Genomic DNA, 61,290 nt, shown 5'->3' on the forward strand with positions numbered 1-61,290 from the left:
ATGGCAAGGGAAGTTGATATTATCATAACTGATGATTATATATTGTCCCTTCTCAAGTCCCTGTACAATAAAAAATGTAGACGAGAAGTAATAATGGCAAGAAAAAAGCATTTCGTTACATCTGATGATGATTTATTGGACCCTTCTCCAGACCTTGGATATGACACCGTACATGTGAAGTACTGATGGCAAGAGAAATCCATATCATATCTTCTGATGGGAAGTAAACGATTCAATGCATTTCCAAAAAGTACTTCACAGAGCAATTCTGATGTGTTATTTAATTTTAAAACAAACTTGCCCAAAAGGCGTATCTATTGCATATCATTTTAAGGGTTTGCAGAAGCTCAAATTTTAGGTGAATTCAATGTCTTCAAGGAGTGTCGGCTGGTCACGTTTCCGTTCGTGTAGATAATGTTCTGAGATGAAAATAAGACGTTCTTGAAATGAAATACAGTTTTGGTGACATTGGCATCTTCAACCTGAGTTAGTTTGACACCTCCTGTCATTTTTACATGACATATGATTCTTCACTCTTATACGTAATAAAACATGTGCATTTTAGGTCTTGGAAAAAGACGTTCTAGGTTTTATATTTATCTGCAATAAGTTCTGAACAAAAACAAAGATGTTCTTGAAATATAACATGTTAGGAGTAAATGAAACGTCTTCAACACGTTTTGAAAGCTTACAGTAGTTTACTTCCAAAGGTGCAAAAAACGTATTCGTTTCAGGTCTTGCAAATTGTGGAAGGTATATGATAGTACGCAACGCGGTTTGAAATCAAATCAAGGCGTGTTTGAAATATAGCACTTCCGGAATGACAGTAAGATCTTCAGACGCATCTCCATTCTCATCATTATTATATCAGGTAGGTACACTACTTCAATACATGTACTTACTTGAAAACGTCCTAAAAATATATGCAGGTCTTGAAACAAGAAATTCAAGTCTTCATTTAAGTCAACAACATAGCAATATAAGGAAGAAAATTTTCAAAATTATGATATCGGTAGACCTGGTGAAGAAATGTGTTGGAAATATCTAGAATATGTAAAAAGAATCTTCAAAAACGAAATTATCCCTCACAAAAAATGAGATGAAAGACATCAAACATAAAGTCACAGAGCTTGAGCAAAGTGTAAGTTTCCAGGCTGGAAAATATGAGGAACTTGAGGACAAACAAGATGACAAGATTAGAAAACTACATGAGCAATTAGATGAGATGAAAAGAAAACTTCTATTATTAGAGAAACATGACAGGAAAAATAACCTGCTTTTCTATGGCTTTCCAGAAGAACAAAATGAAGATTTGAAGGCAACACTGAAAACTTTTTTTAAAGATAAACTTGAAATAAATAATGAAAAGGTCCAGAAGATTGACTTCACAAATTGCCACAGACTTCCTTATGATGCTGCTGGACCAAAACCAATAATTGCAAGATTTGTCTATTTTGAAGATAGAGAACTGATTTATTCAAAAGCTTTGATGCCAGTTTTTAAAGATGAAAGAAAAAGGGTATTAACAGACTTACCTACTGAACTAAAGAAAACTAGAGGCATACAGAATTAGAAGGTCTGAAGGGCTCAAAACAAGAATTTTAGAGAAAGGGCTGTCAGTTTATTTGGAAGTGAGAAGAACCAAGGAGGATAGCTGGGAGAGAAGAGAAATATATGATTAATAGACTCTAGAGATATGGAAGTGTAAAGATGGTTTTAATGAACATTCAGCTCTTTTGAAATAAAGTACCATATATTTCAAAAATTGAATAACATATCCTTCTATTTTAGTGACAAATATCTGACAAAAATTTATTTAATTGTTACAAAGTTAATATATCTACAGCTTTATATGAAGTCTGAGTATAATATGAATCTGGTAGTCTAAAGGTAAAAATACAATAGAGAATAGAGTACATTATTTATGTATGAAAGTCCTAAATTTTGCAGTATGTAATATTTATGTAAAGTATATCTGAAGGTGATAATTTATCAGTACAAATTATAAAGTAAACTGTAGCTGACTGCACATTTATTTTTTTATTATTTTTCATCAGCAGAAACAAACTGTAGAGAACACATTACTTGTTCATAAGCTATACTGTTATTTCCACTTGCAACAAGTCTGCTCTATGTATCAAAATCATATTTGTTTGTAAAATATCTTGGATGTTTTATTTATGTTTTTTTTTCTTTTTTGTCAACTATTAAAACATTTTGATAGCAAATTAACTATGATGAGAAGAGATAGAATACTCTACCGCCTCAATAGCTCAATGGTAGAGTGTAGGATTACAGTGCGAAAGGTCCGAGGTACGATTCTCGGCCAAGGCACATTTTTTTGTTTTTGTTTTGTTTTGTTTTTCTCTATATCAAATATGTGTGTTAGTAGAATATACCCTATCTACCTATATACAACCTTTTTATCATAAATAAAATGTTTAATTTACATCAAAATGAGTTTATTAGTAAAATGTTTATCAATATAAACTGTAGAAGAACCTTTACGCACTTATATGTAAACATTTATAAGTAAACATGCTTACTTGTGTATCTTTTTTTTCATACTTAATTTGTATTAAAACACGTTTGTGTGTAAAACATTTGTCAATATAATCTGTACAAGACGCTTTACTTACATATATGTAAGACATTTATAAGTAGAACATGTAGAATGCAGCCTGCTTACTTGTTTACCAGTTTCCCTTACTTAATTTATATTACAATATGTTTGTTCGTAAAACATTTATCAATATAATCTGTAGAGGGCATTTTACTTACTTATATGTAAAATATTTGTAAGAAGAACATGTAGAGTGCACCCTGCTTGCTTGTGTAACACCTTTCTCATACTTAATTTGTAATACAACATGTTCGTTTGTATAATATCTATCAATACAGTCTGTAGAGGACACTTTGCTTTGCTTAAATATATGTAGAACATTTATAAGTAAACGTAGAATGCACCTTACTTAGTTTGCGCGATTCTTTTCCCATATTTAACTCGTATTGAATCACGTTTGTTTGTAAATACGTTTATCAATATAAACTGTGTAGAATAATTGGCTTACATACATGTAAAACATTTATAAGTAGAACAGGTAGAATGCACCCGTTTACCGGTGTACCACTTTTCCCAAACATGTTTGTTTGTTAATACAATTTGTATACACTTTACCATGTTACTTATATGTAAAGCGTTTATAAGTAGAACATGTAGAAGGTATCCTGCTTACTTGTGTAATACTTTTTCGATACTTAATTTGTATTACAACATGTTTGCTTGTATAACATTTATTGGTACAATCTGTCGAGGATATTTCATTTACACATATATGTTAAACATTTATAGGTAGAACAAGAAGAATGTATCCTGCTTACTTGTGTATTACTTTCCCCATACATGTTTGTTTGTAAAACATTTATCAATATAATCTGTAGAGAACGCTTTACCTATATACATGTAAAACACGTATAAGTAAAAAATGTAGAATGTACCCTACATACTTATATGCCGCATTTTAATTTCTTACGTTACTAACTTACTTACAAGTAAAACATTAATCAAGACAGGAGGTTATATGCCACATTATATTTAAACGGTAGCTGTATGTTTTACTTATATCAGACACAATGCAATCTACTTATTTGTATGTTGTTTTTTTCTTATCACAAACAGAATACTTACTATATGCCATATTAATTATGTTTAAATTACTTGAGAATATTGTTGAGGTAAATTCAAAAGTACATTTTACTTATTTAAACGACAATTATGTTTCTAAATATCAACAGTATGATAATGCTTAACTATAATCACAACATGATTGTTTGCAAAAGAAACAGCGATCCAAATTTTAGAATGCACTTTACTTGCTTACATATACATATATATTTTTTTTATTTATTCAAGAGAATGCTAAATCTGTATTTAAACATGCTTGTTTTTAAAATCATACGATAGTATAAATAGTAGAGTACATTGTACTTCCGAAATGACATATTTTTGTTTGTAAAACATTTATAAGTGCAAAATTCAGTGTACATGTTATTTGCTAAATTATTTGTTTTGTACTTTCAAGACATATTTGTAGAAACTATTTTATTATAAAGGCAAAATCATACTGCTCAAATACAACATTTTTTTCTGAAATACAAACAATATCTTTCATGTATCGGATTCATCATTCGATATACTAATTATAATGATATACCAAATTTGTCAGATATTTTTGGCGAAATTCTTAGATGAACTAATGATCGGACTTGTTGCTTTTATCTCGTTTTTTTTTTTTTTAAAATATTCCATCAGAAAAATGGATTCACCATATTTCGACATTCATTCCTTCTTTGTCATATGTTAAATGGGAAATTTTGTTGGATTGTTCCCCCCTAAATTTACTCAAATTTTAATAAGAAAAATAACTCACATTTCATTGTTCCAGTCGTCTAAATAAATCCAGTTTTATAAATTATATTGCATAAGTAAGTTTACCTTTTTCAAGAATGTATTCAGTCAGTACATATTGTATCACTGACACACTTTCCTAATTAGCTCGACTATTCGAAGAATAGTCTAGCTATTCTACTCACCCTGGCGTCGGCGTCGGCGTCGGCGTCACACCTTGGTTAAGTTTTTGCATGCAAGTACATACAGCCATCAATTAAAGGCATATAGCTTTGAAACTTATTTTTTCTTGTTCTAGGTCAATTACCAACCTCTCTGGGTCAAGTCCCATAACTCTGACATGTATTTTGAGCAAATTATGCCCCCTTTTGGACTTAGAAAATTTTGGTTAAAGTTTTACATGCAAGTTACTATCTCCAAAACTAATGCAGATATTGATTTGAAACTTCACATGTGTCTTCGGGGTTATAAAACTAGTTGATAGCAGCAAGTCCCATAACTCTGACCTTCATTTTGGCCAAATTATGCCCCCTTTTGGACTTAGAAAATTTTGGTTAAAGTTTTACATGCAAGTTACTATCTCCAAAACTAATGCAGATATTGATTTGAAACTTCACATGTGTCTTCGGGGTTATAAAACTAGTTGATAGCAGCAAGTCCCATAACTCTGACTTTCATTTTGGCCAAATTATGCCCCCTTTTGGACTTAGAAAATTCTGGTTAAAGTTTTGCGTGCAAGTACATACAGCTATTTCTAAAAGGCATATAGATTTGAAACTTATTTTTTCTTTTTCTAGATCAATTACCAACCTCACTGGGTCAAGTCCCATAACTCTGACATGTATTTTGGGCAAATTATGCCCCCTTTTAGACTTAGAAAATTTTGGTTAAAGTTTTACATGCAAGTTACTATCTCCAAAACTACTGCAGATATTGATTTGAAACTTCACATGTGTCTTCGGGGTTATAAAACTAGTTGATAGCAGCAAGTCCCATAACTCTGACTTTCATTTTTGCCAAATTATGCCCCCTTTTGGACTTAGCAAATTCTGGTTAAAGTTTTGCGTGCAAGTACATATAGCTATTACTAAAAGGCATATAGATTTGAAACTTATTTTTTCTTTTTCTAGAACAATTACTAACCTCACTGGATCAAGTCCCATAACTCTTACATGTATTTTGAGCAAATTATTCCCCTTTTTGGACTTAGAAAATCCTGGTTAAAGTTTTGCGTGCAAGTACATACAGCAATTACTAAAAGGCATATAGATTTGAAACTTATTTTTTCTTTTTCTAGATCAATTACCAACCTCACTGGGTCAAGTCCCATAACTCTGGCATGTATTTTGGGCAAATTATGCCCCCTTTTGGACTTTGAAAATTCTGGTTAAAGTTTTACATGCGAGTTTCTATCTCTAAAACTAATGCAGATATTGAATTGAAGCTTCACATGTGCCTTCGGGGTTATAAAACTAGTTGATAGCAGCAAGTCCCATAACTGATATGCATTTTGGTCATATTATGCCCCCTTTTGAACTTAAAACTCTTTTGATATTTAACCTTTTTGGGTAATATTTTCCTGCTTCTGGGACAATATTTCGAATAGTCGAGCTTGGCTGTCTTACGGACAGCTCTTGTTTTAGTTTAGACTCAATTACCCAGTAATTCTGTCATTCAAAAGTATTATTGTAACAACAACTGACCTAATGAAATAACAACTGACCAATGAAAACCTTGATACTATTATCTAATTTGTTTATGAATGCTTTACCTAGCTAATCCCGTTTCAATTGTAATGGATAATAATAGATAGGCGTGACATGTTATGCCTCTGTCCACCTATGCGGATGTACCTTGTAATTTTCTTTTGTTACAGTTACTCAATTTATTTGTTTGTATATAGTAGTAATATTTATGTCTTTATTCGCACTTTTGCCACTTTACTGACAATGTATAGAAATGGTATAGAAGTTCACAGTATTACTTAAACTATTAAACTATGTCTTTAACATTTGAAATTCAAGGGAGACAAAGTATATATAGAAAACACCTGTGTCCCGACTTTTAGTTTTGTAACTATACGACGTGCTATATAATGCACTGTCAACACAAGCTGTTCTCATTTTACGTTCTTCTTTGTTTATTTTCATCTAACTTTCACGGAAGTCCCTACTTACTTTTTCTTACTGTTATTTTTGTATATAACTCACATTATGGTAGCTTTATGTTACGTATCTTGAAATATCCAGATAGTTGATAATGTAGTAATCTTTTTACAAAACTGTCAGGGTTTAGGAAATTGTCAAAAGAGAAGAGACTTATTTCATTATGTTAGAAGTAAGAAATATAATATAATATGTTTGCAAGATATTCACATAACAAAACAACTTTGTGCGTTTGTAAAGTCTGAATGGGGAAACGAAATATATATTTGCACATTTACAAGCAATAGTCGAGGAGTTATGACTCTTCTACTAAATAATTTTGAACAAAAAGTTGAAAATGTTATAAAAGATGAAAACGGAAACTTTCTTATTCTAGATTTATATATTTTTCAATTAAGATTTACATTAGTTAATCTATATGGCCCGAATGAAGATAATCCATCATTTTATCAAAATATTTACCAGAAAGTTTATAACATTGGAAATGATAATGTTATTTTCTGTGGAGACTGGAATTTAGTCATTGATCCCAGTTTAGACTATGAAAACTATGTATCTATCAACAACCCAAAAGCAAGAAAAATTGTAACGAACTTAATTGACAATGAACATTTTATTGACATATGGCGTATTTTACATGACAATAAGAAAAAATTCACATGGCGGAGAAAAAACCCTACCCGTAAGCAATCTAGACTTGATTTTTTTCTAATAACTGAAAACACCATGAACTTTGTAACTGATTCTAATATCATCCCTGGTTACAGAACCGATCATTCAGCTATAACACTCAAATTAAAATTGAGTAATAATGAAAAAGGAAAAGGCTACTGGAAATTTAATAACTCATTACTGAAAGATGAAGACTATATAAGTTTAGTTAAAAATACCTTAAAAAATTTAATTGAGTCGCATACGGTAGTCAATCAAAATGAAAATATACCAGTAGAAGATGACAACTTTAATCATCAGCATATTAATTTAGATATAGACGATCATTTATTTTTGGAAACATTTTTAGTCATTGTCCGTGGTGAAACTATCAAATACTCATCATATAAAAAGAAAAAAAAGTATGAAAAGGGAGATTGATTTAGAAAAAGAAATTGTTTCAATAGAAAATGATATACAAAATAATTATAACACTATAGATAACATGATATTAGTCCAACTTCAAGAAAAGAAGACAGATCTCGAAAACTTACGAAAACATAAGTTAGAAGGTGTTATGTTAAGGTCAAAATGTAGATATGAAGATCTTGGTGAAAAACCAACTAGCTATTTTTTAGGTCTAGAAAGTAGAAACTTTATAAATAAAACAATTAACAAACTCATAGATGAGAATGGCAAAGAACTTTTTAACACTAAAGATATTTTATCTTATCAGAAAGAGTACTATGGCAAATTATATAAAAACAATTTTATACCATCAGATGTATCGTTGACTGAAAGTTTTGGCGAAAACATATTTAAACTTTCTGATGTGGAATCACAGAAACTAGAAGGAGAAATTACACTTGACGAACTCACTGCTGCAATAAATGGTATGAAAAAAAAGCCCCGGTCTAGACGGATATACTGTAGAGTTTTTAAGCTTTTTTTGGAAAGGCATTGCACATCTTATCTTGCGGTCAATTAATTTTGGGTATAATAATGATAGATTGTCAGTAACACAAAAACAGGGTGTTATTACTTGTTTACCAAAACCGAATAAAAATAGACAATACCTTAAAAATTGGAGACCAATATCCCTTTTAAATGTCATTTATAAACTAGCTTCGACAGTCATTTCGAACCGCCTTAAAATGTTTTTAGACAAAATAGTTCATACCGATCAGGAGGGATTCATTGCAGGCAGATTCATTGGAGAAAATATAAGATTGATTTATGACATTTTGTTTGAAACTGAAAAACAAAATATTCCAGGATTATTGTTATCAATAGATTTTCAACAAGCTTTTGATTCTATTTCATGGGATTTTATTCATAAAACATTAGAATATTTCAATTTTGGACCTTCATTTAGAAAATGGATAAAATTATTTCAGCAAGGAAGTGAGACTTGTATTTTACAAAATGGGCATTTGTCAGATTTTTTTCGTTTAGAAAGAGGATGCAGACAAGGAGATCCAATATCTCCTTATCTTTTTATTTTGTGTGCAGAAATACTTGGATTAATGATAAGAATGAACAATAATATTTCAGGTATAACTATTAGTAATAAAGAATATAAAATGAGTCAATACGCAGACGATACGCAATTGTTTCTAGATGGAACTGAACAATCTTTACGTCACTGTTTGAGTGCACTTGACAAGTTTTATAAAATTTCGGGATTGAAAATAAACATTGAAAAGACAAGAGCACTTTGGATAGGCTCGTTGAGTCAGTCATTGATAAAATTATGTCCAGATTTACATTTAGACTGGTCGCAAACACCTTTAAAAATATTAGGTGTAACTTTTTCTTCACATGTTAAAGATATTTGGGAATTAAATGGTCCACTTGTTTTAGAAAAATGCAAAGATTTGATACGCTCGTGGTTAAAGAGAAACTTAACTTTATTTGGCAAAGTAACAGTTATCAAATCGCTTGTAATTTCGAAATTTGTGCATTTGTTTATAGCATTACCAAATCCCCCGTCAATCTTTATTAGTCAATTAAATAATATAGCATTTACATTTTTATGGAATAATGGACCGGATAGAGTAAAGAGATCAATTATAACAAATGATGTCGATTCCGGTGGTTTAAAGATGATAAATATTAACACATTTATACATAGTTTGAAGTTGAGCTGGTTAAGAAGACTTTCATTGAATAATTGTGACACTTGGAAAGATTTAATAAATTTTCCTTTCAAGAATATTTTTACTTTAGGTGCAAGTTATGCCAAGTTAATGGCTGGGAGAATACAAAATCCATTTTGGAAAGATGTTCTTGAAAGTTGGTACTGTCTTTGTGAATCTATTAATATTACAGACCTGCAACAAATTTTATATTCTCCTCTTTGGAATAATCACAACTTCAGATTCAAAACATACATGAATAACAATTGGTACAAGAATAAGATTATCAATGTTATAGATCTTCTAAATGAAAATGGAAATTTTTATACGATAGATCAGTTAAAACGTATATATTCAGTAAATGGTACATTTTTAGACCTACATAGAATTATGAATAATATACCAAACGAGTGGAAAGAAAAGATAAGAAATAATAAAACAGCTGTCCACAAATACAACGTAGATATTAACCCATACTTAAGATTACTTGTTAAAGATAAAAAGGGCAGTAGCTCTTTTTATAATACCATTACAAGAATTAAAGAAATATCCATACCAAATAAATGGAACCAAACATTAGGACATATCTCAGAATTAGAATTTAAATTATTTTGCAAAAATATAGAAACAATCAAGGAAGTCAAACTAAAAATTTTCAATTCAAGATAAATCAAAACATTCTAGTAACTAAATCATTTTTGTATAAAATAAATAAAGCCGACAGCAATTTATGTTCATATTGTTGTCAACAACAAGAGACAATAGAACATTTAACATTTGAATGTGTACATGTTAATAAGTTTTTATTTGACTTAAGTAATTGGGCGAAAGAAAGATTTAATATTGACATTAATTTACAGAAAAAACAAGAGCTGTCTCCATAGGATGACACATGCCCCCGATGGCACTTTGAATGAATAGTTATGGCCAATGTTAGAGTTTAGGACCTTTTTTCCTACGGACCTGGGTCTTGCGCGCGACACCTCGTCTTACTGTGGTACACATTCATGCCCAATAATTTTAAAATCCATGCATGAATGACAAAGATATGGACCGGACACGCCCATCAATGCACTATCATGAAATATGACCTTTAACGTCTAAGTGTGACCTTGACCTTTGAGCTACGGACCTGGGTCTTGTGCGCGACACCTCGTCTTACTGTGGTACACATTCATGCCAAGTTATTTGAAAATCCATCCATGGATGACAAAGATATGGACCGGACACGAATGCACTATCATGAAAAATGACCTTTAACGTCAAGTGTGACCTTGACCTTTGAGCTACGGACATGGGTCTTGCGCGCGACACGTCGTCTTACTGTAGTACACATTCATGCCAAGTTATTTGAAAATTCATCCATCGATGACAAAGATATGGACCGGACACGAAAATTGCGGACAGACCGACAGACTGACAGACTGACAGAATGACAGACTGACAGATTGTTCAAAAACTATATGCCTCCCTTTGGGGGCATAAAAATTCATTTTTTCGTATGATACATGTACCAATCGAACTGGGAATTATCTTGCTTTACTCCTAAAGTATTATGTGTATAAGTCAAAGTTTAAAGAAAACTGTTGTAGGTACCTCTCTATACCAATGTTCAAAGTTTATTTTAAAGATAAACTTATAAGTTTGAAATACATTTCAGCCATAAATAATAAGATATTTGAATTCGAAAAGAATTGGTCTCAAGTTATCGAAACGATAGACAACTAAGCTAATATTAACAACAGAATTTAAGAAATAAAGCAAAGTAAAATATTTCCTAACCTGCCAAAATTTCATCTTTAATAATACCAAAATATTTAAAAATAAATACTTGTTAATTCCGATCTTTTATTAATAGAGCTAACCATAACTGTCTACTAAGAGTTATTAATCAAAGGGATTTTTCATTTTATTAAATCAGTTTCCCCCATTTTCCACTTTTTTCTTCCTCTTTTCTTTTTTTCTTAAATAACTTGCACATATTTTTGTTAAATATGTGCTCTTTTTTTCCCTGTGTATATATTTTTGATTTTTTTCATACACACATTTTCACATTTTTGTAAAATATTACCCCAATTTGTAAATTGCCTGATAACAAATGTCAATGACAATATACGACCTTAACTAGTATATGAAGTAGTTACAAAAATATGTATACATAATAGATCACTAAGATTACATGTTTAACAATATGTCTTGATATTTACATTATTAATTCATGTAATTGTACGTTTACATCATGTGTTTATATGTATCTATATATGTATACAATTTGAAATAAACGGGGTTACCCAAATTGGGGCCTGAAAAAACCCGAAAAAACAAAAACAAAAAAAAAAAACGTACGTTTACATCATGTGTTTATATGTATCTATATATGTATACAATATGAAATAAACGGGGTTACCCAAATTGTGGCCTGAAAAAAAAAAAAAAAAAAAAAAAAAAAGAATCTTCAAAAACGAAATTATCTCTTACAAACTATATATCTCATATCACGTTACCTGGGTTAAATTCCAATCTGACAATAATAAAATAACTAGAGCTATCACTAAATGTGATGAATGTACCCCCTCCACCCCTCCCCCGCACGCACTGTCACAGTACATGGCAATTTGACGCATACAAGATTGCATAATTATGCGGAATGTATGTATATAGATCGTATGTATATAGTATAGTAACAAAAAACAAAGTTTCATAATTCTGCAGAATATTTATCTGAAAGAGAGTAACATGCACCATGCGGAACTTTGGTTGGTACTGATCACTTGAGCGAAGTTTTATTAAATTGTGTACAAGAGTTCTGGAGATTAGGCGCGCACAAGAGGAGAAATGAGGAGAGTTGGTACGCATAAGATTGTGTCGACAGACAGACAGACTGACAGACAACCTGAAACCAGTAAACCCCCTTCCAGCTTCGTTGTTTGAGGGCACAAAAAAATCATCTCTCTTATCACATTTTATTCAATTTCTTTATAAGATTTATTTTAACCTTGTATTTCAGAATTACACCGAGGGAAAAACCAAGTTATAGCTCTTGATTCTTCCACAACAAATACATTCTACTTTATAATAAATAGATTAAACAGAAGACTGGAGTCCTTTTGAAATATTTGACTCTAGTCGTAAACGAAACAATAAAATGTTATTATTATTGTATTTAGTCCAAAACGTGAGAAGATAGAACTTTTTAACATTCTGAAACGGCTCATATCAACTGATGATTATGAAATATCGATAATCTGGAAAGACTTTTTAAATAATTTTCTTGATATCTATATGGATGATAAAGACACAACTGCCCGTAGCAAGAACGAAATATGTTAGAAATGTTTACCAAACAGATACATTGTCAATATAATTTATCAGTGACGTAAATTACATACCTACTATTTTCTGCCGATTAAACTATTTCCTTTTTTTGTCAAACAATTCAAGCAGAGAGAAAAGTTCCAACACAAGAACATGCATTAGGATATATCAATTATGAGTCACCTGAGATATTGACCAGACATCAGACACGGCATTTACAGAAATTCAATTTGCAAATGCACTCTTTAATTTATAAACAAAACATTCAGTATATAACAAGAATCTAGTTTCAAAACAATTAAAAAGAGACGAGTTTTGCCGGAACTAGATACATATTTGAAAATAATTAGATTCATCAGTTATTCTTATGATCAACTTGAAGAAAGTACATGAAATTGATGACAAAGATACAGTGCATCAGGTCAATATCTTAGGTGACTGGTATCTTAAATGTTACATTACCTTTCTTCATTTTGCGCTTACGTTGTTTCCTGTGAAATCTTTGGAATATGCTCGGGGATTCCCTTGCTGCACTTTCGGATTCACCTGAAAGGAATGTTAATGGACTTATATAATTATTATTATCAATGCATGCAATTTAAACCGAAATTCTAGATATTTTTCAGACAAGAATTGATTAAATATGACAATGTCAGTTGGTATTTGAGATTTAAAAACTATCTGCTAACTATAAACAAAAGTTACAGAGTGATCTTGGTGCCATCCACTAAGCTATTTTTGAATGTTCCAAATTTCAAGACTAGCTTAGGGTCAAAATCAAGGTGACATTTGATTTTAATACAAAGCAATGTATATGTGGTCCAAATTTGAAAGCTGTGGCTTGAGAAATGTGAAAGCAGGTCACTAGATCAATTTCAAGGTAAATGTTCATTTCGATAGATAGAACTATGCATGTGCTTCAAATTTGGAGACTGAAGCTTGAGAAATGTGAAAGTAGGTAATAGGTAAAAATCAATGACAAATATCAATTCAAAACACAAAAATATGCATGCAGTCCAAATTTGAAGCTTGTAGCTTCAGAAATGTGAAATGAAGGTCACTAGGTCAATCTCAAGATCAAAGTGCAATTCAGTACACAAAACTATGCATGTGGTTTAAATTTGAAGTTTTGTATTTTGAGAAATGTGAAAGTAGGTCACTAGGTTAAAATGAAGTTCAAATTTTATTTATGAACACAACACTATGCAAGGGGTCCAAATCTGAAGCCCGTACCTTCAGAAATATGAAAGTAGGTCACTAGGTCAAGATCAAAATCAAAGTTCATTTCAGTGCACGAAACTATGCTTGTGGTTCAAATTTGAAGGCTGTAGCTGGAGAAATGTGAAAGTAGGTCACTAGGTCAAAATCAAGGTCAAATTTTATTTTACAACAAAAAATATGCATGTGGTCCAAATATGAAGCCTGTACCTTCAAAAAATGTGAAAGTAGGTCACTAGGTCAATAACAATGTCAATGTGTTTTTCGGTACACAAACATATGCATATGGTCCAAACTTGAAGGCTGTAGCTACAGAAATGTGATAGAAGGTCACTAGGTCAAGATCAAGGTCAACTCATGTCAAGGTTCATCTGTCCATTCAAAACTATACATGTGGTCCAAATTTGAATGATGTAAGTTATGGACATGAAGATTCTAAGTTTTTCCCTATATAAGTCTATATGAACCGTAATACCCTAGAGAAGGGCCAGATTTGACCCTTGAGAGATAATTTGAACAAACTTGGTAGAGAACTACTAAATGATGCTACATTACAAAATATCAAAGCCATAGTCTTTGTGGTTTGGACAAGACGTTTTTCCCTTCATAAGTCTATGTAAACCATGTGACCCCAGGGCGGAGCCATATTTGACCCTTGGTGAATAATTTGAATAATCTTAGTAGAGGACCACTAGATTTTGCTACACACCAAATATCAAAGCCCTAGATCCTATGGTTTTGAACAAGAAGATCAGAACCGTTAAACTGTTCCTGGCCAATGTGACCTTGACCTGTGATCTAATGACCTTAAAAATCAAAAGGATTTATCTGCTGGTCATGGCCAATCGAACTATCAATTTTCCTGACACTAGACCCAAGCGTTGAGTTATTGCCTGGAAGCCATTTTACTGTTACTGGTCACTCTGACCTTGACCTTTGACATACTGACCTCAAAATGAATAGGGGTTATTTGCTGGTCATGACGAACCTCCCTGTAAACCTTCGTGACCCTAGGCCTAAGCGTTCTTGAGTTATCATCCGGAAACTGTTTTACTGTTCAGGGTCACTGTGACCTTGACTTTTAACATACTGACCTCAAAATCAATAAAAGTCATCTGCTAGTCATTACCAACCTCTCTTTTAACTTTCATGATCATAGGCTTAAGTGTTCTTGAGTTATCATCCGGAAACCGTTTTACTATTCAGGGTCACTGTGACCTTGACCTTTGAAATCAATAGGGGTCATCTGCTGGTGATGACCAACCGCCCTATCAACTGTCATGATTCTAAGCCCAAGCGTTCTTGAGTTATCATCCGGAAACGGATTGGTCTACATTCCGACCGACCAATCGACCGACATCTGCAAAACAATATACCAAACCTTCTTCGAAGGGGGCATAATAACGTAACACCTTTATTAAAATAAATTACGCCGTGATTATTTTAACGAAACTAAAACACATGTCATCTTATAATGGGGTACATTTATGCCAAGTAAAATTAAGATCCATATATGGAATGCATGACTTACCGCATTATTATGGGATAATTCGCGCCAAGTAGCATTAAAATCTCTTCTACAAACTGGACAGAAAAAATACCCTGTTGACATTTGACCTCCGAGTGTGACCTTGACCTTTGTGCTAAGTGTCATGGTTTTGTGCATGACACGTCGTCTCATTAAAAAAATCTTTTGATGAATAAAAGAATAATGGAAACAAAACTGAAGACGGAAGGACAGAAATACGACCGATAAACGGAATGGCGGTGTAACAGAAGGGTGGCAAAGCGAAATCCTGTTGTCCCCGAAAATGGTTTACAATCAGTAGTAGAGTTATACGAAATAGATTTAAAGGTAAACATTACAACCAGGTTTCATACAAACCACGTAAATTGGCCTTTTTACGTCTTGATCTAGTGAATTACTTTGTGAAACCTGATGATAGCCTAATTATTTTAAATACAAAATTTCTGACCATGTTCCATACCAAGGATTAGGTGTTGTTAATGATTTGACACAGGAAACCGGTTTTGAGACTAGTTGAAAGTGATTGATTTTATGGACAACTTTACATTACTAAACTTATCTATATGGATCTATATGGATCACCAATAAATGTTACTTACAAATGTAATTTTACATTTAGTTTGTTTGGCTTTCTGTTTTAAGTAGAATGAAGCTTTGTGTGAATTATGATTTTAACTGTTTTTGTATCATATTTTGATTAAACCTATCGTTAATAGTCAGTTGATGTTTTCGATTGTTATTGGTCATCTGTTTTCATTTTTGATAAACAATGTTGACTTACTGAAAGGAAATCACTGACATCTGACGTAAACGTGTGTTTTATTTAGTTTTTACAGCCAACATTTAAGATAGAAATTTAGGTTTGCCATAAAACTTTAGCTAATAGAAGATACTATAAACTTTCCAAAGTTACCATAGGAATATTTGATGGATGATCAGAACCTTATCCTAACCTTCTAAATACTACATTGCTTAGTTGAATCTATTTGACTACTAGAATAGTAACTGGACTTGGGAATTCAAGACTGTAATATAAAACAAATTCAAAAATTCAAAAATAAGTCAAATTTAATGTCACCTCGGTTATCATGGAAACGAATGAAACCATATTTTCAGTTGCAATTTTGTAAAATTACTACGTAAAGCTTTGGGTCCTTGCATAGTATGTCAAATAATGACAGTTGTCAAGTTTGAGAGGTTTCTAATCTATTCCCGTCAGTGGGTACTGAGATACCAGCTTACAAACAAAACGAAACAAAACTCTGCTATGTCCAAAAACGGGAAATAATTTTGCGGTAATACAAAAAAGACTTGTAGATCGTGTGCACTCTATGTTAGATCATGAAATTAAACAAGTGTGTATAGATTCAATCAGGACGTACCTTTGTAAAAAAAGTAAAATAGATTATGGAACCTTTGCAGTGTAAGTCAGTTTATCGCTGCGATTAAGTGTGCAATGTTTCAATTCATTCCCACTAGCGGTTACTGAGATACCAACTTAGATACAAGAATTTTAACAAGAGATCACAGAGTGATCTTGGCGCCCACCATTGAGCCATTTTTGATTGTTCCAAATTTCAAGACTAATTCAAGGTCAAAATCAAGGTCAAATTTCATTGCAGTATACATCACTGTGCATGTGGTCCATGCATGCGGTCCAAATTCGAAAGCTGTAGCTTGAAAAATTTGAAAGTCGGTCACGAGATCAATTTTAAGGTCAAAGTTCATTTCAGTATACAAAACAAAACTATGCATGTGCTTCAACTTGAGAAATGTGAAAGTAGTACCTAGATACAAATCAAAGTCAAATTTCAATTTGGAAAACAAAAATATGCATGTAGTCCAAATGTGAAAGTATGTCACTAGGTCAATGCCAATGTAAAAATGTTTTTTTTTCGGTACACGAAATTATGCATGTGGTTCAAATTTATAGGTTGTACATGTAGCTGTGAAAGTAGGTCTCTAGATCAAAATAAAGGTCAAATTTCATTTCGGAACACAAAACTATGCATGTGGTTCAAATTTGAAGCCTGTACCTTCAAACATGTGAAAGTAGGTCACTAGGTCAATGTCAAGGTCAAAGCTTTTCTTCAGTACACAAAATTATGCATGTGGTCCAAATTTGAAGGCTGTAGCTTGAGAAATGTGAAAGTAGATCACTAGGTCAAAATCAAGGTCAAATTTCATTTCGGACCACAAACTGTATGCATGTGGTCCAAATTTGAAGGCTGTAGCTACAGAAATGTGAAAGTAGGTCACTAGATCAAAGCCAACTCATGTCAATGTTCATCTTACCACCCAAAACTATACATGTGGCCCAAATTTGAAAGTTATAGGTTATTGACAACAAGATTTTCAAAGCTTTTCCCTATATAAGTCTATATGAACCATGTGACCCCCAGGGCGGGTCCATATTTGACCCTAGGGAAATAATTTGAACAAACCTGGTAGAGAACCACGAGATGTTGCTACATAACAAATATCAAAGCCCTAGGCTTTGTGATTTGGACAAAAATACTTTTAAAGTTTTTCCATATATAAGTCTATGTAAACCATGTCACCCCAGACAGCCAAGCTTGACTATTCGAAATATGTCCCAGAAGCAGGAAAATATTACCCAAAAAGGTTAAATATCAAAAGAGTTTTAAGTTCAAAAGGGGACATAATTTGACCAAAATGCATATCAGTTATACCCCCTTCACATCTATGATTTTTTCTTACGATTCCGTACGATTTGCCAACTCGTAGGCAGTCGCAGGCAATCGTAAACAGCTCGTCGGTAGTCGTAAATACCTCGGCACTACTCGCAGGAGATCGCAAACAATCGTGAACGTTGAGGTAAATTTTTTGACATGTCAAAAATTTCTTACGATCGTCTCCGATTTGAATTATCGGTAAATAGCTCGTAAAGAGCTCGTAACAAGTCGTAAGTATCGTAAACAACACGTAAACCACTCGTAAGCTCTAGTAAATGTATCGTAAAGACTTTGTTTTACGATTCTATACGATGTGTACGGTACGAGGGGTTTACGATTTGTTACGGGCACTTTACGAGTACTTTACGAGTACTTTACAAGTACGTACGTATGCTTTACGATTTATGAGAGTTATAAAAGCTGTCAAATCGGACAGTTCCTTTGAGGTGCTGTCAATACGTCAAAGGAGTGAGACTTCAATCCTATGTGCAACAATGCCACCTAAAAAGAAGGTAGTCAACAAAAAGAGAAGAGCACGCTCGCCTTCGTGCAATTTTGAATTGTAAAAACATGATATTCATAAATACTCGTATCTAACACGTAACTAATCGTACCAACTCGTAAACAAATCGTAATGTACTCGTAAAGCCTTTGGTAAATCATGACATACCGTAATTGACTCGCAACAACTCGTAAATAACTCGTAAATAGCTCGTAAAACGATCGTATTGATCTGTAATTACTCGGAACAAATCGGTAATTTTAGTCGTAAATGCATCGTAATAACTCGGAATAAATCGCAATTTGATCGTTAACAGCTCTTAAATAGTTCGTAAATGTGGGAAATCGGTGAACTTTTACGATTTTGTGCAATTCGTCACAAATCGTAAGAAAAATCGTAGGTGTGAAGGGAGTATTATGGGACTTGCTGCTATCAACTAGTTTTATAACCCCGAACGCTCATGTGAAGTTTGAATTCTATATCTGCATTAGTTTTGGAGAAACTCTCATGTAAAACTTTTATCAGAATTTACTAAGTCAAAAAGGGGGCATAATTTGTCTAAGATACATGCAAGAGTTATGAGACTTAACCCAGTAAGGTTGGTAATTGATCTAGAAAAAGAAAAAGTAAGTTTCAAATCTGTATGCCTTTTAGTAATAGCTGTATGTACTTGCACGCAAAACCGGGGAATAATTTGCCCAAAATACATGTCAGTGTTATGGGACTTGATCCAGTGAGGTTGGTAATTGATCTAGAAAAAGAAAGAAATAAGTTTTAAATCTATATGCCTTTTACTAATAGCTGTATGTACTTGCCCGCAAAACTTTAACCAGAATTTTCTATGTCCAAAAGGGGGCATAATTAACCCAAAATACATGTCAGAGTTATGGGACTTGACCCAATGAATTTAGTAACTGATCTAGAAATATAATAAGTTTCAAATCTATATGCCTTTTAGTAATAGTTGTATTGTATGTACTTGCACACAAAACTTAAACCAGAATTTTCTAAGTCCAAACGGGGGCATAATTTGTCCAAAATGAAGGTCAATGTTATGGGACTTGCTGCTATCAACTAGTTTTATAACCCCGGAGACACATGTGAAGTTTCAATTCAATATTTGCAATACTTTTAGAGATAGTATCTTGCATGTAAAACTTCAACAAAAATTTTCAAAGTCCCAAAGGGGGCATAATTTGCCCAAAAGACATGTCAAAATTATTGGACTCTACCCAGATAGGTTGGTACTTGATCTAGAAAAATAGGTTTTAAATCTATATGCCTTTTAGTAATTGCTGTACTTGTACGCAAAACTTAACCATCTGTGTGAAGATAACAGAATAGCAGAATGACAGAATAACTCCAGCAGAACAGTTATTCTGCCATTCTGCTATTCTGCTGGAGTTATTCTGCCATTCTTCTAATCTGCTGGAGTTATTCTGCCATTCTGCTATTCTGCTGGAGTTATTCTGCCATTCTTCTAATCTGCTGGAGTTATTCTGCCATTCTGCTATTCTGCTGGAGTTATTCTGCCATTCTTCTAATCTGCTGGAGTTATTCTGCCATTCTGCTATTCTGCTTGAGTTATTCTGCCATTCTTCTAATCTGCTGGAGTTATTCTGCCATTCGGCTATTCTGCTGGAGTTATTCTGCCATTCTTCTAATCTGCTAGAGTTATTCTGCCATTCTGCTATTCTGCTGGAGTTATTCTGCCATTCTTCTAATCTGCTGGAGTTATTCTGCCATTCTGCTGGAGTTATTCTGCCATTCTTCTAATCTGCTGAAGTTATTCAGCCATTCTGCTATTCTGCTGGAGTTATTCTGCTATTCTGCTGGAGTTATTCTGTCATTCTACTATTCTGCTAACTTCACACAGATAACTTAACCAATGTATGACGCCGACGCTGACGCCAGGGTGAGTAAAATAGTCGAGCTTATAATCATAATCATGAACATAATCATTATTATTATTATTATTATTATATTATATATAAAAGATACAGATAAAAAATACAGTAATAATATTGAAAATAATAATGACGATAAAACACAAGTATAGTGAAAACTTCATGCGTTCTTTGTGCTGACAATCAGTATTATTCGAACTGATTGTCTTGTATTCACGTAATCCTGATTATTTGAATATAAAATTATTGGGGTCCATCTATTCTCAATTTTCAATTTCAGTATGTTGCCAAAAGTGACTTTTTCATGTTTTGCTTTGTAACTTTGAAATGCACATTCTGTTTTCATTTTTATACAAATGTTATTTACAGTATTCTGCAAGCTTTAGATGAGTGAAAGTCACATTTTTCTGAAATATCACAATTCTCCAGACAGAATTTGAAAAAAATAACTTGCATATTTCTTTAAGTAAGTCTCTCGTTGTTTCATTTTTGTTAAGAAAAGTTTCTGATTACTTTATTATTGTGTTTGATCAACAAATATTTTTCTTTACACAGAAATGCCAAAATAAACTAGTATAACTTTAAAAGGTATCAATTATTCATTAATTCAAAATACATTATCCTTTCCCCTTTTCACTAACTGATACATTTGTAAGGTACATGTAGACTTACTCTCCAATAATCAATGACCCTTGTTTATTGGAACTATACTGCGATGGTCATTAGTTCCTAACTGTGTTGGTGAAGACAGAAATCCCTTGGACCACTGTCAAAATCTAGGCCTTTAATTGATTCGTCAGTAATTTTTTCAGTCAACGGTGATCGTGAATATGAAGTTTCCATTTTATCTACATATCATGTACGGCACCAACTTCAAAGAGGATAGGTGCATACGTGTCTAAAATATTTGCTTATTTGCTTCTACCGGTAAAAGAATTAGAAAGAGCATAGGCACCATTTTCTTTGGTAACACCAGGAATTGTTGAAAAAGTCACTGCAATCCTATAAGGGAATTAAGGGCCTGGGATACCATCAAAAACATGCACACAATTACACTTCAGAGGAATCATACGTACAAAGTTTCAATTGAACCCCTTTTAAAATGAATACATCATAAGAGGTATGGGAGAAATGTTGGCCTAACCTATCTATAAACATTTATTTATTTTGTTGGGTTAAACGTCACACTGACACAATTTTAGGTCATATGGCGACTTTCCAGCTTTAATGGTGGAGGAAGACCCCATGTGCCCCTCCGTGCACAATTTCATCACGAGCGGGCACCTGGGTAGAACCACCGACCGTCCGTAAGCCAGCTGGATGGCTTCCTCACGTGAAGAATTTTACGCCCCAAATGAGGTTTCGAACCCACACCGATGAGGGGCAAATGGTTTGAAGTCAACGACTCTAACCACTTGGCCACGGAGGCCCCCTATCTATAAACAGGTGACATATCTTATGATTATGTAAAATTGTTGATTCCAAAGTAGTCTGCCTCACATTATAGAGAAAGAATGAGATCCTTATATGATTACATTAATAAAGTTGCAAAAAAGACAGAATGTAGGGAAGGGGATGGGAGCTAATGGTGAAATGTTACTTAGAAATCTAAACATTTCCTCAAAAGATATTTTATAAGACTTTAGTGTATTTTGCATCACATTCTAATTATATTTTATATGAAAATAACATTTCTAAATGGCTAATTACCAAATTTTCTACCAAGTAACAACAAAGAAAATAATCAATATTTAATTTGGATGATATAAATTTGGTTAATTCATTCACAGAAATATATGCACTCAAACAAATGTGCAAGTAGGTGTTTACTCACCTTCTGCAGCATTTTAATGATTTATGATTTCTTACAGATTTTTTGTACATATCGAACACGTAACGCGTGTATTAAAAAGGCTAAAGGTAAATTCCCACCTGTTATTGTTCGCACTTTCAACTCTTCAATCTTTCTATGTGCAGCAGCAACATCTTCTTCTACTCCTTTAACATTTCCCTTAACATCTTCAAACTCCTTTTTTACAGTCTGTACTTCAATTTCGAGGTTTTTCTCCATTTCTTGCAACTTTTCTATTTCTTCTTCTATTTTTTCCTCAGCCTCTGGATCAAGAGGGTTGTTTTTATACTCGTCAAGCTCTTGTTGAAGATTGGGAATCGCATTTGGAACAGAGTTATTCAGTCTGAGAAGTACCTGCGGGATGAAACAAATACATTCCTTTGTATTAACCACTTATATGATTTGTGTGCCTGCCTTTTTGCACTCGTGTAAGTGCTTAGATACTAGAAACAAGAAATCATAAGGACTAGACATGAACTTAACGGTAGGTCACTGAGTGTTACCTATTGGACAGTACGAGATCAAATGTCAAATGAGGGTTTTCTTGACACGAAGTAAACCGTAAACCATTATATACTCTTGTTGGTTATATTTATAGTCCTAAATTGATTTTAACATTAAATCTTGATGGCTTAAGATCAAAATTGATATATGAGATATAATGTTAACGAAAGTGATTTCTACTCGAAGTTGACCTATTTATTTTAGTCTGTCTATGTACATTCACACAGTGACCTTTGAAAGTTAACTCACTACTGACTACACAATGCTAAACACTATGTCAAATCGAGAAATACTATATTGAATCCTGTGAGACATTTCCAGGTCAAGGGTCAAGGTCAATTTTAGTACAGGTTACTTCGCAGACGAACATCTCAGTATTAATAATTGCAAAATATAACATTTATTATTGAAATGAGAGTGACATTGTAGTAAATGCATTTCATGCAAAACTAGTGCACGTAAGATGACAGTGAAAGTAGATGTTTTGCAAAAACACATTGATGTAATTCTAAAGTTCTTACGGGAAAACCCATTGTTGAAAAAGCTCTGTCACACATATGAACTTTAAAGAAATACAAACGCTTTTGTATGAAAATTCTTATCTTTGTAAGTAACGTCGCATATACGGCCGCCTTTTGTTGCTTTCGCTGTTGCATATTTTCTTTGTTTGGCGTAGTGTCAGACCAACACATTTATAGGTCATTTGGTAACATTTTAGCTTTTGATGGTGGAGGATCATCCTATGTAGCCTTCTGGACATTCTTTCAGTCACGGACAAACACCTTGGTAGAACCACCCACCTCGTACAACGTTAACTAACAAGATGTTTTCTCACATGAACAAATTCTACAAGCAGACTAGGTTTTGAACTGCGTTGTGGACAAGCGAGTCTAAGTCAATGATCATAACCACACTGCCACGACGACCTCTTACATGTACCATAAACACAATATCTGATGTAAACCGTCTAATTAGTTATTCATATTCATAAAGGAGAAATATTATGCAAATATGTTCGAATTCAGTGGAAAACTTTCACTGAGACAAAGCTTGTTCGGAGAGGTGGAACATATATTCTATTTCAAATCATGTTTCCATGTTGACTGATTAATGTTCCGTAATATAAGATTATTAAGTCGGCTTTTACAAAAGATAAGCCAGAACATACATCTACGCGGCAAATGTGTTTAAAGAATGAGAGTATTTTCGTTCGTTTAGTACGACTTATATGTCGTGTTAATGGTACTGTTTAGTTTCTCAGCATGACCATTTCGGCCAGGGTGGTTCCAATACTCTCGCTTTCATAGCCTTGGGTATTGTATGATCACCCCTTGGATATGATGCCTGCTTTTTAATTTTGTCTTTTGACAGTTCATGTGATATGCAGGCTCTATAACCTCAGATCTCTTTTCTAAATTCCACTTTGTTTAGTTCTGCCCGTTGTTTTCTCGTTTGGGGCAAACCCATTTTTTATCCGGGGACCAAACGCCGCTGTTTATAGAATTACACGCCACAACCCGTGTATCACTGAAGGTTCCATGTTCACTATCGCCGTTTGAATACATCTGCGGATGTCTCTAAATTGCTTTTTGTACTTTTAGCATGTGTAAATGTAGAGTTCTGCCCAACCCGGGGCTAGAGGGCATGGACGGTAGTATGCATTTCCACAACCGTTCATGAACAGGCTCAAATAAACCGAGCCTGCATCAGTTTCGTTTTTGTCATGTTGAGCGACCTATGAAGTTTCCACTTTTTCTGTTTTATAATTTTTGAGAAAGGTTAAACTGTTATTATCATGCACATTTATAATCTTCATATTTATGTCCCTTTCTTTATGAAACTTGTCAGAATGGTTATCCTGTTGATGCCTATGCCAAGTTAAAAACTACGTTTAATAGGATCAAAAACTAGCTCAAAAGTTTGTTCATTTGATGTGCATGAAACTTGGTCAAAATACATATTTGTCTCTAAAATCTCAGATGATTTTTATCTTTTTTTTTATCTTGGTCACGTTGAGTCTAAATTTAGGTGACCAGGTCAAATCACAGAAAAGCTTGTTTAATTTCTAGGAGACACATGTTTTATTCAATCTTTATCAAATTTAGTCAGATTGTTTGTTATGTTATCATAAGTCTTGAAAAAAAAATTTAGGTCAAATTAGATAAACACTTTGTCACTAGGTCAAAAGCTTAAACACGTGTTTACAATGTAGCAGCCGCTTTTGGCTTTAATCTTCACGAAACTTTGTCAGAATATTTGCTTTTATGAAATCTTCGATGAGCTTTAATCTGGGTAATGAGGCATCAATTCTAGGTTACTATGTAAAATGAAAAATAAAGCTTCTTTACACGCAAAAGGTCAAAGTTTTGGTCAAGTCGTTATTAAAGTTGGTCAGAATATTTGACTCCATAAAATCTTGGACAGGTTAATGATTCGGTTAGGTTTGGTCAAAAACTCGCTCAGACCAACTTGAAGACACATCTTGATTACCCTCTAGAGGACACATGTTTTTTCAATCTTTATGAAACTTGTCCATCATATTTATCTCCTTGAAAACTCAGACGAGTTTAAAACTGGGTCATTAGGTGACAAAACTGGGTCATTAGGATGAGCGACTGGGTCATTATGATGAGCGATCTACGCTACGGCCATCTTGGCCTTCTTGTTTGTGTTAATTCCATATATTATTTCATCATATTTGTGTATCTAAGTTTAAGTAATAAAAATTAGGTCTAAAAGCATTATCATTGCAGCTACGTATGCAGTGTGCATATTATTTCTTACAGACCATTTCATACATGCAATTTGAGTTTCACCTCTTAGTATTTTGGACGATTATATACGTTTATATACATTGTATGTTTATATGATTTTCCTTTTCAATACGCCAGTGACATCATATGAACTTGCATAGAAATCATCTTTCAGTTTGATTTAAATTTATAGTCAGTCGGATGGCGTCATCACATAAAAAGTTATTTATCTCAAGTGAAATTTATCGAATAGCATGATTTCAATCAGAATAGAACACCCTTTGCGGATCTGGTGCTGTTTTGAAGCTACCGACCTTTTAATGTTTTTTGTTTTTGTGTCAGTGTATAAATGATTTAGACTTGAAAGAATCCTATAAAAAACCGAGGACAAATGTCTAGGAAAAGATATAGCCAAAAAGAACAACCCGTCTCCCCTTCAAAATATCCCCAAGAAACACTCTTATGAATTGTTGTTTAAGTATGACTGGTAAGGTAGTATCAGATGTTGATCTTTTAAGAAGAAGAAACTGTTGAAAGAGAACAAACAGACAACAGGTAGTCAGCAATATGAAATGTTCACTTAGTGCACGTTATGCTTAGGAGAGCTAAAAAGTAGTAAGTCTTAAAGAAATGTGGAAATCAATCCCTTCTAAGTGAAAACACACTGATCCTTTGCCGTTTGCCTGTGATCTTACTTTACCCATCTCCCAGAATTTTCCTTAAATCAGTATGTCACATTGCTGTTGAGCTTTAAAGGGGGAACAAGGCCTAACTGCTGGTTAATTCTATAAATCAGTCGTCATCTAGCTAATAAAACAATTAAAAGCTGTTTTTTACTGTATAGTTTCATTTTGTATCCCACATGTAACCGTGGAGGCATAGACCAAAAAATGGATTGCCAATGGATAAATTCTTTTTTATTTGAGCTTTATGTTTCTGATTTATTTCTATAATGATAGCAATATTATAGGAATATGTAAACGGGGAAAACTGAATATTGTGCAAATATATATAATTGTACGTACAGTAAATTATATTTAGTTTTGAAATAGAAACAATAAAGCTTATGACAAATCACGCTTACACAATTAGAAAAAGTGTGAAATATAACGTATCACCTGCTCCAAAGTTCTATGTTTTAGATAAGGAAGATACTGTCATAATTGCTTTTTAAAGATTCTGAAAATTTACATTTATCCCTCGGTTTAAACATGGACAATATTTAACATATCTGAATGATTATAAAGTAACTCAAGTACCGAGCTACTTACTTCTTCAAATCTCAATTACTTTTCTATTATTTTGTGTTATCGACTTCCTGGCTAATTGGCACAATACATGATCACTTGGAATGAAATATTGAAGATAAAGGCTACAGCTTTTTTTGCTGACATGAATATTATATGGGTGCATACTAGTATTTGTGTTTGCCAGGCCAGAGTCCTGAACTCATATGAGCAGACAAAATCTTAACCAATAAGCCAATGTTTTATTTTAAACAATAATATAAAATATTAAAAATTAAGATAAAACCTTGACTCTTTCACTTTAAAACGACACCAAACCGGAGCAATCAGCAAGGCGTCTAAAAGAAGACTTCGGTGATGTTAGTAAAACAATAAGTTGTAAGAGAAACAAAGAGATTACTACTTGCTATAAGAAACAATGTAAGTCTATTACCTGTTCGACTTCCTTCCACTTGATCTGAAATGTTGCCTGGTCTATTCCGGTTGTAGTCGCCATATGCGCTATCTGAAAGAAATAAAGATAATGTATCTTCTAAAGCTGTCATGTAACGTTTTATTTGTTAAACATTTTATCATTGACAAGTTATAAGTTATATACGTCTTATTCCAACAGAAACAAAAAAGAAAGTTACGAGCATTTTATACTTTCATTTGATATTAAGCATGTTTAAAGGTACCTTTCAATGTAAGATTTGAAGAATAAGTATGGGAACTATTTTCCTGAAACAACAAAGTAAATAGAGTTAAGAACACCTACATCATTTCGTGTATTTCTAAGACGACATAAGTCTGCCTCAACGGAAGTGTCAGCTTGCTGCGGTGTTGCACTCCAGTTATAGTTAGGGTTTAGCCCGAAACTATTTAGATTTCTCAGCAGGCATGTTGCAAGAGTCAGGTCGATGTCAGTGACAGAAGGAAGATTACCACCTTGTGGATACAGCAGATTGTACTGTGCTTTCGTTATTGTATTCTTGCTCCTCAGTGTTTTTACTGCTCTCTTTTCATGACTAAGAAACACATTAAACGGAACATTGGAGCTCTTTTGATGAATTATATTCCTTATGACTGTAGTGCCTCCATCTATAATAAGAGTTTGGAGACGAAACAGATGAACTCGGTCTTGTAATGGTTGGGCTGTTGCCATATTTACAAAATGTTACACTTCCTTTACTTGTCTCTTTATAGATGCCGCTACGTGTGATTCAAAACTGTCAAAGTAAGAAAATGGTTAGGCAGGTTTTAATGAGTTAAATTTACGAATATTGACATATCGCTCAAATGGCAGGCTTTAATAACAACACAAGAAATATAAACTTGATTTATATGAACCAGAGACTGGCACAGTGGGGAAGTTTTTTTAAAATAAATTTTGGATAAGCCAAGTCCGACGGATGTTTATAAGATCTGAGAATTTAGTCACTGCGTGACATGAACAATTCTTTTAACAACTTCTTATTTCCATAATATCATTCTCATTTTATTGACAGACAGACATCATCGGACACAATTGGATAGATATTGTAGAGTATATTTTTACAGACAACATGTCTTTTGAACCCGTACTACAACAAAAACGTCTAATGTAATCGTTGTAGAATGCAACACAAAATTCATTACAGCGAAACAATCTCTTAACCCGGTCAGGCGCTTCTGACTAGTAAACTTTAAACAAAATACAACGTGAAATTTCCTCGGAGAGGCTCAAGTTTTCTGTTTTCAGCTATGATGGCCATGATTTTTACGTAACAATTTTACAAGTCGACAAGTTAAAAAAAATCAACCTCCATCTTGGACCGCAACTTTGATATGTCTTTGAAGTTTGTATAAATGTTCCTGTTCGAGGAACTTTAGGGATGCTGCTGATAAATTTCAAGTGGTTCAAATGAAGAAAGTTTAACTCTGGCGGCCACTAAAGGTCAAGCGGAACCACTCAAACAACTTAACAAAGATCCATACGGAACGCTAGGAACAAAATTTTGTAAAATCTATAAAGTGACGAGAAATGGAAACTGATTAAGGATAATTCTAGTGTTAGCATTGATAGTCCCTAAAAGAGAACCGAACAAATCCATTAAGCAGACATCAGAAACGCAACACGAGGATGCTAGATTTGATGAATAAAAATGGTAAAAAGATCATTTGGAAGCAAATAATGCAATAGAGAATAAAAGTAGACTCAGTTTGATGGAGTCTGTTCATGAGAGATAATGAAATATGCAGCAGTCTCTCACACCCTCTAGAACCGGCTGAAGCAGAACTCTCTTAAATATAATATTGAATGGACTCTATGATCATTTGACTAACATTTTTGATTTTATATGAATATGAGGAGGCCCTGAACAGGAATCAAACGGCATCATTTAAACAAACCTAATAGAGAGGTCTAAGCAAATTTTGTACTGAAAATATTTTTTATTTTATAATTTATAATTTATTTCCAGAGAAACACCTTTTACATCTTCACATAATAAAGCATGAATATTTCAGTAAATCGATAGCATGATATGTTGAATTACAAACAGGTAACTGCACATAATACATAGTGACAAAGTCAGTGAATAACAACAATAACAGTCGTCGTGAATATTCTATTGCCAGCAAAGATATTATTTAATATTATAGATATTCTTACTTATAGACAGTACAAGCTAACTGAAGGGAGATAAAAGCTGGTATTAATGATACATACTTTCTGACTAAGTTGTTTCCATTTGTAGGGCTGTGTTAAAAAGCTAAAAATAATAATATAAGACAAAGTTTGTTATTTTTTATTTTTTAAAATTTTAAATTATCCTTAAAGTAATATTTCTTATTCTAAATAACAATTTAATCAGGCCTTTTCTAATTTACCTAACCCATTCTAAGATTATGTATTAAGAAAAAATATTTTGCCAGTGGTCATGTTATAAAGTACAGTGAATATAAGTATCTTCAGTTTGTTTAGACAATAAAAAGTATTCACGAGTTAAAGAGAGAGAGAAAAAAAAACAGCCAAAGGTAACAGAATCTAGTTTGTAAGACAAAGTTGTTAGTTGCTACTGAAATATCTTGAATACAATACAATAGGAGTACTCCAGGAGAAAAAAATACACCAAGAAAATCTAGAGTTGTCACAGGAGTGACGAATTATACCCCCACAATATGGCCTTGTCACACAACTAAGATAATATCAAAGTCGAACTTGCTTGACCTTTGACCAACTGACCAATCAATAGAGTCATCTGCTAGTCATGATCAACCTCCCTATGAAGTTTCATGATCCTCCGCCCAAGCGTTCTCAAGTTATTGTCCGTAAAAGGTTTAAATGACCTTTGACCTTTGGAACTCAAAATCAATATGGGTCATCTGCTTGACATGACCAACCTCCAGATTAAGTTTCCTGATCCTAGTCCCAAGCATTCTCAAGTTATTGTCCGAAAATTGTTTAAATGTTCCGGGTCACTTTGACCTTGACCTATGACCTACTGATCTCTAAAATCATTTGAGGTAATCTGCTGGTCATAACCAACCACCCTATTAATTTTCATGATCCTAAGCCCAAGCATTCTCAAGTTATCATCCGGAAACCGTTTAATTGTTCCAAGTCACTGTGACTTTGACCTTTGATCTATTAACTTCAAAATAGAACTTGACCTGTATTTTATGATGTTACACCTGTGTACAAATATTTATGATCCTAGGCTCAAGTATTCTTAAGTTATCATCCGGAAAACATTTAACTGTTCCGAGTCACTGTGACCTTGACCTTTGACCTACAGACCTCAAAGTCAAACTTGACCTGCACTTCATGATGTTACACCTGTGTAACAAAATTTATGATCCTAAGCCCAAGCGTTCTCAAGTTATCATCCAGAAACCATTTAACTGTTCCGAGTCCCTGTGACCTTGACCTTTGACCTACAGACCTCAAAGTCGAATCTGACCTGCATTTCATGATGTTACACCTGTGCACCAAAATATATGATCCTAGGCCCTAGCGTTCTCAAGTTATCATCCGGAAACCGTTTAAATGTTCAGAGTCACTGTGACCTTGACCTTTGACCTACTGACCCCAAATTTAAACTGGACCTGTATTTTTTGATGATACACCTGTGTACCAAAAAATATTTAAATTGGTCAAGCCTTTCTTGAGTTATCATCCGGAAACCATGCAAAACCAACAGACCGACGGACCGACGGACCGACCGACCGCCAAGCTCACTCCTATATACACCCCTCCCCCAAACTTCGTTTGGTGGGGTATAAAAATAGAAAGGAAAAGAAAATAGAAAGACAAGGGGGTTAGCGCGTGAGTCTTCTATCTGTGTGACTGGGTGTTTATTTTGAGGGAGTGGGCAACCTATTTTTAAACTGATACAAACAATATAGAAGCGCTTTAACTTTAATCTTTTGATATAAGCGCATAAAAGGTAGAAAGAATGAGCATTTATATAAATCCGGTATAATAGTAACCACAACAATGTCTTTTCAAAGAATTTCTAATCTATCAACGGGAGGAAATGTCTCCATTGACTTTCAAAACTTTGTAACTTAAGAGTTTTAACTGCATTGTATTTATTTACATTAAATAAGTATCTAATACACTTTTTCAGTTCTTCCAGGTTTGGCAAAGCATTTTTTAATTTTACATGAACAAATATATGATTTACATGAGATAAGGACAAGGTTAAGTACATCTGGAAACAGTATCAGTATTTGTCCAGTTTGTGTTTTGTTACCACAAGTGAGTCGTACATAAATCTACATCCCTGTTTTTGTTTAAGAATAACTTTAGACAAAAGGGGTTGTAATGGAAAGTTTTCCTTCTTCGCCTTATGTGGATCATGCAAGGTTTGTAATTAAGCTCGGATTGCCAATACAATATTATTATATAACAAGAAATTGTTTCCTTCTATTTCATACATTTCTTGAAACAAATCAAATAATAGCAGATTTCCGTCTGTGCCTATAAAGTCATTTAGTAAAAAGACACCTTTACAAATAAAATTTCTAAAACAGAAAGGCTTCTTGCCTATATGAAATTGATGACTATTAAAAATGGGTTCTGAAAGAAAATCTTCCCAATTTGCTGGGGTCTTTACAAAAAGCAACTGGTGTATTCCTGAGAAAACATCTTTCCAAAATGGATTTTTAACTTCTGAAAACTTCTATTTGTAAAAAATGTGTGCCATATTTTTCAATAGAATGAATCCATGGATACATGCTACTAACTAAATTATAATAAGAGGAGTTACTGGTCAAATACCTTCTAAACCATGAACATTTTATGGCCATTATGAACTTTTTAACATCAATTACTCTTAAGCCTCCCACTTTAAAGTCTTGTTTTACTGTATCTCGTTTAACCTTATCTGGGTTATTATTCCACAAGGACCTAAAGAACATATTTTCTATTTCTTTTATTATATCACGTGAGGGGGGTAGGAAGACTAGCAAAAAGATGATTAATTTTTGGTAGTGCTAATGTTTTCAAAACTACATTTTTTCCAATAGGAGTTAAACTCATTTTAGACCAAATTGTCAATAGAGTTTTAATTTCTTCAATTTTTGGGCCAAAATTCAATTGTACAATCTCTTCTAAGGCTGTTGTAAAATTTACTCCCAACAACTTAAAGGTACTTTCCCACTGCAACAATAAATCTGAACAAATACGGTTATTACTGTTCCTTAAAGCACCAATCCAGACTGATTTAGTTTTATCTACATTTACATGTAGACCTGAAATTTCTGCATAGAACTTTAACATGTTTACAGTATTTCTCAGTGACTTTGCCGAACCATCTAACAAAACTGTAGTGTCATCGGCATATTGTGACAGTAAAAAAAAACCTGATCAAATATTTTAATTCCTTTTATGTTCTTATTTTGTTTTATTAAAATAGAAAGTAGTTCAGCACAAAGAATGAATACATAAGGAGACAGAGGATCTCCTTGGCGGCAGCCATGATGTACATAGAACCATTCAGATAGATGACCATTTACAGTTACACAAGACTGGATATTTTTGTAAAAAAACCTGAATTCATTTTAGAAAATCACCATCGAAATTGAAAAACCTTAGAACATTATACATAAATTTCCAAGATACAGAATCAAACGCTCTTGCAAAATCATCAACCAAGAGTAGCATCCCTGGGATAGTTTGTTCTTGTGTACAGCTCATTACATCTTAGATTAGTCTAATGTTTTCGTCAATAAATCTCCCTTTCAAAAAGCCACTTTAGTTTTCACTTATCACTGTATCTAGAACATTTTTCATTCTATTTGCTATACTAGCAGAAGCGATTTTGTTTCCAACATTTAACAGTGAAATAGGTCTCCAGTTTCTCAACAATAATTTATTTTTATCACCTTTTGGAATACATGTAATACTCCTTGCTTTTGTGTTATTGATAGTTCTCCGTTTTCAAAAGAGTAGTTCATTGACCCTACAAAAAATGTACTTATATCAATCCAAAAGACTTTATAGAATGTCGCTGTGAAACCAGAAAGACCAGGGGATGAGTTATTAGACATGTTCTTCAAGCTATAAAGCATCTCCTCTTGTGTCAAGTGACCCTCATTTGTTCTACTTCGGACAATTTTTTCACTTGGTAGTTACTTTACAGTTCGTTTAGGTCTACATCAATTGTATTTTCTTAAACTGTATAGGTTTTTTGTAATGGTTCCTAGTCTCTAATAAGATATCATTTTGATCCTGTAAGAGTGCGCCTGAACTAGAATACAGGGAATTCATATGTTTTGATACAAAATTTCTATTTTCAAAATTACAAAAATAATTTGAGGGCTTTTCACCTTCTAAAATCCATTTGCTCTTGAACGAATGAGTGATCCTTCTAATTTTCTTTTTCTTAATTCTTGTATTTTTTTTTCTTTTCCTCCAATAAAGTCTCATCTGAATCTGACAAAATCTGCGTATTTTCAGTTTCTGTAATTAACCTTTTTTCCTGGGTATCTGCTTGTTATTTTTATGACTACTATAAGCTATGGTCTTACCTCGAATTTCCATAAGAAGTGTTTCAAAGAATAAATTATCGTTTATTGTGAATTGAATGTCATAGTCTGAATTTACTGAAAATATTTGGTATAGATCCGCTCAGTACTTGCAGAGGAGAGGATGCATAATTTAAGCTATTTACGCAGGATGATGAACGATGAACCGTCCACCTATTTTAAATGTTCATCTCGATTTTGAATATTCTTGCTTAAATGCACTTAATCTTATTATTACATTAGATAACCGATTTACTGTTGTTGTTGTTGTTGTTGCTATTGTTCAGAATGCCCAATTAAACTTAAGATGAATCATTTGTATTTTGTACTGATCTATTTTTCATACCTTCCATGAATAAAATGTAATGATTATCATCATTCATATTATTATTATAGAAAACATTATGTGTCTTAACTAAATTGTGCTGTGTGCCATAACATTTTAACTATTAATCAATCGTTATGAGATATTTAGTGACTATAGGGACAGCAGATAGAGTGAGTAAAAAGCTTGCTTTTAAACTTTAACCAGCACTATTACATTTTCTTGACCACAGTGATTATGACCTGCGAGGTACCTGGCCCTAAACTGTCGAATTTTATGTGAAGTTTGAGAATGATAGGTCTGTTAAAATGCTAATGAGATTCTACCGCTTCCAAAATACATTTTTACCGACACTATTTATTATTGGCCCCAGTGGTACTGACCTTTAAGTTATGTGTCATTAAATTACCATATTTCTAATCCTTTCCTATACCCTTCTATACCTGAGGTTTGATGATAATAGATTTACTGGTTAACAGACCTGGGTCCAATTACAATTATAATTTAATAAATTATAATTAATTACAGTTTTTCAATTAATTGAAAATAATTAATAACTGAGACAAAATTCAATTATTTTGATTGTCATTAATTAATTAAAATCCGAACAAATGCAAAATAATTGTCAATTAAATTCTATTACTCTTCAATTACATGTAGCAAACTGTTACAAACATATATGACAATTAAATACAGTATAATCGCGATCCTACGAAAAGCCAAGGGACCGTCCTATTTTTTCGTAATATCGCATTTTCGTTCGAGCGTAGCATAGGAAATTTCGCTATATAGCACCTTAATATCTATATACGTAACCCGTGATATTTAAACATGTGATTTTCGTATCGAAGTACATGTATACCAATTTTATATGTACATCTGGGTTTACTACAAATTTTATTCGAATCTGAACTCAGATCGTATGTAGAATGTAGAACGGGTTTTTTTTTTCTTCACTTTTTATTTACTGTATATAAAACATATACAGGGTACATTGTTGCACGAGGAAACATCGCAATTGCATATTCCGATACCCTCAGCTACCCTTTACCAATTGTTTGGTATAATAAAACGACAATATACAGACGATCAGGACTTAAATATTGTTTTATTTTCTTTATGCAGTGATTGTTTGAGACGTATAGATGTCGAAGCAAGTGCGACTTGTGTGCCATCCGATCGGATAATTATAGGAGAAAAAAATAACCACTAACTTGTGCATAGTGTATATCATATGTGTTTCGAATTTAATTACTAAGTTTTCACACTTTAATCACTGTTTACGCCCAGCTAAATGATAGTGACACTTTCAACTCTAAAGCATTTTCACGCCGTTATGGAAAGTGTGAAAACTTAGACGATACATTCTTAAAATCGCAACTAAAACAAGTTGAAAACAGGCTTTAAGGACATAACAATACATTCGTAGGAGCGCATTTTTCGTAAAATCGCATTTTCGTAAAACCACGACCGTTTGTTACATAGAAATAAGAAGGAAAGCAGCCGGGACCACAACACCTTTTCGTAGTATACCGGTATTTCGTTAAATTGCGATTCGTAGCATCGCGAATGCACTGTATTGGCAAAAATATATGTTATTTTGCAGTAGCTGTTATCATCTTTGGATATAAATTTCACACTTGCTGGTCATCTAAAAAAAGGTATTAATGTAACCTGGATATGAATCTGAAACTATTACTAGACCCTTGATGAATATTAGGGCATTTAATTACAATAACTAGTAGTATAAGCAGCCTTAAGGAAGAGCATTTGATGTCATCAATTGTACAGAGTGGGTAAGTAAGAAGTGCTCACAATCTAGATGTTCACCAATGCAGGGTATATAATATTAGTTGAATATATGAATTTTCTTGACATTTCACATTTGATTGTTGTCCACACAACTTGAATTCTAGCAAGTTAAAACATTTTATATTACCGAAGGATACTAGTGGGAATTTTAAAGGAAAATGCCAAAACTGTTTCTAAATTTAATAAGGACCTATCAATCTGCATCATTAATATGTTTTTGATATTAACATCATGATTCAATTTGTGAATATATTGCCAAATAAATAAAAAAATAATTATTTTCCTTGAAATAATTGTAATTAATTAATTACACCTGTAAAAACAAGTAATTATAAATGTAATTTAATTGAAGCATTTCTATTTTAATTGTAATTAATAAATTACTTTTGAAAATAATTGAACCCAGGTCTGATAGGTAAGAAGATATAGTGAAATTGATAAGCTTACAATAAAACTTGAATGCAACGACGACACAGACGGCGACCCCGATGCCGAGGCCGACAAGTGGGCGAGTACAAGAGAAATTCTTAGTATATGAACAAATGAGATAAAAAGGACAAAGGGGAGAAAAATAAATGTCAGCGCAGTATGTTATTTAAGCATTGCAAGTATGCAAATCCAATGCAAACACATATTTATAACACAACCAAGTAAACATTGATTCTCAGAAATTGCCAGTCATCGCAAAAAGTATTGTTTTTCCGTTTAAATGGTACAAGGGCTGATTTATATCTTTTTTAACCCTTAACTCTTCATATAGGGTGCAAATATGAAGTAATTCTGAGACTATGAATTTTTGACGCCTTCTTCGATTGTTTGGTTCTTACAGAGAATTGTTCTTAACATCTAGGTTATTAATAAAGATGCGGATACGGAATCATACAAGCTTCCCAATAAAACTATATTAACGATGTCTTATGGCTGAACAAAATCTCTAGACACATACGCATAATCACTATCGCGTATCAACGTGTTTGGAACATGTCTCCCCTTGCTCTGGTCATTTTAGGCTGTTTTACTGTTTGATATTGCGCTTAATACATCATTTTATCATCTCTTGCCTAATACATGATTTAAAATTGTTAATCTCTCCACATATTTTATGTTTAATGTGTACGCTTTCGTCTTCTTCAAGTGAAATCTCCGTCGTTGATACCTAGTAACACAGTAAGTGAGAAACAGTAACACTGCTTTCGTTTTCCATTATACGTTTTAGCACTCATGTAGAGTTTGCATCAAAGTTAAGTATGTTTATTATCCTCCGCCGATGAAATCGGGTGCGGGTATCGCAATGGCGTTGTCTGTCCGTCAGTCCGTCCGTCCGTCCGTGCGTCCGTATGCAGCCATTTCTCAGTAACTAGAAGGTCGAATTTCATGAAACTTGAAATAAACATGAACCAACATACTGCGATGATGCCCGTCAAGTTTTTTTTTTTTTTTTTTTGGATTGGTCAATTTCCCTTAGAGTTATTGCCTTTGATTTAAGGAAAAATACCCAAAAATGTCGTCCGCAGCCATTTCTCAGTAACTATCAGGTAGAATTTCATAAAACTAGAATAAACATGCACCAACTTACTGCGATGATGCCCGTCAAGTTTTTTTTATCGGATTGGTCAACTTCCCTTACAGTTATTGTCCTTGTTTTAATGAAAAATCCGCGTCTGCAGACATTTATCAGTAACAAGCTGGTAGAATTTCATAAAACTTGACAGACATATGAACCAACATACTTTGATGATGCCTGTCATTTTTTTTCAATTGGTCAATTTTCCTTAGAGTTATTGACCTTTATTGTTTAAAAATCTACATATTTGTACATAACAAACCAACCCATTGGTAGAATTTCACTACACTTCTTTTATTCTTTTCCATGAGCATTTAGCATAAACATCTGAAGTTTTGTACCCACACCTGGTCACCAACTTTCATTGGTCACACCCCTCCCCTGTTCCCCCGTCCGCCCCCCAAAAAAACCCTTTTTATTATTGTATTTTCAAACGTTCCATGAATATTTGTTAGCATGCAAAGTTGTACCGTTCCCCCACCTCACTCTCCACTCGGTCTTGCCCACCACCCCGATAATGCATCCCCATCCCCCACTTAGTTTTTTTTTTCATTATTAATTTTCCATCAATATTTATAATCAACAGGTGAAATTTTGTACTCTCACTCAGTCACCCCCGCTGCCCCCTCCCCTCCCCCCTCCCCCCCCCACACCCCCCTCGAGAAAAGCATTCATCTTCTGTTAAACTGATTTTGACTAATGAAATTATTTGCTTCTTAGTAACATCCTTAACTTTTCGCCAGATATATTTTTTGCCACTCCTCACCTCAAGCCCTTTCGGAGGGGGATACCAATTCATCGAATTTGCTTGTTTATATGGTGAACAAGTGAATGTGACAAGATTGTGTAGGTACAATGTCGATTCAGAAAGGAATTTACATGTGGCAACATATAACTGATTGTACATAGATGTTATTTCTCATCAATGTGCAATCAATTATGTAACTAAATTTTGCTTTTGGCTCAGTATAGCAGGAAATAGATTACAGAGTGATTTTGGCGTCCACCAATGTGCCATTTTTGAGTGTTCCAAATTTCAAGACTTATTGACTAGCTCAAGGCCAAATTTCATTTCCGTACACAACACTGTGCATGTGGTCCAAATCCGAAAGCTGTAGCTTGAGAAATGTGAAAGTAGGTAACTAGATCAATTCCAAGGACAGAGTCCTTTGTACATAAAACTACGCTGTGCATCAAGTTTGAAGGCTATAGCTTGAGAAATTTGAAAGTATTTCACTAGGTCAATCTTAAGGTCAAAGTTTAATTTGGTACACAAACTTATGCAAGTGTCTGTCTAAATTTGAAGGCTGTAGCTTGAGAAATGTGTAAGTATGTCACTAGGTCAAAATCAAGGTCAAATTTCACTTCAGAATACAAATCTATGCATGTGGTCCAAATTTGAAGCCTGTACCTTCAAAAATGTGAAAGTAGGTCACTAGGTCAATGTCAAGGTCAAAGTCTGTTTCGGTACACAATAATGTGCAAGTGCTCCAAATTTGAAGGCTGTAGCTTGAAAAATGCAAAAGTAGGTCACTAGGTCAAAATCAAGGTCAAATGTTATTTCGGAATACAAAACTATGCATGTGGTCCATATCTGAAGCTAGTACCTTCAAAAATGTGAAAGTAGGTCACTAGGTAAATGTAAAGGTCAAAGTTTGTTTCGGTACACAAAACTATGCATGTGGTCCAAATTTGAAGGCTGTAGCTTGAGAAATGTGAAAGTGGTCACTAGGTCAAAATCAAGGTCAATTTTTATTTCAGAACACAGAACTATGAATGTGGTCCAAATTTGATGCTTGTACCTTCAAAAATGTGAAAGTAGGTCACTAGGTCAATGTAAAGGTCAAAGTTTGTTACAGTACATAAAACCATGCATGTGGTCCAAACTTGAAGGCTGTAGTTTGAGAAATGCGAAAGTAGGTCACTGGGTCATAATCAAGGTCAAATATCATTTCGGAACTCAAAACTATGAATGTGGTCCAAATTTGAGGCATGTACCTTCAAAAATTTGAAAGTAGGTCATAATGTCAATGTCATGGTCAAAATTTGTTCAATACAAAAAACTATGCATGTGGTCAAAATTTGAAGGCTGTAGCTTGAGAAATGTGGAGGTAGGTCACTAGGTCAAAATCAAGGTCAAATTGCATTTCCGAACACGAAACTATGCCTGTGGTTCAAATTTGAAGCCTATACCTTCAAAAAATGTGAAAGTAGGTCACTAGGTCAATGTCAAGGTCAAAGTGTTTTCTGGTGCACACAGCTATGCATGTGGTCCAAATTTTAAGGCTGTATAGCTTGAGAAAATGTGAAAGTAGGTCACTAGGTCAAAATCAATGTCAATTTTCAATTCAAAACACAAAATTATGCATGTGGTCTAAATTTGATTGTTACTTCAAAAATGTGAAAGTAGGTCACTAGGACAATGTCAAGGTCAAAGTTCTTTTAGTACACAAAACTATGCATGTGGTCCAAATTTGAAGCCTGTATTTTCAAAAATGTGAAAGTAGGTCACTAGGTCAAATTCAATGGCAAATTTCATTTTGAAACACGGAACTATGCATATGGTCCAAATTTTGACCCCTGTACCTTCAAAAATGTGAAAGTAGGTCACTAGGTCAAAATCAAGGTCAAAGTTTTTTCCAGTGCACTATGCATGTGGTCCAAATTTGAAGGCTGTAGCTACAGAAATGTGAAAGTAGGTCACTAGGTCAAAATCAAGGTAAACCCATGCCAGGGTTCATCTTGCCATTCAAAAATATACATGTGGTCCAAATTTGAATGTTGTAGTTGATAAGAAGATTTTAAAAGTTTTTCCCTATATTAGTCTATATGAACCATGTGACCCCCGGGGCGGGGCCATATTTGACCCTAGGGGGATAATTTTAGCAAACTTGATAGAGAACCACCAGATGATGCTACATTACAAGTATCAAAGCCCTAGGCTTTGTGGTTTGGACAAAAAGATTTTCAAAGTTTTTCCCTATAAAAGTCTATGTAAACCATATGACCCCCAGGGCGGGGCCATATTTGTCCCTAGGGGTATAATTTGAACCATCTTAGTTGAAAACCACTAGATGATGTCACATACAAAATATCAAAGCCCTAGGCCCTGTGGTTTTGGACACGAGGTTTTTCAAAGTTTTTCCCTATATAAATCTATATAAATCATATGACCCCAGGGCGAGCCATATTTGACCCCAGAGACATAATTTGATTCATCTTGGTACAGGACCATTAGATTATGCTTCATACCAAATATCAAAGCCCTAGGCTCTTTGGTTTTGGACAAGAAGGTTTTCAAAGTTTTTCCCTATATAAATCTATGTAAATTTTAAAAATGAACAAAGGGCTATAACTCACTCATAAATTGTTGAACCAGTCTGATTTTCAGGGTAAACAACTTGGGTACCAATACATCATTCTGACAAAGTTTGGTCAAAATCCCCCAGTAGTTTCTGAGAAGATGCGATAACGAGAAATTGTTAACGTACGGACGTACGGAATGACGGACGGACGGACCACGGACGCGGAGTGATTTTAATAGCCCACCATCAGATGATGGTGGGCTAAAAATACTGAGTTACATGCGGTAACAGTTCTCTATTTTGCCTTCATTCTTTAGATTACATTTTAGGAAGAAATGCTGGTTGGTTTTACTTCTGCCCTAAGGTTATTTTTGAATGAAGTGAGCAAAATTCAAAACAGACCCGGAGGATTCGACCTTAATTTTTCAATCTTAGAGTTAGAATTCTGTCTCATTAAAAATAATATTTATAGTTTTATTTTTTGTTTTATCATTGTTTAACAATAGTTTGATATTTCTTTTATCAAAATTAATGCTATAATGAATTCTCAGCAAACGTTAAAACAGTGGCCATCACATTGAAATTTGTCTCTACTTGAGCTTAAGGAAATACCATAAATTATACAAAATTTACAAAAAAACGGCACGGTAAAAGTTGTTTAAAATTTGCAACAAAGTGCGAAAGATGGTCAACCATAAGAATATACCAAGAAAATGTAATTTATAAATCTTTACTATTAGGGGTCCAATACCTTAAGCCAATTATATTCGATACTGCGTAAAACATCCCTGAGCTTTTGTTATGCAATATCGCTGCACTAAGCCATTTAATTAAACTGAGGACTTACTGCCTCGGCAAAGTGCGTTGTAGCACAAAGCATAATGTAGCGCATCAGTTTATTTATTACTGTTCTTGATGATGTATTTTTGATGATTTCTGCTTCTGGAAATCTGGAGTAGTAGTCAATGACTACAAGAATATGTTCTCCCCCGGGGAACGGTCCTGTAAGGTCCATCCCTACAGTTTGCCACGGGCGGTCTGGTAATTCCGTAGGTGTGATTGTTGGTTGTTTTGGTGGAGCGGAGTTTAGCTGGCATTGTTCGCAAGTCCTAATTAATTCCTCTATTTCTGAGTCAATACCTGGCCAATACACTTTTTCTCTCAACATTTGTTTAGTCTTTACAATTCCCTGGTGACTTTCATGTGCTATTTTTAACACTTGACCCCTCATAGCCTGTGGAATAACTATTCTATTTCCACGTAATACGATATTGTTATGAGTAGACAGTTCTCTGCGAATTTTAAAGAATCTTTTGAATTCTTCAGCTTTCGGCCATTTGTCATGATTTATGCATTTGATTAATTGCTGTGTGAATTTGTCCTGAGATGATTCTTTATCAATTTGATCTAAGGTCATGGCTTTTGGCACTGAATTTTCACATACATAGTCTAGATATTTCTCGGTAATGTTTGAGATTTCACATTTTTCTTTATTGAATGTTGACCTTGAGAGAATGTCGGCTGGATTGGAGATTCCTGGCTGATGTTCTACTGTGAAATTGTAGCATTGTAACCTCATTAGTAGACGTTCTAGACGTGCTGGCGGTTTGTGTGTAGGTTTAAAGATGTTCAACAATGGGCGGTGATCTGTGAGTAGCTTGAATGGTTGTCCATAGACATAGGTTCGAAACCTTTCCACACCCACTACACATGCTAACATTTCGATTTCTATCTGGGAATATCGTCTTTCTGTTTGATTCAATGTTCTACTAGCATATGCCACAGGTCTAAAGTGTCCATCACTTTGTTTTTGAGCAAGTATAGCACCTAACCCAACAATGATCCATCGATCGTGATTGTCGTTTCTGCGTTTGGATTATAATATGCCATGACACTAGCACTTGTGAGTAAGTCCTTAAGTTCTTGGAAACTTTCTATCTGCTCGCGTCCCCATTCGAATTTAATGTTTTTCCTTGTCAATTTTCTGATTGGTTCAGATACAGTTGCGTAATTTGGCAGAAATTTCGCAAAATATGTTACTAGTCCTAAGAAGGATTTCACTTCTTTCACATTCTGTGGTGGTTCTGTGTCCAAAACAGCCTGGATCTTGGATTGTTGTGGCTTGAGACCTTCTGATGTCAGTGTATGTCCCATGAATTCAATGCTTGTCTTACAAAAGTCACATTTATCTTTGTTCAGAGTCAAATTTTTGTCTCTAAGACGTTGCAAAACATCTCGCAATGTTTTGTCATGTGCTGCCTTTGTGTCGCCCCATATTAGGATGTCGTCGGATATATTTTTACAGTTCGGTATGTCTTGTATTGTCTGCTGAAGAATGCGTTGATATATTTCCGGTGCGCACGATACCCCGAACATGAGTCGTCTACGATATCTATATAGTCCCTCGTTTGTAACGAACGTTGTAATTTCTCTCGACTCTTCATCCAGTTCGATTTGATGATAGCCCATATTTAAGTCAAGTTTTGTGTAGTATCGTGCTCCGTTAAGTTCTTCCAGTGTTTCTTCTATGTTTGGTAGTGGGAAACGTTCTCGCTGGATAGCTGTATTCGCGACTCTCATATCTACGCAAAGACGAATTTGACCATTTTGTTTTGGCACGCAAAGTAATGGTGATGTCCATGGTGTGGCACCTTCGACCTTTTCTATGACGTCCTGATCCAGAAGTTGTTTTATTTGTTGTTTCACTTGTTCACGCATTTTGAATGGAATACGTCTGGCAGGTTGCGCGACTGGTTTAATATCCTTATTGATATTCAATGAGCTGGAAATCTTTCAGTTTCCCTAGCCCTTGAAATCTATCTTCATATTCCGAAATTATTTCTTTCACACTATTTTCTTCTACGATAACACTACTGACATCGAATTTTAATAATCCAAGATCAACTGCACTTTTAAATCCAAGTAATGGTGTGCATACGCGATCAATTATGTGGAATTTCAATTTTATAACTTTTCCACCTATTTTCACATTGAACTCTGCTACTCCAATCGTTTTGATTGGCTTTGATTGCGCATAAGGATAGATTTTTGACTGAGAACTAGAAATTTTTGTATCACCTGATCTTATTTTCTCATATGTAGCGCGATCCAAACAATTAACACTAGATCCAGAATCGATTAATAATGAACATTCAATTCCTTCGATTTCTACATTCACATGAGGAGACTTATTTTGTGTGTTTAATTGAAATGTGTAATCCTCTGAGAATTCATCATCCACTAAACGCACTTCTACTTTCTTTGATTTACACATATTTGCGTAATGACCTAACTTTTTGCATTTATGGCACACAATATTTCGCGATTTCATACACTCATGGCCACTGTGCCCTGTGCCTCCACAACGATAACAGGTTATGAATTTAGAAGGTTGCTGTGTTGGTCGTGCCCTTGGTTGGTACTGTTTCCGTGTTTTCTTTTGTTGCTGTTGATGCTGACGCTGATGATGATGTTGATACGGTGCTTTGCTAATTTTGTACGTTGATTCATCCTGCGCAGGTGTGTGATAAGTTGCTTGGGAATTTGTTTTCCTGTGACTGTCGTTAATTTCTTCCATTTTGGTCACGTGTAAGTCCGCTAATTCTAATGCACGGGAGACCGATTGTATTTTGTCCAGTGTGAGATCTGTCTCACGTAAGAATTTTTTTCTTAAGTTCTGTCGATCGGCACTTTTCAACAACTTGATCTCAGATCATATCATTGGCTGATCCGTCTGGATAATCACATGTTACTGCTAGCTTTTTCAATCTTACTATGAAATTGTCTATTGTTTCGTGCTCTTCTTGTGATGCTTGTCTGAAAATATGGCGTTCATACGCAATGTTTTTCTTAGGATTGAAGTATCGGGTTAAAGCATCCACAGTGTTTTGGTGTGTTGTCCTGTCACAAGTCATAGTTTCGTAAATATCCTGTATTTCTTCTCCTCCCAGGTGTAATAACAAAGCTTTCTTTTGTTCATCCTTTGTAATTCCACTTGCTGATAAATAATATTCAAATCTTTTCATGTAGTTGTCCCACGTGCTTGATAAATTAGTGTTTTGTCCCAAAACTTTAAATGGTTTTGGTGTTGGCAAGTCCAATCTTCTGGTAGCCATCTCGAGAGAATAGATCAGTCTTGATTCTTGAAGAAATTTTATTATAAATATTTATAATTTTTTATGCCACTATTTTTAATTTCCATGCTCGTCGCCAAAAATGTAATGTTTTTTGTGGGTTCTTAATATGATATAACCTTGTATAGTCATTAGACTAGAAAGTCACAAGTCACTTTGATAGTTACTAAATCTATTCTAATCCTAAAATTCAACAACATAACAATTATATTGGTATCAGAGAGGCAGTTACAGTAGGCGGGGCTTATCATAGCAGTGGGCAGCTTGCTGACCAATAGTCTTAATACATTACAGTAGCACATCACTATTTATAGAGAAACCCCTCTAATAAACAAATATAATGTAGCACATCAATATTTATAGAGATACCCCTCTAATAAACAAAGCATAATGTAGCACATCAATATTTATAGAGAAACCCCTCTAATAAACAAAACATAATGTAACACATCAATATTTATAGAGAAACCCCTCTAATAAACAAAGCATAATGTAGCACATCAATATTTATAGAGAAACCCCTCTAATAAACAAGAGTTAACAAGATATTAAGTGGATTACTTAGAAAAGTGGCGTGTATATTGAGAGATATCCTTTTTGTACAATCAAGTTGGCTTAGATTATTTAGTAGAAGTTCACATGATTAACTCTAGGTAAAGAATAGAACACCCATTCAGCTGAAAACTGCATGAAATTTCTGAAAAGTTGTTGTTCTTTCCTTTTTGTAAGGCGGAAATCGTAATGAACTAGCTTCAGTTTATCTCTCACAAATATTTCACTTTCAGTTCAGATATTCAAACCATAATTGCGTACATATATAGCAACAGTATAAGATAAGATTTTATTAAAGCGTGTATAAATCTTGCATATGGTAAACAGTAAAAACTAAATGTAGTGCTATCTTTACTTTCCGCCTTCAAACTTGTAAATAGGCATCTTCGTTTTAATCGCGTTTGTTTCTCCTTTAGCCTTAGGTTTAAACCAACCAGTTTGCTATCGACTTAAAGCATTTATTAACATTAAGTTTGTTTTGAATAATGCGATTTGTCCGATTCCGATTGCAACTACTCAACCAAAAGAGAATCAGTAAGTTATTGACCGGGAACTGCGCAAAAGGTTGTGCAGAAATAACTCCCGGAAATGCCGGTAAAGGGCCAAGTCTTAGGTATAGGTGTAGCAGTATGTACAGTCCTTTGTGTAAGTAGTAAGCATACGCATTATTCTCTTCCCTAAAATGTGAAATATTTATTATACTTTGCTTTTTAAACCTCAAAAAATCACAGAATATAAACTGGAGCAACTGAAATGAGGAACTAATAAAGATATATTAAACCCATCGCCTCTTACATTCAACAATGAAACTGTCGAATATACAGAATCAGAAAAACTATGAGGTACATATGTCAATAATATGTTAAGCTAGAAAGATCATATAACACACTAAAGAAATGCAATTTTTTACTTTATCTTTCACAATGAATTAAATGCTACCTAGATATTCCCCAGAGAAAACTTTTCTTTAATGATTATATTTTACCCCACTTGGATTATTGCGATTTGAGGTAATTACAACAGGGACTCAATGGAAAAAAATACAAAATTTCAAAAAAGAGCAGCTCGAATCATCCTTGATAAATGTTTTGATTTTCCATCTGAAGATTTGTTTAAAGAGCTGAACTGGATGAAATTCTATGAACGACTGCATTATAAGAAAGCAATTTTAGTCTTTAAATCAATTAACAATCTTATTCCATCCTATCTTCAAAGTAAATTTAAATTTGTACATAATCCTTACATTAATTTAAGATCAGAATCAAATAAATGTCTTGAAGTACCTAAACCAAACTTAGAACTGTGCAGAAAATCCCTTGAATACTCGGGACCAAAAATCTGAAACTCATTACCTATTGAAGTAAAAAATGCTAACAGTCTTGAGCAGTTCAAAAGATCTTATTTAACAAACTGAAAAACGAACAACATAACATATGCTTAGAATGTTGTAATCATGCTATTGTCAAATTTGTATTTGAAATCTATTTGTAAATATTGTACATAATTTTGAGGCCCATTTGGAAGATTGGGCTTGCCTAATAGTGTTCCCTCAATAAATAAAGTCATTATTATTATTATTATTGTTATTATTATTATTATTATAAATGATTGGACCTTTCTGTTGAGAATAACTGGAAAGGATAAGCAGATGTAGTTGAGACAATACAATTACTCTGTCGGGGCTTTTAATTTCGGGAGAGAAAGTAGGTCACTTCCATAGTGATATTCCTTTTAGATAATGTATAATGGTTTTGTCACCACGACAGAAAAGGCAACATATAAATTTAAACAGACAGCTTGTAACAAAAGAATAAAAAAGTGACGTCTACAATGCTGTACAATGCTGTACACTGTACAGACTTAAAGCTATGAAATAACAAGACATAATTATGCAACTTCCAGTAAATCACCTACCTGCTTGAATATAACGACATGAACATAGTTTTTTTTTTACATCTTTTTATGTTTGCACAAAACTGAAATACCACCCGCTTAGCTTAATAAGGAAAGCGCTTTTCGATATCTGGACGGGCCGTATGTTCTCCGTGACGATTTGATAACAGATATAACTGAAATAAGATTAAGATGGCGTTAAACCAAACCAAACAAAGAAATAAAACAAACAAAACTGAAAATCCTCAATTTCTTCAATAAATGCTTTCCCCTTGCAAATATATCCTATTATGCAAACGTTTACCGATGTTGATGTAAAGGGTTGTTTTTCAGAAATGCGTTATTTACCACGATATTAGGCCGCGTTATTACAAATCGGCTTCATATTCTTTCTTGTGTTCTATGCACACGTGCACAAGCAAGTGTTCGCCCATTAGCATATACTTTTCTGAATTTTAACCATCAAGTTTCGAATTTCAAAGTCAGTTTTACATTTGTAGGAATACTTTTTTACATTTGTGACCAAAAAAAAAGATTTTACATTTGTGACGGGTTTTATGACAAAAGTGAGCAGCGTTATTTTTTACATTCCGAACGTTTGTGAAAAGATTTTACATATGAGCCGCGCCATGAGAAAAACAAGAGGACCATGATGGTCCTGAATCGCTCACCTGTCCCAACATGACCCAGTTTTGAACCGAGTATGACGTCGTTTTTTTTCTATTATTTGACATAGTGACCTAGTTTTTGAGCTCATGTGACCCAGTTTTGAACCTGACCTAGATATCATCAAGAACATTCAGACCAACTTTCATACAGATCCCATGAAAAATATGGCCTCTAGAGAGGTCACAAGGTTTTTTCATTATTTGACCTACTGACCTAGTTATTGATGGCATGTGACCCAGTTTCAAACTTGACCTAGATATCATCAAGGTGAACATTCTGACCAATTTTCATGAAGATCCATTCAAAAGTATGGTCTCTAGAGAGGTCACAAGGTTTTTCTATTTTTAGACCTAATGACCTAGTTTTTAACCGCAGCTGACCCAGTTTCGAAACTGACCTAGATATCATCAAGATGAACATTCAGACCAACTTTCATACAGATCCCATGAAAAATATGGCCTCTAGAGAGGTCACAAGGTTTTTCTATTATTTGACCTACTGACCTAGTTTCTGATAGCACATGACCCAGTTTCGAATTTGACCTAGATATCATCAAGGTGAACATTCTGACCAATTTTCATGAAGATCTTGTGAAAAATATGGCTTCTAGAGAGGTCACAAGGTTTTTCTATTTTTAGACCTACTGACCTAGTTTTTAACCACAGTTGACCCAGTTTCGAACTTGGCCTAGATATCATCAAGATGAACATTCAGAACAACCTTCATACAGATCCCATGAAAAATATGGCCTCTAGAGAGGTCACAAGGTTTTTTCATTATCTGACCTACTGACCTAGTTATTGACGGCATGTGACCCAGTTTCGAACTTGACCTAGATATCATCAAGGTGAACATTCTGACCAATTTTCATGAAGATCCATTCAAAAGTATGACCTCTAGAGAGGTCACAAGGTTTTTCTATTTTTAGATATAATGACCTAGTTTTTGACCGCAGCTGACCCAGTTTCAAACTTGACCTAGATATTATCAAGATGAACACTCAGACCAACTTTCATACAGATCCCATGAAAAATATGGCCTCTAGAGAGGTCACAAGGTTTTTCTATTATTTGACCTACTGACCTAGTTTTTAAAGGCACGTGACCCAGTTTCAAACTTGACCTAGATATCATCAAGGTGAACATTCTGACCAATTTTGATGAAGATCTTATGTAAAATATGGTCTCTAGAGAGGTCACAAGGTTTTTCTATTTTTAGACCTACTGACCTTGTTTTTGACCGCAGGTGACCCAGTTTCGAACTTGACCTAGATATCATCAAGATGAACATTCTGATAAACTTTCATAAAGATCCCATGAAAAATGTGACCTCTAGAGAGGTCACAAGCAAAAGTTTACGCACGGACGCACGCACGGACGCACGCACGGACGCACGGACGACGGACGACGGACGCTGCATGATCACAAAAGCTCACACAGTCACTTTGTGACATGTGAGCTAACAACATAGTGCGATTGTGACTGCGCATCCGCGCAGTCTGGTCAGGGTCCATGTTGTTTGCTTCCAATGCATATTGCAATTAGAGAAACCGTTAGCGAACAGGCATGGACCCTGACCAGACTGCGCAGATGCCTAGGCTGGTCTGGATCCATGCTTGCCGCAAACCCACTATGTTGGTTTTCTCATGGCACGGCTCATATGTTGTTATATCATTTAAAGTGTGTGACTGTTCTTTCACTTTTGTAACCATTTTTACACTTGCAAGCACATAAAACAAGTAAATGACTGATGTGTGCAACGAAAAGTTACCTGAGCTATTCTTCTCTTTTCCATTCATTGTGCGTCTTGCAGTTCCAAACATCCCATGTTTTTGTTTATCAATTGTGTATTTACGTATTTCAAGAAGTTTAAAATTTACCTCATGTTTATAGGAGAATATTTAATTCTAACACAAGTGCTTAAATAATATAAGCATATAAGAATATAAATATGTCCAACATTTGCAAACATTCATTAAGCGTGAGTCATGTTTACGCTGATTTGTTAAATCACGTATGTTAACTTACCGTGTGCGTATTCTATTTAAATACACTTTTTGGCGTAATGATTTTATGAAAATACATAGTTACTTGAGTAAAATGTCTCTATCATTTAAAGAAAGTAGTACCAAAGAAAGCATCCAAAACAAGTAAAAAATACAGCTTTACCTTCAATTTGATTTAAATTGTACAAATAGAAATACTACACGACATTATTGTTTGTGAATATATTTACAGATTTAATATTTGAAGCTTAATCCCTTCTTACTCCGCACCATTAGTGATATAGTAGAAAAAAGTCAAATGATTAATTTTGACAGGTGCGCCCTTCTAAATGTTGTTGTTAATGTATTGGAAGGAGATTCTATAGACGTTCAAGGTCAGTATGTCGCAATTCCCGACTGTTTTTTATTCTTATATTTTATTGTAAGGAATTTCCCATATGAGAGCCAATTCATGAACCTTAGTAATAGTCAGACAAGTAGTATATCTTAAAACAGCAATGGATTTGCAAATTTGAAACATCTGTTTTAACATTGAAAATTCAAAAAATGCACACGCGATTTTTATTTTCATTCACATACATAATAACGTAAATACATTGTAATATGTTTTGAAATAAATATATCGCTATGCAGTTGTAATTCGACTGAGGTACATGCTGTGGATAAGTTAAAAGTACACACTTTATAAAGACTAAAATAATTGCAAACGTTGCAAACTTTAATTAAAAAGTACAACTCTTAAAGCCAGAAATACAAAATCTCCTTTATCTATTAAAATGTCAAGGTCTAAATACCTGTTGAACAGTTTTGTTGAATTAGTTTGATTACCATATAAGGACATGTGACATTCTATACATAGAGCATTACGTCACGCATTCCATGTTGAAAATAGTACTTACCCATAATGCCCCGAGCGAAAGTACACAGGTACGACAGTATGAAAGCGCTACCGTAGTGCATGCTTTATAAAGACTAAAATAATTGCAAACGTTGCAAACTTAATTAAAAAGTACAAACTCCTCTTTGTCTATTAAATGCCAATGCCTTAAATACCCGTTTAACAGTTTTGTTGAAACATTTAGTTTGATTACAATATATGGAGATAGTTTGTTTGACATGTGTGTCACAAAATAGACCGTCTACTATGAAATCTGATATTGTCGTTCAAGGTAAATCAACAACACCAAAGTCGATATAAATATACCCTATATTTTACAGGCAATGTTAAACCTAATCATCGTCATTTACAAAAGAATCATATATGTTAAATACTTGAAGTAAACACCTTTGTTAAATATTTGTAACAAATATATAAAGAGCGGTTCAATTTGAAATATGCAGTGTAAATAAAATAATCATATTTTTTTTTTTTTTTTAATATTATATCGGTACAGAGTTTGTTGTTTTTTTGTTGTTTTTTTTTTTAAAGAAAAAGGCTCCGTAAATATTTTTTTTCTCCATGAGAATATAGTTTAGTTGTTCACGAAATCAAGGTAATAAGTTCCTCAAATCAAATATTTGACATCCAGAAAAGAATTAAAAAAGAAATCATCGAACCAGTCCTAGCATATTTCTCCTAATGCTGAGCGCCGAACAAAAACCCATGACCTCCCGCACTTTAGGTGGGCGCTCCACCACTAGGCTTCCGGGGCGGTAACAAATAATTGAAATGAAAACAGTTTAAGTAGTGAAAACGGATCAGGAAACTTTAAGGCATAGGTATGTATAGATAATAAAAGTGACACAAAGGAAGACATTAAAACCACTCTCGCACGTATTTTTAAACCAAAATCACGTGGTTTCTTAGAAGTAACCATTTCATAGGTTGTGTTCAGTATATTTTGTTTTTAATACCTTGTTTTCAGTGTAATAGACACATCTAAGCAAGCTTGAGTGAAGTCTGGGCAGGGGCGTGACATATTAAGTTTGTTGAAAATCTTTTAAAGTGTTCAGAAGAACGACATGCTTGATCTTGTGCCTCATTTTTATGAAAACTCGGAGAATGATGTTTCTGCAAGTAAAGTAACCAGCAAGGACAGTGAAGATATGCCAAACATTCGCAAAGACATTATCTATTTTCTAACGTAACCTTTCATACCTCCTGCCTTTAATTTGGCGTTTTATCATGTCTTTGTGTCAAAAGTCGCAAGGACACATTGCGTGTCGTATTGTAAATATTTCAAGCTAATTTGGTGAGTGACGATTTAAATCACCCGTACGTAAATGAGCTGGCGACTGGATGAACTCGTCGACCTTCTGAAGACCCTGATATCTTCCTCCGATACCAACACAGTCAAAGGCATGTTATTCGATGTCAATGATTTTATCAGTCTGCAAATTTTTGAAAATGGCCACTTTAAAATTGTTTAGACATAAAGAGAATAATGACACATGAATATGTTAGTCACATAATTGACAACAGACGAATAATTTCAATTTATTTCATTTTACTCCCAATTCACCCTTGCCTTCCAGTTATCATAGTGTTGTATACGCTAGTGTATCATATTACATGTAGCATGCTTGGTTAAACCGCAGGCTCTCTGTGAGGGGAGTTCTCTGATAGCGTTAGAAATGCACACACGTCTATATGTATGAATGAAGAATGAATAAATGTTTATTAGTTTATTTTGCCTTATTTATTTAAATATGAGAACCCACCTAGGTACAAACACAACAAATGGCGACGAGGATGGGATATCAATGAGTTTTAAATTTTTGGATTAAATTCCGGAAGAAAATGATGGATTTGGTTTTGTTTGACAAATTCATTAAACTGAAACAGTTGGATTAAATTCCGAACAGAAAAAAAAAATATTGGATTAAATTCCGTGAATCAAACAAGTTGACAAAACATTGTGGATTAAATTCCTAAAAACAAAAATGTGTGCAGGATTAAATTCCGTTTCAGTAAAAAGGCAACAGTTGTAAAACAATTTGGATTAAATTCGTGAAAGGGTTAAAAAAATTAACAATAAAGAAAATGGCAAAAGCATTATCTGTACCTAGTGTGGAACACTTTAATATGACAGGAGACCCTAGTAGCTTGCCAAGCAAATGGGAGCGATGGCTGAAATCGTTTCAATACTTCGTTGTCGGTTCGGGCGTCACGGACAAATCACAAAAACGAGCACTACTGCTGCATCTGGTAGGACCGGAAGTGCAAGGGATTTTCGAAACACTGGACAATACTGGAAATGACAATAATTTTGACGCCGCAGTTGATGCATTGAATAATTATTTCAAGCCGAAACTCAATGTATCATATGAACGACACAAATTCAATTCAGAAAAACAGAAACAGAATGAAACTATCCAGGACTTTGCTACGCGACTTAAACAACTAAGTATTTCATGTGACTTTAATGACACAAATGACAGAATACGAGACCAGATTATTGAAAAGTGCACATCTACAACGTTACGCAGAAAGTTTCTCAGTAATAAAGATTTAACATTAGAAAAAGTTTTGGAACTGTCATCAACGTTCGAACGTGCACAAGACAGTGCCACAAAAATGGAAAATCAAAGTACACAACAGCAACAAAAAGATGACACCACGTTTCAACTGAAACAATCGACTATGCGTCAAAGACAACAACGTGCGAACAGAGGTAGAGGCAGATTTCGTCAACAGGCACCGCCAACACATGTAGAATGTTACAGCTGTGGCCGCAGGGGTCACATGGCTAAGGACCCAAATTGCCCAGCAGCACGTGCAGCATGTACAAAATGTGGCTTTATTGGACATTTTGCAGTAAAGTGTAAATCTAAAAGGAAAAAGATACAACCAAAACAGAAAGTTCGATCACTTGAAAATGAAACATCCTCAGACAGTGAAAACGAATATCTGTTTAATATCAAATCAATTGGGAACGTGTCAAACAAAATAACAGTCAACGTCGGTAATATTCCGCTGAATATGGTTATAGATTCAGGAGCTAGTTGTAACATTGTTGACAAAAGTACATGGAATTTTCTAAAATCACAGAAACAATTTCAATGCTTAACACATAAAAAATCCACAGACAAGAAAGTGTTCGCTTATGGAAGCAAACAACCACTCAAATTGCTTGGTATATTTCGTGTGAAAATTGAATTCAATTCAATGACTATTGATGACGTAGAATTCTCAGTTTTGGACGGTAAGGGACAAGCATTGCTTAGTAAAGACACGTCAATTAGTCTCAATGTGCTAAGGATCGGACCAGAAGTGAATTTGGTCAAAGAGGACATCATGAGCGAAAACCCAGAATTGTTCAAAGGAATAGGGAAAATGAAAGATTTTCAATTGCAAATTCCCATTGATGAAAAAATCGAGCCAGTTGTTCAATCGGTAAGGCGTATACCTTTCAGTCTCAGAGAAAAGCTAGAAAAAAAGCTATTAGAACTAGAAAACAATGATATAATCGAAAGAGTAAACAGTCCTAGCCGCTGGGTAAGCCCAGTTGTTGTAGTGCCTAAAGGAGACGACGATATTAGGCTTGTTATCGATATGAGGCGAAGCAACACGGCTGTGAAGCGGGTACGACACCCGATTCCTACCGTGGACGAGGTGCTGTACGATTTGAACGGATCAACAGTGTATAGTAAGCTAGACATTTCAAATGCCTATCATCAACTCGAGCTTCATCCTGATTCAAGGGAAATAACTACGTTCATAACTCATGTTGGAATGTTCCGTTACAAAAGATTACTCCAGGGAGTCAGCTGTGCTAGTGAAATGTTTCAGAAAGTGCTTGAACAAGTTCTACAAAATTGCCCTGGTACACGTAACATTATGGATGATATAATAGTGCACGCGCCTACAAAAGATGAACACCAGAAGTGTTTAGAAAATGTGCTCAGAGTGTTACATGAAAAAGGGTTCACATTAAACCCATCAAAGTGTCAATTTGAAATGTCAGAAGTGACATTCATGGGAAACGTATTGTCCGAACACGGGGTTGGTCCAACCGAAAGTAAAGTGCGCGATGTGCTCAACGCAAGAGCACCACGAAATGCCGCGGAAGTTAGGTCATTCTTAGGATTAGTCAATTTCAATGCTAGGTATATTCAAAATTTGGCATCAATTTCAGAACCGATGAGAAAACTCACACGAAAAAATGTCAGGTTTAAATGGGGCCGCGAAGAGCAAAATAGCTTTGATACATTGAAACAGAAATTGGCAAGCGCGGAAATATTAGGTTATTTCGACATAAATGCCAAAACACAAGTCGTGACCGACGCAAGTCCCTATGGGCTTTCAGCTGTTCTCACTCAACGTCAAGGCAATGATTACCGTGTTATTTGTTATGCTAGCCGCAGTTTAACTGATGTTGAAAGGCGGTATTCCGTGACCGAGAAAGAATGTGCTGGCGTTATTTTTGGAGTCGAGAGATTTCACACATATTTACACGGCATTGACTTTGAACTTGTTACTGATTGTAAAGCTGTTCAGTACATTTTCGCGCCAAAATCAAAACCAAGTGCGCGAATCGAAAGATGGGTCTTGCGATTGCAGGGATATAGATATACAGTGCGCCATGTCCCAAGCCGCGAGAACATTTCAGATTGTCTGAGTAGATTATTGGCTGATGATAAAGAAAAACGGATGTCATATTTTATAGATGATGATAACTATATTCTGAATATAGCACGTGCCGCAACGCCTGAAGCGGTAACAACGCGAGAAATAGAAAAAACGTCTAGATACGACCCTGAAATGTCTTCAATTCGTGATTGTTTGATGTACGGTTTATGGTACAAAATTCCATTTAAGGAATATTTGATTGTTAAAAACGAATTGTCGGCTATCGGATTCTTATTGCTTCGAGGTACGCGAATAGTGGTACCAAAAGAATTAAGAACGAAAATACTCGAAGCGGCACATAGTGGTCATCCTGGTATAGTGTCAATGAAACAGTCACTTCGTACACGCGTATGGTGGCCACAGATAGATCAAGATATAGAGAAATATTGTAAATCTTGTCATGGGTGTCAATTAGAAGGCCCTCCGGCGCCTCCGGAGCCGCTAAAACCGACGGAACTACCTAGTGGACCGTGGGAATATTTAGCATGTGACTTATTAGGACCACTTCCGACAGGTGAACATTTAGTCGTGGTAATAGATTTTTACAGCCGATTTATGGAAATAGAAATCGTAAAATCCACCACATCGGAAAATATTGCTACAGTTCTTATGAAAATGTTTGCGAGACACGGAACATGCTTCCTTTTAAGGACTGATAATGCAAGTTATTTTACAAGTGACTATTTCAAGTCATTTCTAAAAGAACATGGCATTAAACTCACACATTCTACGCCCTTAGCGCCAAATCAAAATGGGCAAGTAGAAAGACAGATGTCAAGCATAATGAAGCGTATTCGCATAGCAATTGCTGAAAAACGTAATTGGAAACATGAGCTTCAGACATATTTATTGATGTATCGCAGTAGCCCGCATGCTACCACAGGTGTAAGTCCAGCAGAATTACTGTACGGTCGTAAAATTAGGACCAAAGTCCCATGCTTACAGGAATACGGAAAATTCGATCTTTCCGATCAATCTGTAAGAGATAGAGACTGCGAGAAAAAAGAAAAATCAAAACAGTATACGGATCAAAAAAGGAATGCGGTAGAAAATTCCATTTCTGTAGGTGATTTAGTCTTGTTAAGAAACAAAAAGAAAGATAAAACAGACACGCGTTTTTCGTCTAAACCTTATACTGTTACGCAGAAACACGGGAATTCGGTTACCATAGAGAGAGATGGGGTGCAGTATAATAGGGATGTCACTCATTTAAAAAAGTACGAAACGCCGTTTTCGGAAAATACGTCCCATGAAAAGAAAAAGCGCATGTCGAAAAAACCAGAAAAATACAAAGATTACGTCTGTGAAAATGAGTACAGTTGACATTTGTGAAACATGGAATTAAACATTGTTTGCACCTAAAATGTTGTGGTAACCGCCACAAAGTTTAAATTTCTGATAACATGACAAATATGCAATCTGATATGACAAGAACATTAATTCATTACCACCCTAAATTGCTATATTGTTTACAAATGGATTAATTTTACAACCATGTGTCGACATGCCATGAACTATCTTGAACTTAGTTTAATGTTTTGATTGAACTGCGTGAATGAATTGTGACAGTGGAAAAACATTTTTGGAAATTATATTAATAGCTTTAGGAGTTTATTGTTTTAGAAATAAATAGATTTCGTGATGGAATTTTGAATTCAGTTTGTACTTTTATATTAAACTGCATTATTTTCAATTTCCTATTTTAATTTAGAATCAGTAAATATTTAATGAATGCATAATTTAAAAGAAAAAAGAAGGAAAGTGATGTTGTATACGCTAGTGTATCATATTACATGTAGCATGCTTGGTTAAACCGCAGGCTCTCTGTGAGGGGAGTTCTCTGATAGCGTTAGAAATGCACACACGTCTATATGTATGAATGAAGAATGAATAAATGTTTATTAGTTTATTTTGCCTTATTTATTTAAATATGAGAACCCACCTAGGTACAAACACAACACATAGGCTAAACATTAAAAAGAATCACACATAGAAACGTGCTTAGTTACATCTCCCATTCTTTCGTGTAGAAACATGTCCAGTATCTAGTTTTAAAAGGTTTCCGCTAGTGTGGATTATCTGGCCTATGTTTACATTTAGAAGCACGGTGTTTTACAATAACTTTTGAACTTTTTTAAATTTTGCATTCAAAACACATGCAGATACTTAGGATTTGGAATATTTCGGGCTCTGCCCTGGTATAAAATTTGGCCAAAATCCAACAAAGACAATCGAACATCATAACATCTCCAAAAATAAAATTAAATCAATCTATCAAAATCAATCTATTCTGCTTAAATCATAGAAGAACCCACTGGTCTCTTATATTCCAAAACTAGAATCTTATTGAGTGGGTCAATATTGACAAAATATCATATTTATTAAGCTAAAAAAGTAAAACAATTATATGAAAGAGACCTAAATCATGAATGGTTTTAAAGAAAGTTGTCATGTATAACTTCTCATAATATGTATTGTTATAGTTGTCGCTCTGTTTGGATAGAGAACAAAATGCTCCAATTTAATTGCAGGTATTAAAGATTATTTTCTGGGTCAGTGGTAAATGCTACATAGCGTTCAGCGGGCAATACTCTCCCATAGTTAATTTCGGTCAGTCGTATATACTCTGTAGCTCCAGATCGTTCTTAGTCAATGTTATATACTGTATAACCCTTAGTCATTAGATATTGTATAGCCCAATTCTTCTCTTGTAAATGGTAAAAACCATAGAGCACTATCTCTATGTCAGCTAGTAAATTGAATACTGTTCAGTATAGCTCTAAGATTATCTCGGTTAGTTTTAAATACCTAATACTATATAGAGCGGTCAGTTGTATATGATATATAAGGCCTAAAAGAAATTCTTTGTTTCCGGTAACATGCTCAAAAATAGGGTAAGTAGGTCGAAAACTAATATTATTATTATTATTATTATTATTCAGGGAGACTTTTCAGAAATTATTTTTCTGTCAGAAAATGAAAAAAATAAGGGGTTTTGCCTTTAGAGCATCAGTAAGCTGATTTCTAACATCACTGGCCATCGACAGCCATGTTTAAAGCATAAAAAGTGCAGTTTTTTGAAACTTTTTGTTCGAAAAGGCCCTTCAAACATTTAGGGTTGGGCCAAACATTTAGGGTAGGTCGGGATACCGGAAACAAGCACCTTTTCACGCCTAATTCAGTATATACTACAAAACTCCTTTAAAGTCAACCATTTTTATTTTGTTGTGCATGAGTAACTAACTTACTAAGTTAAGAGTCTTCAACGCATTTGTACATGTATAGCAGTCGTGATGAAAACAAGTGAGCAAATCAATTAGAAAAATGCTGATAAAATGTCATTTTTTTCTTCTTGCTTAACATTATACTTTATTATACTTACTGAACGCACATAAAGTTTTAGGAGCGTGTAACTTGATATTTATGATAATAACATTATTTTACGATTTTAAACTTTATTAAATAAAGAGACATTGGTTCAGGAAGTAGTCGCCTGTTAAATATTTATTGCTATTTTAGGACATGAAACTAGATCAATAGCGGTTGAATTGCGTGTCGGTTTCATATCGTCATATGAGGGAAACAACTAGATTACTCACATGTTTGTAGAAATTGACTGTTTTCCATTTTTCGATATACATGCCCTATAATTTTAATTATCCTGTTAACCTTCTTTTGTTTTTGTTTGTTTGTATCTTTGTTTTTAGGATGATTTTGTAAACATTGCAACACGAGATATAAATTCAACACAAAATGATTATCGCCATTTTTACAATAAAGTGCACATTTTTAGTTTTAGCATGTTATATGCAATTACAATCATGTTACTTTATGATATATGTCAAGAAATTATGCTTTTGATAACACTGTGATGTGTTCTTGCAAATGGTATATGACATGCCTATTAATAATTTCACATAACCAAAGAATGGGTCCAAATATAGGATATTTTCTTCGTTATGTTAATGTACTTGAAAATTTATGTTTTCAACATTGTGTTTGGCACAAATAAGGAGCCACTGTAACCGTCACATAGAATACTTCAAATTATATTTCATTTAAATTATTTTGCTGCTTGTTTTATAAAATTCTGATAACAATTGGTGGAACAACAACAATTTTAGTGAAGTCTGTGGCTCGTTATACGTTTTCCACTTTTACCATATACGTAACATATATATTTAATAGAATATATCTGCCTAGATTCATCCCTGTTTATATAAGGTCTTTAAATTTATATATGCATATACTAAATGAAAAAAAGTGTTTTTTAAATTGAATTTAATTTTATTTTTTACTTGGTTGTACAAGACCACCGAAAAGCTGCAGTGTCCGTGTCTCGGTTTTGGCATATCCGTAATTTAAGGAAGAAGCTTGCTTTATAACTCAGTTTAGTCCTGTGTCCCAGTCATACTGTCAAAATAGTACCAATTTAATCTTAACCACTTGTTTGAAAAGCTGGGTCTTTACTTGATAGAAACGTGCAAAATTTTCAAATCTACTTTTCTTCAAAATTCAAGGAGTTCGTCAAATATAACCGTACGGTAGTAGAAAACGTTTTTGAATGTTGTAAGTATTTGTTCGGATATGTTTTATCATTTTATGTTCAATCAAATCTGAGTATAACCTTTACCCTGGTCCTAACCTTGTAAGTATGGTTCCTGACAGTATTCAGTTTAGCCCGGCCTTAATTTTATGACTGGCAAAGTTCGGTTTTCAAAACAGTGAAGTAAATGATATTGAAATATTCTTGCTTCACAAGATATAACACATACCTAAAATACTTTTAAAAACTGGTTGGTATTTTAACAATTACTGTTACTATCTAGTTATGGCTGAATACTTTTTACGTTAAAAATAGACATGAGTTGTTATCATCACTAGGGTACATGTATAAATAGAGTTTCAAGTGACCGATTTCAACGAAACAGTTTTAAAGACATTTTTTGTTACATGAAAAACGAATTCACGGTATTTTGCCGAACATTCATATCACGCACCACGCGAATGCAACATATTATATAACCATTACACTTTGTGACATCATCGACGGTAATATTCGGTTATACAAGGAAAATATCATTTGTTTTTCGTGCTAAGATACGGGGATATGTTAAACTTTTAAAGACAAATATTTTTTGAGCTCTGCATAATATGACATGCCTTTTTATATAAGATGTCGTGTAATGAGATAGATTTTCGAGTTATCCGGATAAAACATTGTACGGTCCAAGCATATATTGTGCACTCGTGGTGATTAGTACAAATTAAGATAGACATGCTGTATTTGATCCTTCACCTCGGTTTTTAAGCTAAAAGAAGTATGAAAAACTTAGCAAAGATGGACACACACTATTGACCATGTTATTTCTAACTGAATTTAAGTTATTGATTTCAGAATAAAGCTCTGATGAGAACACAGGAGAGTCATATCGCTTACCCATGACAATCCTACTAGCTACAGGAAGATCTTTCTTAAAATAATGCTCTTGCAGACACCATAAATCCAGTTCACTAAAACTTTGTTCAGAGAAATAGCTACATCCACAATTCTTTTAGAATACATCATAAAAACAATAGAGT

General features: G+C 34.1%; 3 protein-coding genes across 3 annotated transcripts; 1 reads left to right on the forward strand and 2 right to left on the reverse strand.

Moving 5' to 3' along the window:
* Window positions 1–22,376: 22,376 nt before the first annotated feature.
* Window positions 22,377–50,164, reverse strand: LOC123528260 (uncharacterized). The gene is made up of 4 exons (XM_053532679.1): window positions 49,901–50,164; window positions 27,642–28,092; window positions 27,318–27,389; window positions 22,377–22,734 (listed from the first exon to the last, which is right to left on the reverse strand). The coding sequence occupies exons 2-4, from the start codon at window positions 28,026–28,028 to the stop codon at window positions 22,384–22,386; spliced, it is 810 nt and encodes a 269-aa protein (XP_053388654.1). The 5' UTR covers window positions 28,029–28,092; window positions 49,901–50,164; the 3' UTR covers window positions 22,377–22,383.
* Window positions 41,710–42,603, reverse strand: LOC128551768 (uncharacterized protein K02A2.6-like). The gene has a single exon (XM_053532680.1). It carries the CDS (start codon window positions 42,601–42,603, stop codon window positions 41,710–41,712), a length of 894 nt encoding a protein of 297 aa, XP_053388655.1.
* A 2,954-nt stretch (window positions 50,165–53,118) lies between the features above and the next one.
* Window positions 53,119–57,030, forward strand: LOC128551769 (uncharacterized protein K02A2.6-like). The gene has a single exon (XM_053532681.1). The coding sequence runs from the start codon at window positions 53,119–53,121 to the stop codon at window positions 57,028–57,030; it is 3,912 nt and encodes a 1,303-aa protein (XP_053388656.1).
* Window positions 57,031–61,290: the final 4,260 nt, after the last annotated feature.

The sequence above is a fragment of the Mercenaria mercenaria genome, unplaced genomic scaffold, assembly GCF_021730395.1.
Source record: "Mercenaria mercenaria strain notata unplaced genomic scaffold, MADL_Memer_1 contig_165, whole genome shotgun sequence".
Taxonomy (NCBI): Eukaryota; Metazoa; Mollusca; class Bivalvia; order Venerida; family Veneridae; genus Mercenaria; species Mercenaria mercenaria.

Coding starts and splice junctions, on each gene's coding strand:
- LOC123528260 (XM_053532679.1), bottom strand. CDS start 28,028: ATGGCAACAGCCCAACCATTACAAGACCGAGTTCATCTGTTTCGTCTC. Junction 27,390..27,641: donor TTAGAAATACACGAAATGAT/GTAGGTGTTCTT, acceptor TATTTCTTTCAG/ATAGCGCATATGGCGACTAC. Junction 22,735..27,317: donor AGTGGAAGGAAGTCGAACAG/GTAATAGACTTA, acceptor TTCATCCCGCAG/GTACTTCTCAGACTGAATAA.
- LOC128551768 (XM_053532680.1), bottom strand. CDS start 42,603: ATGTTAGCATGTGTAGTGGGTGTGGAAAGGTTTCGAACCTATGTCTAT.
- LOC128551769 (XM_053532681.1), top strand. CDS start 53,119: ATGGCAAAAGCATTATCTGTACCTAGTGTGGAACACTTTAATATGACA.